The sequence below is a fragment of the Chenopodium quinoa genome, unplaced genomic scaffold (genome assembly GCF_001683475.1).
Source record: "Chenopodium quinoa cultivar QQ74 unplaced genomic scaffold, ASM168347v1, whole genome shotgun sequence".
NCBI classification, from domain to species: domain Eukaryota; kingdom Viridiplantae; phylum Streptophyta; class Magnoliopsida; order Caryophyllales; family Amaranthaceae; genus Chenopodium; species Chenopodium quinoa.
The window spans coordinates 649253-717204 of NW_018744137.1; the positions used below are offsets into that span (position 1 = coordinate 649253).

The following is a 67952-nucleotide window of genomic DNA, read 5'->3' on the forward strand; positions in this document are numbered from 1 at the left end:
TTAAAATGTATTTATAGTGAGTAGTAGCGGTTTTTATTTTAATTTAAATAATCACATTGCATAACGATTAATGTCAAATGATTAATGTTGGAGCTTGGAGGAAAAAATTTATACTCCTTAATATTATAATAATCTTGGACAATGATATATTTAATACCTTATTTTTAATCTATGTTTGTATACTTGTAACTAAAAGAATAAAGTATATAGAATATATGTTAAAAAAAATATTAATTGGTATGATTAGATTAGATATGTTGTCAAAATAGAAATAAGTATTATTGTAGCTTATAAAATGGAAGTCATTTAAATTTGGTAAAAAAAAAAAAGGAAAGTTCAAAAATGAGGGAAAATTATTAATGACATCGCGACAAATGTCATCTTAGATTCGCTTTTAGTATAGGTTAATTGATAGGTGATAGGTGGTAGGTAGAGCTATCAATTTGGGTAAACGGGTTGGGTTAGAGTGAGTCGGGTCAATTCAGATTAATTCCATAACCTATGCGGGTTGGGTTTGGGTTGGGTCATGCTTGAGTCGGGTAATACTTCTTATCAGGTTTGGGTCGGGTTACATTCGGGTCGGGTGAATAGTAGGTCGGGTTTAATTCAGGTTTTCACGGGTTAAAACGGGTTAGGGTAATTCTCGGGTTCGAGCCAAGCCAGGTTCGGTTCAAGTCAATAATTTGCGGGTTATAATCAGCCCGGGTCATTTCCAAGTCGGGTCATTCTCGGATTCAAGTCGGGTTATGTTCAAGTCAATAATTTGCAGGTTACAATCAGATAGGGTCATTTCTAAGTCAGGTCATATTCGGGTTCAACTAACTATAAATAGATAATTATCATTTTTATCAAACTAATTATTTCCTTTGACTATAATATATATGGCAATATACTAGTGAACTATAGTCTACAATTTAGGAAGATAATTATCTCATTTAACCATCAACAAATATATATTATATTTAACTCATAAATTTGAGGATGATGCTCCTTTCCTTTGCGGGCCTAGACCGACTTGGTCTCCCAAAACAAAATGTTTTGATCAACAATAATGAGGTGGTCTAAATTGCATTTAAGGTGATTTGAAATCAGGTCAGAAACAATTTGGCTTGAATTTAGGTTGGGTCAATAACAAGTCGTGTAAATTTCGAGTCGGGTTAGTAACAAATCGGGTTGAATTTTTGGGTTGGGAAAATAATACGTATGGAAAAATTCGGGTCGGATTGAATTTGGGTCAGGTCAATAACAAGTCGGGTTGATTTCGGGTCGGATTTGTAACAGGTTGGGTTAAATTCGGGTCGGGTTAGGAACAGGTCGGGTTGAATTCAGGTCAGGTTAATAACAAGTCGGGTTAAATTCGGGTTTTGATCGGTTAAAACGGGTTTGGGTCAATTTCGGTTCAAGTCGGGTTCGATGCAATTAATTAAGTTGGCCATTGTAAGCCGGTAAATCGGTGTAAGTTGTAAACCGGTAAATTGGCCGTTTAAAAGCAAATTGAATGGTTCCACACACCCAATTGGACTTCCAGAGGGTATTAGGGACCATGGTAAACATTTCGGCAATTTTTATTTCCGGGCGAAAAAAAGTCAAAAAATTCCAAAATTAAAGACTAATATCCACGTTTTTTGAGAAATTTTGGAAGTTTCGGGGCCCGGTGTCGAAAAGTCTTGAAATTCTACGGGATACATCTAGGAGACATATAATGCCGTTTGGAACCATATATGATTATTATTTGTTGTCATAAATTCTCGTGGTAGGCTTGAGTTAATGAAATCGGTGCAATTTATAAACCGGTAAATTGGTCGTTTAAAGGCAAATTGGATGGTTCTACCCACCCAATTGGACACCCAGAGGGTAATAGGGACCATGGTAAACATTTCGGCAATATTTATTTCCGGGCGAAGAAAACAACAAAAAATTTCAAAATTGAAGTATAATATTCACGCTTTTTCAGAAATTTTGAAGGTTTCGGGGCCCGGTGTCGAAAAGTCTTGAAATTCTAAGGGATACATATCGGGGTCATTTCACGCCATTTGGAACCATATATGATCATTATTTGTTGTCATAAATGTTCGTGGTAGACTTGACTTAATGAAATCGGTGCAAGTTATAAATCGATAAATAGGTCGTTTAAAGATAAATTGGATGGTTCCACCCACCAAATCGGACTCCCGAAGGGTATTATGGACCATGGTAAACATTTGGGCAGTTATTATTTCTGGGCGAAAAAAGGTCTAAAAATTCCAAAATTAAAGGTATATCCACGCTTTTTAAGAAATTTTGGAGGTTTTGGGGCCCGGTATCGAAAAGCCTTGAGATTCTAGGGAATACATCTCGGGGTCATATAATGTCATTTGGAACCATTTATGATACTATTTGTTGTCATAATGGTTCGTTGTAGGCTTGAGTTCATGAAATTAGTGCAAGTTGTAAACCGGTAAATTGGTCATTTAAAGGCAAATTGGATGGTTCCACCCACCCAATTGGACCCCAAGAGGGTATTAGGGACCTTTGCTTCCCTTTACGAAGATTAAATGTGCAACTTATAATGAATTGCCTCAATAACAATAGTCACTCAGCTCTATGGTATCAAGAATAACCCACACTTTTATGTATGGGTGGTATAATAGGTTGTCATCAACCTCCCATACCCATAAGCAGATTCCACTTATACTTCTCCCACTTTTTTTAAAAAAATATTATGATCTTTTGTTAATCTTTACTTTTTTTTTTTTTTTAACGGTTTGTTAATCTTACTTGGGGATTGTTCTTTCTGATCTTTTTTTTTTTCTCTCTCTCTCTTTTACAGATAAATAAATGAATAACAAATTCACAATCAATTTACTATTTATAGTATTGATAAAATAGCAATTATACCAAAGATGTTATAATATCATTCAATTTATACATACCTTTCTACCATTTCATCCCAGTGCCAGCATTCAAGGTCAGCAAAGGAGAGGTCTGTTGCATACATCATGAAGCAATTACAAAAGAAGCCAGCTTGCTTTACAACCCAATATCTCTGCTACAATTTATTTCAAAAAATACGGAATGTAAGGTGACATTTAGATACAAAGAGGGGAATTAAAAGGAAGCTTAGACTTTTGGAAAGATAGGCTTACCTTCCTTTTGTCATTAAGGTAGATCCCAGAAATAAGCAACTCATAAAGCTCGCGGATGGAGGAAAAGTGAACAGGAGAGTCCCACTGTCTAATGATCGTTTCATAGTTATGAGGAAGCCTAAGCCTTTTTTGTGACCACCCATATTCAATTGCTTTTTCCTCAAATTCCTGGGGTAATCCACAAAAATCTAGTTGCTGAAGGGTATTAACAAACTTTAATCCATGGGGAAACTCCAATAGATTCCTACAAAAAGTAATCTCTAACTTCTTAAGACACTGCATTGCCCCCTTCTCTATCTTCCACACCTCCAGATTTTGGAGGTTCCCAAGGTAGAGCTCTTCAAGCCGGGGAAACGATCCTGGCTCACAAGCAAATGTGGTCCCAGAAAAAAAATTTATCAATTTAAGGAACTTTAAGTGGGCTAATGCTCCAAGAGATATCATGGGATCCTCATCCTTAAGCATACTATCTTTCATTTCTAGCATGACAAGATTAACTGGAAGTAGCAACGGCAGCTGCATCTGTACCTTCCCAATCAGTACCAGTTTATGCAAGTTTCTGCAGCGGGATAGAGGTTCAACATCTTGAAAGGCTACACCATCTCTCAGCTCACACTGTAACGTGCGGAGCACGTCAGACACTATGCTTGGACAACTGAAGGCAGCAACCAATTGCTTTGCCATTGATACAATAATCTTTAGCTTCTTCAGAGTTGTACTTAATTCTGTCATCACTTCTGAGAACCATTTCCCCTCTCCTTCCTGCTTTAAACCACACAATATCTGCAAATTTTTCATAGTACTCAGCTGCAAGTCTTCGACACTCCAGGGACATTCAATAGGCAAAAATAAATGCCTAAGTAGCACAAGGTTACACAAGGTTTTGGGGATTTTGATTGGCACATTAGTATCGAAATCAATGTTCCTGTAGTCTAAGGTCAACAAATTTCTCAAATTGCCAATTGACATAGGAAGTGTTACAACATTTGATGCACGAATTCCAAGGTACCTCAAATGAATTAAGCTCCCAATTTCAGTAGGCAAAGTTCCATTTACAGTCTTAATACCCCAAAGATTTAACAGTCTAAGCAACTTGAAATTGTGGTGCAAAATCCCCAAGTCCAAATCCTCCTTGGAAACATAGGCTGAGTGCATGACGCTAGATCTTGTCAACATTACAAGTGATCTCAGATTTGAAACTTCTGCTGGAAAAGAAAAGCTGGAAGAGTGGATGAAAAATCAAGATTGCAATTAGATATATATGCTCATAAGACACAGACGGGGAAGAATAACTATCTACCAATGCTTTTTGAAATACATAAACTTCGCTTAAAATTCAACATATAAGACTTCAGTTGAGGTCACCCTATTATATAATAATCTCATGCATGCTGAACAAGGTATCTTGAGGTACTTAAAAGTAGTAAGTCAAAAGTGAGAGCACCCCACTAGAATCAATGATCACATAGCTACTAGTTATTTCTCATTCTCTTAAACAAAAGTCACAAAACAAAAAAAAAAAAGCAATTAAAGGGAAATGCCCAGAATAACTAGGAGAAGCTATAAGATCGATCAATCAATCAATCAAAGCCTTAATCCCATAAGTCAAGTCGGCAGAGAAGCTATAAGATACTCAATATATATGATCTCTATTTTTTAGGGAATTCATCGATTAAAATGGTACAGGATTACCTGTACCACAGAGAGTGCAGGATTACCTGGAATGAAGAGAAGCTCTGCGTGATTCATTTGGTATCTAGATTGAACACCTCTATCTAGAGTGTTAATTGGAGTAAAAACTTTAAGAAAACCTTGTTCTTTAGCCATTTCGACACACAGTTCACGCAACAAATCGTGCATGTGAATTTTCTTAATGACTCCATTGAAATTAATTCTCACTAGCTGAATCATGAAACGCTGGCTCAACTGTTCCAGATGCTGCATAGCTACATCTTCGGGGGCCATATCTTTGTGTGCAGTTACAAGACCTTCAGCAACCCACATCCTAGTTAACATGCCAACTGGGATTTGGCAATCTTCCGGAAATACACCAAGATAAAGAAAGCAGGGTTTCAGATAACAAGGTAGATCATCATAGCTTAAGGCTAGCAAATCTTGCACATTACCATACATGTGTGTGCATTTACCCTCCATCACTCTTGACCGGACGGCTTCACTCACCTGCTGCCATTCCCTAATGCTATCTCTTGTGTTTAAAATTCCAGCTAATACTGTTATAGCTAAAGGAAGTCCATTGCATTTTTTTAGCATTTCCTTGCCTAGAATCTCAAAGCTTTCCATGTTGTGAATAGTTTGATGGCCAAAGGCAATCTTACTGAACAATCGCCAACCTTCCTCTTGGTTTAGAGGTTGGGGCTCATGAATATAGCGGTGTTGTTGGAAGATTTGAAATTGGATAATTTCTTGGTTGCGAGTTGTGATGATAATCTTGTTTCCTTTGTTCACATTTTCTCGTGGGAGAGCCTGGATGATTTCCTCTAGAGCCTCTCTCCTCCAGACGTCATCTAGTACCACCAAGTATGACTTCTTTCTAAGGATGTTTCGGAGCTTGTCCACTAATCCTTCCACACTCACCCCGGCGTGCAGCTTTGTCTTCTCCTTAGGACCACCAATCTTCCTTAATATTTCAGACAGAATATGTCTGGTGCTCCATTCTTGAGATACATAAACCCATGCCATACAATCAAAACACTCTTTTGCATATGGATGGTTGTAAAGCTTCCTAGCCAAGGTAGTTTTCCCAGAACCTCCCATTCCTACAATATAAAGAAAATTAACTTGACTGTTTCCCTCACCCATAAGAACTCCTAACAGCTTCGGAATGTCTCTTTCCAAGCCAACAACATAGTTACCATTATCATCATCATTGTAGGGATAGCTTTGGGGCCTTTTCCTCAAACATCTTTCATCACGGGACAATCTAAGACCATTTTGCAACTCATGGTTCCTTCTTACTCCATAACTATCTAACCTATCATTGATACGTTTCACCCTACTCTGGATCAACTGTATTTGCTTCCCAACATTGTAGATGTGATGAGAATTGTACAGAAAGCAGGCATATTTCATGAGCCTCCTCTCATTACCCTGTTGAGCCTTCAATTGAACCTTAACAATGTAAGTGTCAATCACATCCTCGGCATCATATGCAAGCTTCCGAATTTGGCATATCAAAGTGCCAACTTCCCCTGACTCTTGCTTTCCATCGGCATCTTGGAGGTATTGCTGCATCAACTCTAGATCGGCTTGGAGGTTCAATACTTGATCTTCTACTTCAAATAATGTGCTTGCTTCTTGTATTAGTAATAAGCCAATCCACTCCAGAGCTGATACAACAGCTGATTCTGCCATTATTGTTGCTCAAGAGGTGGAAAGTTCTTCAAGTTAAGGGGAATTAGTAGAATTGACAATCACTAGGTCCGTCATAAATGGGTAGTGACCTGTATTAGCAGTTTTAGCATTACTATTATCTAAATGTAAAACCATTAAGAAATACACTACTTGATTGTTTCAAAAAAGAATGAAAATTCATTATTATGCAATGTAAATCAAATAAAACCTAAATAATACTCCGTACCATTAACAGCACCTCTATTTTTATATTTTTGGTGAATACATTTTACAATAATAACCATTTTTACAACATTTACATTTTTACACAATTCTCCTATTTTATCCACTTTTTCTTACCGTCACCCATCATTATACTACTCTCTTACTCTTTCCACATTTTTTTTACATCTACTTGCTTCTCCTAAATACAATAAATATGCCCTCTGATGAGGAATCTGATCATATATTTATATCATTTCTCCATTAAAGTAAATTTTTACATTACTTCATATAATAGATACCAAAGATTAAATTTGTAATATTGAAACTTTGAAAGTGTGCAAAATTTCATGGATATTGCAACCATGGATTTCTACTCTTCATTTGTGTTTACTTTTCTTTTATTTTTCCTTTCCCACACCAGACCCTAACCAGACCAGCCAGATAACCAAGGTTTGATAGTCAAGAATTTTCACCAAGGAAAACCTTAACCAAGGTTTTTGTTTTACTAGGGGCCATCATAACGTACTGTGACTACCGACATAGACCTTGAATGATAATAACTGAGCTTACTCCCTTGCATAAGACGCTACAACCTAGAGGACGGAATTTGAAGAGATGAACAAGGACATTGTTGGGAAACAAGAGAGTGAAGGATAGCTCAAGTGGTTAGAGCTCCCCTCCCGGTTCCAATAAACACCAAAAAAAAGCAGTGACGGGAAACAAACCTATACTTCTGCAAACTATTATTCACGATAACTGATTCTAGATGGGACTTACTATCCAAATCCTAAGAAACCATAACATTTAACATTGGTGCGGAAAATCCAAAGATAGGGCATTGAATAGGACACTCCGTAGTATCCATGTGCAAACAGACCCTTAGCATAGGGCCCCGAAATTTAAAGGGTCCATTTGTGCTGAGCCCAGATCTTCAATGATTAGGACGGCCCTGGTAGTATCACCAAAACTGAGGTAGTACTTCAATATAAGGGCCCAATTTATGAGTTTAGAACAGGGCCCCTAAAATGATTAGGACGGCCCTGGTAGTATCACCAAAAAAAGCAACACTTCCATGGAGCAAAGAGAATTGAAAAAGAAAGAAAAGTAACTCTTCAAAATTAAAAGCAAACTAACATTGACTTTCCTAAGACAAGAAAGAAGGAGGGAGCTTATCTAGTGACATTTATGTAAATAAATTAACAAACTATCCCATTTTCGTAAATAAATCAATAATTTGTGAAACCCGCATTCAATAAAAGTTGTTGATTTATTTATAGAAATGCATTATTATAAAGATAAACTTGTATAGTCAGGACAAGAGAAAAGCGAAAGATCCAAGTTTTGAAACCAGCACTCATTTTTTCCAGAAAAAACTCCGACACAAATAATTGAATAAAAAGGGAAATGAAAAGGCAACTGTATTAATTGATCAATTTCTGACCTTATTATTGGCAACCAAGCAACTTCCATTGAGTTCAGAACGGGTGCATCAAAGTCTCCCTATTCCGCTAGAAGAGTCAAAATAAATTAATTTTTACAAATGAGAATACAGAATAATAGACCATCACATCTGTTTGGGTCCAATTTAGTCCAATTGGGCTTAGGCATTAAATGATCCAATTAAAAGCCCAAGGTCAAGGTTCATCTCTCCAATTGTGCTAAAGTCAAAGATCAGTCCTCAAGGCAAGCCAATTGGGCTAAGGCCCAACTTCTCCATGTATGAAGAGGTATAAAAGCCATCAATATTACATTTTTACATTCATTCAAGAAAAGCCTCAAGCAACTAATTCTCTTGCATAGTCTTCTCTTTCTACACACTGTACTGACTTTAGCATCGGAGGGGCCTTCCTCGGCAACACCCCCGAGGCTAGTTTACGTGTGTTTACTGTGCAGGAAACCTTCGGCCCAACATTTCTTGGATCGAATCTAGTCTTCACCACTTCATCGGACCTTCGGCAAGGTCCCATTGTTTTCACCCGAAACAATTTGGCGCCGTCTGTGGGGAAGACTTTCAAAAATCTTTAAGCCAAATTTCTAACCAAGATCATCTTGCAATTATCTTAGTAGCAATGGCTAAGAACCGCAAGAGCAAAGGCCTCCATCAAGGAGCGGGCGAAAAGCCTAAAACCCCTACACCATCACCCTCGCCGGACCGGAACTCTCCCAAGGGTGCCAGCTCGGGGGGAGGATCATACAAGGAGGATTCCCTTTCTCCCGTAATTCATGACTCTCATCATAGGCCGAGTCACTCTCGGTCTAGCAGGGGTGAGTCCGATCATAGGACACATTCAGTGCCCCAAAGCCAACCATCGACTGTGCGCCCTCATTCCCATACTCGGCCGAAGACCCCTTTGACGGGGCCCAGCTCGGAGGAGGTGGCAAGAGCGCTGGCAGTGCTCATGGAGGCGATGAGGGCACAAAATATGCCACCACCTCGTGATCGAACTCCTCCGTATACCCGACATCAACGGAGGAAGCTAGACCATGATGGTGGGAAGCTTCCTTCCTTCCGGGAACTGGAAGAGTGGGAAGAGGATTCCTGGAAAAATGAAAAAGAAAGGAAAAAGAACCCTCAATTTTTCAAAGGATCCTCATCCTCCCGACCAGAAACGCATAAGAGCAGCAGCTCAGCTTCTCGGCCAGAATCTACTCACCGAGAACCTGAGACTGTTCGCCGAAGCGTCCTCGACCGACTCGGCGGCAAGGAACCGAGCGTGCGCAGTCGCCTCTCGTTCCCTGCGGCCGAGGCCCAGACTTCCCAGCCAGGGACGAAAACCACTCCTACCTCTCTAAGAGGGCGGAGCGCGGTCCCTTCGGCCAGGAACAAGGGCAAGGCCGTTATGCTACCCGCCAGTTCGCCATTCGAGCAATGGATACTGGAAGAGCACGTGCCCACGGTTAAAATACCGTCGCACATCACATATGACGGGACCTCGGATCCGAAGGACCACGTGGCCTCGTATGAGACTCATATGCATCTTTGCCCCAGATCCGAAGCGACTTGGTGCAAATATTTCCCAACCACTCTCAAGGGGGTCGCGCAAGCGTGGATCTCCAAGGGAGTAAAGCAAGGCTCCATAACATGGTGGGATGATCTGTCCTCCAAATTTAGGAGCAAGTTTTCCACGGCAAACCGCCGAGAGAAGACTACTGCAGAACTCATGAGTCTACAACAGGGGGAAACCGAAAGCCTCCGAGACTATCTAACCCGTTTCACTAACGAGTCATCCAGCGTCTCTCAGCTGGACCAGGGGCTAGCCGTTTTTGCAATGCAGAATGGCCTTCAGCCTGGGAAGTTCCTAGACTTCATGGTCATGCATACCCCGCAGACCTTGGAGGAAGCTCTGAATGCCTCGGATAAGTTCATCCGAGCCGAAGAATGGAACAAAGCGAAAACCCAACCTCAATTCGGGGGAGGGAAACAAAGACAAATACCCTTATCTGAAGGCCAAGGCCATAAGGCAAAGGGAAAGTCAAAGGCCTCGGAGCAATATTCGGCCAGCGACCCAAAGAAGGAAAAATCTGCCTCATACACAGGCAGATACGAGTCCTACACTCCGCTCTCTCTTCCACGCGCCAAAATTTACAGCGTGACGAAGGAGGAGCAGAGTTACCGAAAGCCGAGACCACTCCCAGAGTGGTATCAACGAAAGAATAAAAATCAGTGGTGCGAGTTCCACGAGTCTCCGGGACACAACACTGAGGAGTGTATCCAACTGAAGGACCAGATAGAGGACATGGTCCGGAAGGGATACTTGAAAAAATACATCGCGGATCACCGCGAGAAAAAAGAGTCCGAGAAGTTAGCAAAGGACTCTCGGCAAGACCTCGACTTCCCCCGGAAGAACAGTAAAAAACCGGAGGGGAAATTCTCCCCGATCAATGTTATCTCGGGAGGAATATACTCTCGGAGGGAGCACAAGCGACACCTTAGGGCTTTGACTCACCAGGCCGAACATGACGTTCACAGCCGCCGACTGCCGGGGGATAACGTTCCCTCACGAGGATCCGTTGGTGATCATCGCCACGGTGGCCAACCACGACGTCAGTAAGGTCCTTGTTGACGGTGGCAGCGGAGCAAACATTTTGTTCCGAAAGGCCTACAATCAAATCAAGCTGAAGCCCAAGCACCTTACGCCGGTACCCTACCCGGTATCCGGGTTCAACAGGGCTTCAACTTATCCAGATGGGAAGGTGACACTTCCTATCACCATCGGCTGCGATGAGGCAGCCAGGAACGTCATGATTGAATTTTTGGTCATTGACGCTCCTTCAGTGTACAACGTGATTTTGGGGAGACCCATAATTCATGAGATCCAAGGGGTCGTCTCAACTTATCATCAGCTGATGATTTACGTCTCAGACGCCGGCTTCCCCGAAAGGATACAGGGCAACCAAAAGGACGCCCGAAGGTGCAACTACCTCAAGCCATCCAGTAGTTGCCCAGGTGACGACAAGGATGAGGAGGAGAAAGAAAAAGAAAGAGAGCCAAGCACAAAAAAGCCGAAAGGCCTAAGTGCTTCGGCCCAAGGATCTGTACCCAGAGGTAAAGGGCCCGAAAGGGAAAAGGCTAGCTCTTCAGCTGAACCGCAAGACTCAGAGAGCCAGTCGAAGAACAAAAAGACTGGGACACCTGCTGACATAGGCAGCAGGCCAGATTATGAAGAGTCCAGTCCATCAGCAATGGACATGGACCAACAGACTGAAACAGTTGAGTTGGCCGAAGGAGACGTTGAGAAATGTGTAACAATTGGGATGGACCTTGATCCGAACACCCGTTGTGAACTTATTCAGCTCCTTCGGGACAACAGAGATGTGTTTGCTTTCTCGGCAACTGATATGCCCGGGATAAGTCCAGACCTCATCTCCCATAAGCTTAATGTTGACCCAACGTGTCGACCAATTAAGCAAAAGAAGCGGAATTACTCCGCTAATAAGAACCGAGACATCGCAGCTGAGGTCAAAAAATTGCTGGAGGCAGGCTTCATCGAGCCTTGCCAATATCCAGAGTGGCTGGCAAATGTGGTGATGGTTCAGAAGGCCAATGGTACCTGGAGGATGTGCGTTGACTTCACGGACCTAAATAAGGCTTGTCCGAAGGATTTCTATCCCTTGCCGAGGATCGATCAGCTAGTCGATTCAACAAGTGGCCATGCCTTGCTTAGTTTCATGGACGCATTCTCGGGGTATCATCAGATCTTCATGCACCCCGACGATCGAGCAAAGACAGCATTCGTCACGAACGCTGGGGTGTACAATTACAAAATGATGCCCTTCGGATTGAAAAATGCGGGGGCAACCTATCAAAGGCTGGTGGACCAAGTTTTTGCCGATCAAAAGGGCCGAAACATGGAAGTCTATGTCGACGATTCGATCGTCAAAAGCAAAAAACCTGAGGACCATGTTAAGGACTTGGCTGAAACTTTCGCCACCTTAAGAAAACATCAAATGAAGCTGAATCCGAAGAAGTGTGTCTTCGGCGTGAATTCAGGGAAATTCCTTGGGTTCATAGTCAGCAAAAGGGGGATTGATGCCAATCCCTCCAAAGTCAAAGCGGCGCTCGACCTTCCTGAGCCGAAAACAAAGCGGGATGTTCAGCGGCTCACCGGAAGAATGGCAGCCCTCTCGAGGTTCATTTCCAGAGCTTCGGATAAGGGGTTACCTTTCTTCAAAGCCCTGAAACTCCCGAAAACAAAAGAGCTCGTTTGGGAGGAAGAGCAAAAAGACGCCTTTAAACAGCTTCGGGAGCATCTGGCTCAACTCCCAACGCTGGCTAGCCCAGCAGAAGGAGAAACTTTGTACCTGTATGTGGTCGTTAGCCCAGCCACCATCAGCGCAGTACTGCTGAAGGAAGAAAGTAAAAGTCAGCAACCGATCTACTTTGTCAGTCATACACTGACGGATGCCGAGACTCGCTACCCTCTACTCGAGAAAGTCGCTTTCGCGGTAGTAGTAGCTGCTCGGAAGCTGAGGCCCTATTTTGATTGCCATCAGATAGTGGTCTTAACTGATCAGCCGTTGGAAAAAGTTCTCGGCAAGGTTGAAAAATCTGGTAGGCTAGCCAAGTGGGCTTTTGAGCTCACCGAATTCAGCATCAGCTACCGTCCGAGGGCTGCCATTAAGGCTCAAGCTCTAGCGGATTTCTTGGCCGAATGCTCATACCAAGAAGCGCTAGACAATGAAAAGAAAGTCTGGACCGTGTTTACGGATGGATCTTCCACCGAAAACGGTTCGGGGGCAGGAGTAGTGATAACTTCTCCCGAAGGCAAATCCTTTGAGTATGCACTAAAATTTTCTTTTAAGGCCTCGAACAACGAAGCCGAATATGAGGCAGCAATCGCCGGCCTAGAATTGTGCATCTCCTTGGAAGCCGATCATGTCTGCCTGAAAACAGACTCTCAGCTAGTTGCATATCAGATTAGCGGCAGCTATGAGGCCAAAGAGCCCTCCATGATAGCTTATCTTTCCAAGACCAAGTCATTCATTGCAGAGCTGAAAACTTTTGAGGTTCAGCTGATCCCAAGGGGTCAGAATACTCAAGCCGATGCACTCTCCAAACTTGCCAGTTCATCTCTTACTGAGCTGAACAGATCTGTATATGTAGAAGTGCGTCGAGAGTGAAGTGTCGACGAAGCACCTGAAGGGTGCTGCGCTGACCCAGAGCCCAGTTGGATGGACCCCATCCTAGCTTTCAAGCTTCGGGGAGAAACTCCCGAAGATAAAGCTTTGGCCTCCAAGATGAAGAGAACCAGCTCAAGGTTCATTGTCTTCAGGGGGGAACTTCTGAAAAAGTCCTTCTCAACCCCATTGCTGAAATGCATGGGACCAACAGATGCAGATTATATCCTACGGGAGATTCACCTCGGCATCTGTGGGAACCACATTGGGGGAAGGACCTTAGCCCACAAGGCATTGAGGGCTGGATATTACTGGCCCACCATGATCGCAGATGCTAAGGAGCTGGTCCGGAAATGCGAAAAATGCCAAAAATACGCTCCAGTAATCCACCAGCCAGCAAGGGATCTTCAGCCGATCCTTAATCCACTCCCGTTTGCCCAATGGGGACTGGATATACTAGGACCATTTCCAGAGGCTGTGTACCAGAAAAAATGGTTGATAGTTGGTGTTGACTACTTCAGTAAATGGATCGAGGCCGAAGCAGCTTCGAACATTACAGAGCAAACTGTCAGAAAATTTATCTGGCAGAATATCATTACTCGTTTTGGCATCCCGAGAGTATTTGTCTCCGATCATGGGAGGCAATTTGATAACTTACCGTTGCAGCGGTATACAGATCAGTTCGGCATCAAACTGGCATATTCAGCGGTATGCCACCCGCAAAGTAACGGACAAGCCGAAGCTGCAAATAAACAGATCCTAAATGCCCTCAAGAAGAGGGTGGAAGATCAAAAGTCCAAGTGGCTGGAGGAGCTCCCTGGAACCCTTTGGTCCCTTCGGACAACTGAAAGAGAGGCAACGGGCTATTCACCTTTTGAACTGGTGTATGGTGCCGAAGCCGTTCTTCCAGTGGAAATTGGCTCTGAGAGCCAACGAGTGCATCACTTCTCGGCTGAGAATGAGCGACTGATGAGGGAATCTCTCGATTTCCTCGACGAAGTAAGAGACTCAGCCCGAGACAGAATGGCCGCTTATAAGCAGAGAATCAGCAAATTTTATAACCGAAGGGTCCATGCAAGGCCTCTTAGAATTGGAGACCTTGTCCTTCGGAATGCTGCTGCAGTTCAGAAAGGCCGAATCCATGGGAAACTCTCAGCTGCATGGGAAGGACCTTATGAAATCTGTGATGAGCTTCAGCCAGGGACATACCGACTTTGGCAGTTGGATGGAACTGAGTTGAAAAATCACTGGAACGCTGATGTACTGAAAAAATATCATGTGTAAACCCTTCGGGGCAGGACAATCTTTGTAAGTACATTTTGAACTAATGAAAGGCCTTGGAGCCACCATTTATATAAATATTTGCAACTTTTTATCCTTTCAAAGTTTTCTTGGTTCTATCTACTCTTTAAGGGTTTTTTTATTCAGCCTCGTCTGAAACCTTCGCCTTCGGGTAACTGGGTTTCAGATTGCTGACAAAACTCGTCTTTTTAAAGAACACCGGTCTTTCAGCTGAAGTCAAACTTTAGTAAGACTTGTTCTCCAAAGACATGAGTCCATGGACAATTCTGGGATATTGCCTTAACTGAGCCTTGTATCCCAGAGAGCCATTATCCGAAACATTGCCTTCAGTTGGCCCTGTGTTTCGGATATCCATTTTTCAATGATAGACAGAAAAACAAGGATAACAACAACAGTTGGAAATTGTTTATTCAGCCTCGTCTGAAACCTTCGCCTTCGGGTAACTGGGTTTCAGATTGCTGACAAAACTCGTCTTTTTAAAGAACAATGGTCTTTCAGCTGAAGTCAAACTTCAGTAAGACTTGTTCTCCAAAGACATGAGTCCATGGACAATTCTGGGATATTGCCTTAACTGAGCCTTGTATCCCAGAAAGCCATTATCCGAAACATTGCCTTCAGTTGGCCCTGTGTTTCGGATATCCATTTTTTTTAAAGAACTCTAGTCTTTCAGCTGAAGTCAAGCTTCAGTAAGATTTGTTCTCCAAAGGCGTGAGTCCATGGACAATTCTGGGATATTGCTTTAACTGAGCCTTGTATCCCAGAAAGCCATTATCCGAAACATTGCCTTCAGTTGGCCCTGTGTTTCGGATATCCATTTTTTAAAGAACTCTAGTCTTTCAGCTGAAGTCAAGCTTCAGTAAGATTTGTTCTCCAAAGGCGTGAGTCCTTCAGCTTAAGTCAAGCTTCAGTAAGATTTGTTCTCCAAAGGCGTGAGTCCATGGACAATTCTGGGATATTGCCTATCCCAGAAAGCCATTATCCGAAGCATTGCCTTCAGTTGGCCCTGTGTTTCGAATACCCATTTTTAAGAAATAAAGAAATTGTTTATTCAGCTGAAGCCATACTTCAATTTTTGGGGGGGCAAAAAGCACTACCAGTGCAAGTTTATGTTCAGCAGAATTGAAGAAACAGTAAAGCACTCAAAAGCAAAGCAGCTGAAGAAAATAACATCAAATTAATAATTTATGCTCAGAAATTGAGCTACAAGTTCAAATAAACTGTATCGGCAGCCGCCCACAAGCGGAAAATAACAGCTGCCGAAATACGTACAGAAGCAAAAAAATAAACCGTTTTGTACGACAAGGCAAGCTGAAGCAAAAAACAAACAAGGCAAAAAATTCAGAAAGCAGCAAGTCTAAAGTTGAGCGCATGATGAACCGCAAGATTCTGAAGAAGACTGCCCGAGTTCCTATGCTTCAGCCCGAGGATCAGACTGGTCAGCATTGTTGGGCCTCATGGTGGTCTCAGCCCCAGCAGCAGAAGAAGCAGGCTTTGCATTCTGCCGAGCCTCCCTTTCCCTCTGTTCAGCCTCCAACTCCATTCTCTCAGCTTCTTCTTCGGCTTCCTCAGCCTTAAGGATTTCAGCTTCGACTGGAGTTGCATACTTCATATGAGGGTCTTCGGGATTCTGGACCCATTCAGCACATTTGGACCAGTCCAGCTTCGGCTCAGCATGAAGGCAGACTCTTCGGCACACTCTGAACCCGTTTCTGAAACCCATTTCATATTCTTCCTGGGTATAGACACGGACTTTGAGTAGAGCCTCAGCATCAACCAACTTCTTCTGGGTCTCCTCCAAGTCTTCCTTGGATTTCTTCAGCTCATCGGCGAGCTTGGAGGAGGAACCTTTCAGCTCATTCAGCTCCTGCTAAACTTGGGAAGCCTCTGTCTGAGCCTGGGCCACTTCTTCCTTTTTGGCCATCAGCTGATCCTCAGCTTCTTGGAGCTTAGCTCTCTGAGCTTCAGCAGCAGCAGCAGCCTCTGAGAGTTGGACATCCCTGGCTTGGAGCATCTCTTCAGCAGCCATTCTGCTGGCTTCAAGAGCTTCTAGCCGTTGCTGCACTTCAGCTTGTGCAGCAGCTCCTTCCTGGATTCGGCTCTCAATGGTAGCCTTGAATTTGGAGATGTCCACTCCCATGTGCTCTTGGAGGAACTTTTCCCCTTCCATCAGTGGGGGAAAAACTTCCTTCTCCATAGCGTCGCAGAAGGTTTTGAAGGCTTCAGCAGCTTTTTTCTCGTATTCCTCACCCTTCTGCTGCTTCTCTTCAGCTGCTGCTTGCTTCAGCTTAGCAAGCTTTAACTCCTCTTCGGCTACCTTTTTGTCGTGCTCGGCAGCGTCTACCCTATCTTGTAGGGTATCTATCAGCTCTACAGTGAGAGTCTGATTGTGCACGAACTGAAAGCAGGAGCACAAGTTAAAATAAAAAAAATATATAAAAATAGAGCTGAATTTTAGAGGAAATAAAGGCAAGGAAAATCACCTGCATCATCAGCAGTTGGTTAGACCTGGCTGGGTCAGGAACTGATCTGCTGGATTCGCCCATCCCAGCAGTGGCCTTCAGCGACCAGATTCTTGCCCTATCTACTTCGGACGTGCCAGCAAAATCGCCGAAGTAGGCTGCAGCACCTTCTCGGTTCTGACCCCATATGAGGTCCCAGATGTGATCTGGGATTGGAATTCGGGGGGCCGAGAAACCCATTTCTCCAGACTGCAGAGTCTGGAAGGAAGGAAAGGATGAAGACGGAGCTTCTTTAACTTTGGATGGCTCAGCATCCTCCTTCTCAGAAGAGTCAATTATTATGACCTCTTCTTCTTCAGGGGTGAGGACGAAAGCCTCAACCTCTCTTGCAATATCTGCCGTGAAACCCTCAGCACTGGGCATCAAGGCATCCTCATTCTTGTGCTCAGCAGCACCCTCCTGAACTTCTTCTTGGACCCCTCCCTTAGATTCGGGAGTTTTCTGATCCACCTCCATCTCAGGAGGTGGCGGAGGGGTCTTTGGAGGTGATTGAGGCGGTGGCCGGGGAACCCTCGACGATCCATTGCTTTCCTCGGGTTCCCTTATTTCAACGCCGATGGTCATCGGCCTCCGCTGAAAGTCATGCGGGCCGATGATGGCCATTCTTCGGCGCCTTTTCTGAAGCGGCTGCTCGTCCATGTCTGAGTCTGAAGACTCTTCTTGTATCTGGTCTTCGGGACGAACAGGGGCTTTCCCTTCTCTGTGTCTGTTACTCTCTTCAGACTGTAAAAGACAGGGGGGAGGAAGAATGTGAGTACAAAAAAAAAAAAAAAAACAAACAAAGTTAAGTTTGAAAGCTCACCGAGGTCTTCAGCAAAGCCTCGTCTTCTTCAGCTGCCCTAGCTGCAGCTTCTTCTTCAGCAGCCTTGGAGGACCCTTCTCCTCCTTCACAAGCTTCAATAACCCGTGCAACCTCCTCGGCCGTACGGGCAGCTTCAACTTCTTCGTCCAGCAGCTGAAACCAGGGATCTCTCTTCTTCCACCAAGGCTTCTGCCTCTGATACAGAGCAACAGCCTCAATTTGGAAGTGGGAAGAGTCTAGATGAACTTCCCTATGCCTCGGTTCAGTGATAGAGGGGGCCCGATCAGTTACAACTCGTTCTAGGTTGACGCCAAGACGAGCGTAGTTAATGCCGACGTTGGTCTCGTCCCGCTCTGAAAAAGAAAAGGGGAAAGGTCAGTTCAGTTAGGTTGGCACAACATAAAAAAGCGAAGTGAGGAGAAAAAGAGATAATTAAAAAGCCTCGGCCCCAGCCGAAGAAGCTTACCATCCTTAAACTTCCGGTTGAGGCCGACAGCTGCTAGCATGTTCTCTTGGAAAACATAATGCGTATCGGGGAGCCAAGTCTCCGGGATATGCTGCATTCGGCCGCTGCCCCCTCCGGTTCGGCAGCTTGCCGAAGATATTCTGTTGATTAAGGTTCGGATCTGGGCCGTTATCTGCGGGGGGACCTAGGCTTCCCATGTCGGGATCAGGCTCAGCAAGGTACCGGGGAGCGCTGAAGACGCAAGGGTGGCCCGGGTCCGTGGGTGCCCTAACCCAAATCCATTGACCTCTCCAGTCCTTGTCTGAAGAGTCGTTCGGCCACATGGTTAGGTACTGGGGCCGAGACTCAATCCGGTACCACCCAGAACCATGACTTCCGTGCCCACTTTGAATATTTGACACTAGCCGATGAAGCTTTTTGAAGCAGTGCAGGTTCGGCACATACTTGAAGAACTTGCAGACCCATAAGTATGTCATCACCCTTCGGATGCTAGTAGGAGTTAGCTGACATAGGGAAATATTGTAATGGATCAGCAAGTCTCGGACGAATACGTCCAAAGGGAACCTCAGCCCATACTGAAGTTGTCTTGTGTACACCCCCACATACCCCGGGGGTGGACGATGGATTCTATCGGATGCCACGGGCATTTGGCACCAATACCCATCAGCTTCAAGGATGCCGTAATGCAACTCAATTTGTTCGGCAAACCGATACTGTTCGGCATTCTCCACCCACCATGAGTAGGGACGGTTCTTTATCATGGCCGAAGCTACTTCGGCATCCTCCCACTCTGAAAACCCGGGGAGGATATCCCAAAGGACAGCGGGAACTTCATCGTCCCGCCCAGAAGCGCTCGGCCCCTCCGTTCTCTGAGGAGGAGCCGAGGAAATTGGAGTCGCCCTAATCCCTTCAGCAGGGTCAGACTCTGCTCTTTGTCCATTCCAGGTCCTAATCCTGTTCCTATGATCGGGAATTGGCCTTGCTCTTCTTGGAGCACGGGCTCTACCCCTAACTCCTCTTGCCATTGATAATTTCGAAGAAAAAAGTCGAAAAAAAAAGGGAAGGAGTTCGAATTCGAAGAAAAATAAACTAAAATCAAAGGAATTTACCTTAATCTGAAGCGAAAGTTGCCGATTTACGAATTGGTAGTGGCAAGTCTCAGTTTCTAAGCTTAATGCTCGGGGAATTTGCGAAGTTTTGATGCGGGTTCTTGGGTTCTCTCGAGAATTCTGGGTTTGTGTTGGTGAATAAGTGAGGAGAGATGACGCGCCTCTGATTATATCTCCAGAAATGGGAATACGGGGAGTCCGCGTTTCAATTTCTCTTAAATACCCCACTAAGTAACCGTTAAACACACGACCTTGCGATTAAACTGCCCATTATCCGTCCAACTTCCACAATCATCCGCCTTAACCGTTGTTATCTCATTAATTACGGTTTAAATTCAAATTTCTAGATTAATTAAATCATTCACTTCCCTCCTTTTCTGATTAAATCAGACCCGACCCGTCATCCTTGCAAATCGGGTCTGGGGGGCAAGTTGTTTGGGTCCAATTTAGTCCAATTGGGCTTAGGCATTAAATGATCCAATTAAAAGCCCAAGGTCAAGGTTCATCTCTCCAATTGTGCTAAAGTCAAAGATCAGTCTTCAAGGCAAGTCAATTGGGCTAAGGCCCAACTTCTCCATGTATGAAGAGGTATAAAAGCCATCAATATTACATTTTTACATTCATTCAAGAAAAGCCTCAAGCAACTAATTCTCTTGCATAGTCTTCTCTTTCTACACACTGTACTGACTTTAGCATCGGAGGGGCCTTCCTCGGCAACACCCCCGAGGCTAGTTTACGTGTGTTTACTGTGCAGGAAACCTTCGGCCCAACATTTCTTGGATCGAATCTAGTCTTCACCACTTCATCGGACCTTCGGCAAGGTCCCATTGTTTTCACCCGAAACAGCATCTAATCATAATCAAACTATCTTTCTTTGAAAATTTGCTTAACAATTGTAATAACACAAGGTTCAACTGTGTTAAGGGAAATGTTATTATATCAATTATCAAAGAGACAAAGACTAATATATAGCAAAACAAATCACTTGATTTCGAATCTCAAATGATTGTTTACTGGTAGCAATAATAAAATTTAAAAAGGGAATGCAAGAAAATCGATAACAATAGTAATAAGATTGAATGGAATTTTAGTATAACAGAAAATTAAATAAAAAAGGAACTTTAGAGAGAGAAAGTAGAAGAGAGTTACCCGTTACCTGAGCGGAGGAGCAGAAAGACTTTTAACTCTTTTAGGGACGACTTCATTTTAGACTACTTGGTAGTTGGTATATAAAATAATAAAACGACTAAACGAGAGTACTGTCGCATTATATGTGACTGTTTGGTCAACTATTACAGGGTTACTTCGTCAATGTAATACGGAGTAGCCGGGTAGGGGTTATTTAGGTTATTACGTTCGTTTTTAAATATTTGCTCCATTTTTCTTGGACACACATGTCGATGCTAATCTTTAATCATTTCAACAAGTACCCACAAGTCTATATTTTTTTCATATGTATAAATCACAAACATTAGTCAATAGGACGAATGAATAGTGCAAAAAATAGAAATGAAGCAAGTATTTAAAAACGGAGGGAGTACTACGTTAGTGTAATAGGAGTTATTATGTCAGTATTGCATGGATTACTTAGTCAGTGTTATGGGGGTTACTTTATTATTATTATTTTTTTTATACGTGGCCACACGGGCTGACCAGCCACACACAAGACGGATTAGGGTACTATTTTATCTATTTTAGGATCAATAATTCAGGAAGTCATCCGCATTAATTAATTAGCCTACTTTATTAAAATACTACATCCGTTTCATATTCCAAAGTTGGGGTATTATTTTTAGGCAAACTGATATACATAGCCCTTAAAACTACATATAAGCATTAAATTTACACTTGAAAATCGTAAAAAGTTAAGAAATCATAAAAATATAAACACTAATTACACTGATCTATGCGTGTTTTGTCATGAATTCATAATTTTATACAATTTCCAAGAGTGTATTTAATGTTTATATATAACTCTTAGGGCTACATATAGCATAACCCTATTTTTAGATATAAAATATTTTAAAGTTGGAAAAAATAACAGAGGTAGTATATATAGTATATACTAGTGGTTTCTCATCCTCCATATTACTCCCTCCTTTTTTTTTTTTTTTTTTTACATGACCCACTTCGACTTTAACATTATTTACCATCCCTCATTTGAATGTCTTTTGTAAATGATATGTAAGAAAAAAACTTATTCATGTATGATTTTTTTAAATTCATCTTAATAAATATCATAATACTAACTTTTATAATTTTTACTTATGGAGATATAAATTTATTAATCATTAAAGTTTGTACAGACAAGGGTGATAAAATATCTATGTCAATTAAAATAAAATAAAACATGTAGTCCCTCCGTCCCCAAACCTTTGATCTCCGGCCTAATTTTAGTCCCAAAAAAATCAACCCATTTTCATTAAAATACCCACTAATTTACAACAATATTTGTGCAAAATTAGCTTCCCCATATAAAATTTTGTTTTTTCATGTATTTTTAATACTTTATCTCTCTACTTTTTTACAAATCCCATGTAAATTTATCTTTCCAATATGTTTTTATTTCTTTTTATTTAAGCTTCTTAATAACCGCAAAATCAACCCAAAATGGTCGAAGTTTTGGGGACGAAGGGAGTATATTTTATGGAGTATTAATTATTTTTCTTCTTCAACCAACCCATCTCAAATTTTCAATCATGAAATAAGAAGTACTCCCTCCGTTCCCGAAAGAACGACTCATGTGGGTTGATTTCGCAGGTATTAAGAAAGTTAAATAAAAAGAAGTAAAAGTATATTGGAAAGATAAATTTACATGGAGTTTGTAAAAACGTAAAGAGAGAAATTAATAAAAGTACATAGAAAAACAAAATTTTATATGGGGAAGCTAATTTTGCATAATTATTATTGCAAATGGGTGGGGATTTTAATGCAAATGGGTCATTATTTTTGGGACTAAAATTAGGCCAAATGGGTCGTTCTTTCTAGGTTGGAGGTAGTAATACTTTTTTTTTTTTAGAGAATAAGAAGTAATACTTTATATTACTCGTATTCTTACTTAATTTTCATGTCCGAAGAAATTGAGCAATTATTTAAATATGGAGGGAGTATCATTAGGTACTAATGATTGTATCCGAGTCAAGTTGACTTAAAAAGTGTACTTTATGTGATATTCCCTCCGTTTTTTTAAGTGTCTCACTTTTCATAAACGGACCTTTTTTTAAGTATCCCATTACCAAAAGTGAAAACCCCATGTAATTTATTTTTTTAAAAAATAATTATATCTAATAAAGAAAAGTGATGCTTTAAAGTAATTTATTAAATATCAATAATAGAAATAAATTTTATTATGGAGTATTACTTTTTAGTAAAATCTAATATCACTCCATTTATCAGATAATTACAAAAGGAGTTGGAATAATATTTTAGGTAAATGTATATTTATGAACACCAAATAAAAAGTAATATGTTTGTCATAAAGATAATATAAAATATTTGAAATGATGTTAATATAATTGTATCAAATATTCAAGAAAATCTTGTAGATTCAAATTTATGGGTCTAATTCCCTAAACTACTCCGTAATAAAGGTCTGTTCACATTTACTTAATTTCAATTCAATTCAGTTCAGTTCAGCTCAGCTCTAATCAGTTCAGTTCAGTTCAGTTCAACTCCAATCAGTTCAGTTCAGCTCTTAATTTTCTTCTCTCATAAAAAATTAAGTTTAGTTCAATGCAATTAAGCCCGGAAATAATAATTGTCGAAATATTTACCATGGTATCTAATATCCTTCGAGAGTCCAATTAGGTGGGTGGAACCACCCAATTTTAAACGGCCTATTTACCGGTTTATAACTTGCACCGATTTCATTAACTCAAGCCTATCACAAACATTTATGACAACAAATAATGATCATATATGGTTCCAAACGGCATTAAATGACCCCGAGATGTATCCCTAGAATTTCAAGACTTTTCGACACCGGGCCCTGAATTCTCCAAAATTTCTCAAAAAACGTGTTCAATTTTGAAAATTTTGACTTATTTTTCGCCCAAAAATAAAAATTACCGAAACGTTTACCATGGTCCCAAATACCGTCCAGGAGTCCCATTGGGTGGGTGGAATCATCCAATTTGCCTTTAAACGATCAGTTTACCGGTTTACAACTTCACCGATTTCTTAACTCTAGTCTACCACAAACATTTATGACAACAAATAATAATCATATATGGTTCTAAACAGCATTATATAACCCCGATATATATCCCCTAAAATTTCAAGACATTTCGACACCGGGCCCCGAAACCTCCAAAATTTCTCAAAAAACATGGATATTAGTCTTCAATTTTGGAATTTTTTGACTTTTTTTCGCCTAGAAATAAAAATTGCCGAAATATTTTTCATGGTCCCTAATATCCTCTGGGAGTCCAATTGGGTTGGTGGAACCATCCAATTTGCCTTTAAACGACCAATTTAATTACCTGTTTATAACTTGCACAAATTTCATTTATTCAAGCCTACTACGAACATTTATGACAACATAAAATGATCATATATGGTTTCAAACGGTATTATATGACAACGAGATGTACTCCTGAAATATTAATATTTTTCTACACTAGGCCCCTAAACTCCAAAATTTATCAAAAAGCGTGGATAGCCTTCAATTTTGAAATTTTTTGATTTTTTTCGCCCGGAAATAAAAATTTCTGAAATTTATACCATGGTTCTTAATATCCTTTGAGAGTCCAATTGGGTGGGTGGACAAATATGATACAGGGTGCTTTCGGTGGTAGTAAATGTCAATTTTTCCAAAGATATAACATGTGCATTGACACGAGTACAGTCTAAGGGTATGTTCTTATTTACTGAACTCAGCTGAACTAAACTAAACTGAACTTAACTGGACTGAATTGAGCTAAACTGAACTGAATTGAACTGAGCTGAACTAAACTGAACTGAATTTTTATAAGAGAAGGAAATTAGGAGCTGAACTAAACTGAATTGAGCTGAGTTGAGCTGAATTCAACATAAGAGAACATGCCCTAATTATTCAATAATAATTTTGTTGCCATCACAATTGTTCCCCTCTTGCAAATACCTTCAACGCCAAATACTGAATTTATTTGTTACTAACCTCTATCTCTAATAATTAAGCCACATTTGAGGATCATGGAATTGAGGGAGGGTTTGTCCCTCCATCTCCCCCAAGAGTGACATGGATTCGATCCTCACCCCACCCCTCCTGTGATAAGAGGGGCACCCCCATATCGATCTTACCGTGTAAAAAAAAAAAAGCCACATTTATGTATACCCTCAAACTACTCAACATTCATATGCACAAGAAAAAGAAAAAAAAAATTGCACATCAACCCCCCGTACAGAGAAAATTTTGTAAATAGATCAAGAAAAATGAGTTCTTATTGTTGAAAGATTTTCAATGAACATAACTCATACATATTAACATAATACAGAATGTCATCATATTTTACAAAATAGAAAGATAATAATCACACTAAACATCCAGGCATGCCTTATTGTTCTTAGCACAAAGATCAATTTCAACAAGCCAACCTTTCCATCTTTCAACACACATAATCATACAGTATGTCAAATATTTGCAAATCTTCAACAGATATTCTCTTGAAAAAATCCCGGCTACCTATGTTCTAACATGTTCACAACAGTGAATCTATGACAGAATCCTGTTTACTTAAGTTCTAACATGTTCACATCAGCATATTCACATGTAACTGTTTGGCAGAATTTAAGTTTTGAACAAGGGAATGCACTAAATGCAGATTAATCCAATATACTTCATACAAGATTATCATACTTACGGTGAGCTGAAGATGACGTCCACACTTTAGCTATGCAGCAGGCTTCTCTTACCTGATCAAACCTCAAGTAATACTTTGTAATCTCTTTCTTTCCCTCTCTCACAGCATAATCATGTCATTATACTATCTCTGAAACATATAAAGATGTCATTAATGTCTCTAAGAAATCAAAGCTTTGGCTCAACGATAACACCTTTGACTATCATCAACTCACTTTTCTCTATGGGTTTGTAGAGGAAAACTCATGGAAAATCTCACCACTCCAACATTACGCGAGGATGCCTGAAATAATGAAATTTACTGGCCAAAACTTGTATACATTCATTCATTCCTAGGCTTGTCATCCAATTTTACATAATGCTCTTTTCTTGTATTATACAGGATATAAAGAACAAATCCAATCAGAAAATCGGCCTCATAAAAAGGAAAAAAGAGAGAGAGAGAGAAAAGGAACCAACACCAATCTAAGGTTACAATCAGTTAAAAGCTCAAAGCTTTAGGCTGGTATAGTCGGTCTTTGGTCCAGTAACTCCAGTCTGGTCCAATGTTCTGGTCAGGACCGGTTTTTGAACAGCCCTAACAACAACACCTTGTATTTCGAACCCAGGCTCGATCCCTGCCAGCCTGAAGTGTAGAGTCTGGTCAATAGATGCAGGGGATGTCATGAATTCACCAATAACTATTTGAATCCATACATCTTTTTGCTTGTCAACCAACACAATTTCCTCTGCATGGGATGTTCCGGGAGCGTAGGAAAAATAAGATCTAGCAGCCTTCAGACACCTTTCAGATGCTGAGAAAGGCACTTTTATCACAAATGCAACTTCATAACTGATTTCTGGCGAGAGATTTCCAGCGTCAAAATCCCCCATCACATAGAAGAGCTTATTACTGAAAGATGCTGGTTTCAATTTTCCCACTGTTATCAATGCTCCATCGCTGCAGCACAGAAATTAACCCAAATAAGAACAAACATCAAGGACTTGAAGACATTCTAATTAAAAAAGAGAGACTAAATCTATATTGTGATTCCTCTTTGAAATGTGAACTTACTATAAAAACAAGCACAAACTATTGTCCGTACAATAAGTAACGCGAATCGACTATTAAGTACTATAATTTACATTGAATGTACCAAAAGATCTAAAAACCATCAAATTTAACAGATTCTATCTATATTATGATTACTCTTGAATAGAATTTGGCAGCAACACAACAAATGATATACAGAATGTTAGCCTATACCTTTCTTCAATTACGCTCCATCCCCAGCAATTATCCAAGGGAACATACTTAAATGGGTCACACTCAGCCAAAGATAGGCATGTGGCATACAACATGAAGCAATTATAGTAGATGTCATTTTGCTTCACCACCCAGTATTTCTGCATAGTTACATCACAGGTTAAACTGAGTACTTAGGAAATCAGACTCAACTTTAAGCAGTAACACTGAGAAAAAATAAATTATAGAGATGATTGGTGAACAAGCCTGTGTTTTATTATTCAAGAAAACTCCAGCAATGAGCTGCTCGTAGAGCTTGCTGATGGAGGAAAAGTCAACAGGAGTGTCAGATTGTTCAATGATGGCTTCAAAGTTATGCGGCAGCCTAAGGGTTTGTCTTGACCATCCACATTCTTCTGCCTTTTGGACAAACTCCTGGGGCACTCCGAAACACTCGAGTTGCTGAAGGGTGGTGACAAACGGTGGTAGCAAAATTTAAAAAAAGGGCATTTGTTAGGTAGCAAAATAAAATAAAAGTTTTGATAGGTAGCAAAATTCAATTTGATTTGTTTGATAGGTAGCAAAAATCAATTTTTCCTTGAAAATAACATGATATGTATTTTTAAAATTGATGAGAATTTGTATATAATATAATGCCAAATGCCTAAATATGAAGTGATAAAGTTTCGCCTTGATATAAAACTTGTTAACCAGCAAAAAGTTAGTTAGCAAGTAGTATGGAATTTTAAACCAAAATTGTTTAACTGCCTGAATCCAAACGACCCGATTAAAAACCGACTTTTTGAAATAAAAACCGTTCTGAACCATAATTTAGTAAACGTGAAATGGAACTGATCTGAATAATGCTAAATCGTATAAAAGGCGAACCCGTTAACAAACCGAACCAAAATAAAACTGAATCGAAAAAGAACCGAACCGTTTCTAACTCAAAACCGTTTCCAACCCGAAACTGTTTGAACCGGTATAAAAACCGTTTACACCGAACCGTTAACAAACCGCAACCCGGCTGTACCGAACCGTTTACTTCCCGAAGCGTTTACAACCCGAACCGAATTAAAACCGCTCAAGAATAAATCGAAACCGAATCGAAGCGATAACTAATTAAACCGAACTGAAACCGACCCGCGATACATTTAAACCGATTTCAAACCGACACGATTTAATACCGAACTGATTTGAAACCGAACCGAACCCAACCTGTCAAACCGTTTTGACAGTGCTTATAATCCAATCTCTATATTTGTGCACACTTCCAAATCCAAACATTCTAGGAAACTGAACTAACATTGACTCAATAAGCTAAGCTACTGGAGTAAATATTTGCTAGCTAGATCTACTCTACACTAATTATATGCAGTGTAATAGCTTAATTAATAATAATTAATTAGATCCAATTATTAAAGAAGTCATTGTTTAATGGTAGAAATATTGAAGGATCTCTTAATCGTATTAATTTATTTTTAATAGCAGATGGATCATGGATGCATGTGAACAAGTTGAATATGAATAGGTAAACTCAAGAAACACGTATGGTATGGTACGTCATCAATGTACTTATTTTTTGTACTCCCTCCGTCCCTAAATTACATTATTGTTTTCCTCTATTATGTGAGGAATAAGTGCTAGAAATAGGAATGTAATTTAGGGACGGAGGGAGTAATATATTTAAGTCAACAACGAAGTCATCGCAATGCAAACACTAAAAGGCAGAACATTGATTTAAGGGAAGGAGAAGGATCGCAATGCAAACCGGTGCCAAAAGTGCCCAAAAATGCCCTTAGGGCTATGTATAATCATTAATACATGTCTAGATTCTCTTATATTTTCAATAAAAATAATAGTGTACATGTTTAATATTTATGGGGAAGAATAAAAAACAACAAGTCAATAAATAGCACATACCCACACAAATATGTTAATTCCCCATGAAACTAATGATTGACGCCTAAATTGGAATAAGACTTTTCATCTTACTTATACCATAAAAATATATGAGGAAAAAAAAAAAAATCTGAAGTCTCCAACAAACTAACTTACAACATTTCCTCTTCGTCATTTTACATCTTTTCTATCTATACTAGTGGAAAAAAAAAGGTTAGCAAGAGTTTTAGGAATTATTTTTTATTCTAAAAGGTATGTCTTTTTGTCTTTTATGAGATGAATATTTTGTTTTAATGAGTAATTGATCATCAATTCATCACCATCAGTATTGTGAAAATAATTTATTGCATTGTGATAATCTTATTGTCCACAAACTGTTTGATAAATTGTCTTTTTTTTTTCTTTTTTTTCCTGTTAATGAAGTAATGTATACTGGTTTGATAATTTTTTTTTTATTTTTTTTATTGAAGCAAATTACGATCATGCTAGATTGCTAGTTGTTTTAATACTTGTGATTCTACCCTAACATTATAATCCACTCTTACGTATTCGGAGTAAAAAAGAAGGATACAAATCCTATTTGACTTGCTGATATTGTCTACCTAAGAGCAACTCCAATGGTTGCTTTCAAGGATTAGCTTGCAATTTTAATAATTTTCAAGCTAATAGCCCAACCATTGGAGTATATTTAATAATTAGCTTGGTCAAGCTAATGCCAAGCAAATTAGCTTAGCTAAGCTAATTAGCTTAGAAATTAATTGTCTCTAATAAAATACTAATTATTTAAAAAATAAAGCTGAAAAATCTAAATATTAATTAGCCTAACCATTGTGGTATGAATTAGCTAGCAGGAATAATAGCCTTGCAATCTTAGGTGGCATGGCAAGCTAATTTGACAATTAGCTTGCCAATGGAGTTGCTCTAACTTGTTGAAATATATTTTACTATTTTAATTGTAAAATTTTTTAAATCATGTAGTTAATCTTTTTACTTTTGAAAATTTTAGAATGATATTGCTGTACAGGACGAATTTGTAATAATATGACTGCCATACTTAGACCAATTCCAGTGAAATCAAAGTCATTAAAATAATCGTGTGCTCTTTTTATTTTTCCCTTTATAAACAAAAAAAAAAGAAAAAAATTGCTTTCAAGATGATTTACAGAATTGCAGTACAATGAACGTATTTTATTTCCTAAATTAATGTGCATAACTAATTAGTGGGTAGGAAATAATATTTTAAATACAATTTAATGAGAATTGAATGATGGTCTAATTATTAATATTAAGTTTGTCATAGATTCCATTGGAATAAGATATATACCATTAATTGGAGGAATTTGTTAGTTTTCATTCATAGCCCTTAGGGCTATGAATAACAAACCGAATTATTAATTAATTTTTTTTTATTATATTTTATTTTTTATTTTTTTCACTTAAAAATTAGTAGACAATCATATTAAAAACATAATACAAGTGTATTTAATAATTACATACATATATTCAAAAAATCTACATCTTAATAATTACATACCGAGTACATATATTCAAAATAAAAATTCATCAAAAAATATGTACTTTACAATTCATCAAAATAAAAATTTATCAAGTCTATACTTTACAATTCATCAAAATAAAACTTTGTCAAAATTTACAATTCCATAATCAACATCTTGAATCCTTTTGCTATGTGAAGTGTAAACCTACATCAAATTTTGGACACCAAAATCAATAAAAACCCATAATAAATTAATTAAAAAAAATCAATTAAACTCAACAATTCGAAAATCAATTACACCCAGAAAGATTTTTAAAAAAAAATCCAGAAAAACAGTCCGAAATTAATTAAAAAAATCCAAAAATTAATAATAAAAAAAACCAGAAAAATAGTCCGAAATTAATAATAATAAAAAAAAACAGAATAAAAATCCGAAATACAATAACAAATACAAGAAAATCTTATAAAATAAAACAATCATTTAAACCAAAAAACCAGAAAATCGGCTAAAAAACCCAAAAAATCAAGGCATTCGACCACACAAATTAAACCCAAAAACCCAAAAAAATAAAATAACATCTACTAGAAAATCGAGTAAAATAGAACAATCAATTAAACCAAAAAACCCAGAAAATCGGCTAAAAACCAAAAAAATCCATGAAAATTTCAAAATCAATTAAACCCAGAAAAAAAAAAAATCAAGGCATTCGACCACACAAATTAAACCCAGAAATCCAAAAAAAATTAAACCCAAATTAAAATTAAACCCAGGCCCGACCCGATTTCAGACCGGGAAATTCTGCCCAAAACTCGCCCAAAATCGAGCCGGGCTTAGTGTGATCAGCTCTAATTTCAATTAATTAAGCCAAAGAAATATGAGTATAAGAAATCCACACGAATAAAAAAAAAAAGTGCAAACAAGGGGAATTGAACCCTTAACCTTCCCACATCTATACATCAAGTAACTAACCGACTAAACCAACTACCAAAATTATACTCCCTCCGTCCCCGAATGATAGTCACTTTTGGGTGAAAATCACGGGAATTAAGGAGAAATAAATAAAGTACATGGGAACTAAAACCCAATCATTTGCAAACACAAAAAGAAGAGAGAGAAACTCATTGTCATTAAAAAGGGAGACAACTCATTCAATTAAGGCACAAGTACAAAGGCAAATATGAGGGTATTTTGGGAAGCACAGATAATACATCCAAAAAAATGAGGGTATATAGGTCATTTTGTGTTATTGTATGGGACCTAAAATTGTGAAATGTGACTAACATTTTGGGTGTCCAAAAATGGAAATAGTGACTATCATTCGGGGACGGAGGGAGTATATTTTACAGAAGATATTTGATTTATACTTCCTCCGTTTTCTTTTACTTACAACACTTCCCTAAAAAGGAAATGTCACAATACTTGCAACACACTATAAAAGGAAAGTTACTTTATAGAAAAATTATTATATTTCCCTTATTTAAAACACATGGCCCACTAAATTACACTCCTAACAACCACTCATCCTATTTTAAAGTTTATTATATCATGTAAACCCCACCTTTCTTAATTACCGTGCTAAAGGGTGTATTGCATCTAGAAGATAACGGAGGAAGTATGTATCAAAATATGGGCATAGGGGGGCCAAGGTCCGGGTAGGCCACCCCCTAGATCTGCTTATGGATTTAGGTGTAAGCTTCCGCCAATTTTATTTAAAGGTTGTTTATTTTCCTTTAATTCTTGTTTATTATTAGCTAGTAAATCGGAGATGTTACATTGATGAATAATGATGAATAATTTTAATTATTTGATTTTTAATTATAATTATAAATTCGAAAATCAATTAAATAAAGATAGACTTGCATAATTTATAATTATGTATTTCTTAAAAAAAAAAAAAAAAAAAAAAAAAACATGTACAAAAAGACAACATACAAACAAACAAAAAATAAAATACATTATGGACATTAAAAATAATTTAAATGAAAAGTAAAAATACTAATAGGCCAATCAGATTACGCCAAATTAGCAAATTGTATTTTTAAGAATGACATTGTAGATTTTTTTATTTATTGGGTGTAACTATTGGCTCAATAACAACTCCTTTAATTACCAACCCATATTTAACCTTCGACATGGTACTCAAGGAGAAGGTCATTATTTCAATATTTGTCGAGGTTGTCTTAAATTTACCGACAAAAAGACTTATCCATTCACCTCTTGGTTTTTTACTCAAGTTATACTTTTGAGACTCGCATTGCCTACGATGATCAGGAAGTCGAAGATCAAGAAGTAATCGAAGGCCAGTATCCTGATCAGGCACTGCTAGTGGTATCATTACCACATAATCAAGTTTATATGTTACTCCTAAAGAGAGATACTTTGTGTTGAATTCCCCACGCACACTATAAGACTCAGCATTGTAAGGTGGATTTACTTTGCCCACCATTATTGATGCACCATCACTGCCATGAAAAAATTGACAGAAATATTGTGTGAGCATGCATGGAAATGAAAATTCTTGCAGCCTGTAATGCAATTCCATTTAATTCTTCTTCAACTACATTTCATCTTGTTTTTGACATTAATTCGGTATACCTCTGATTTATATTGAGTTGAAAGAGTTGTATACATGCAATAGCAGAAATATCTAACCAAATATTCCCTCCATCTCCTTCTGTTTGTTCACTTTATAAGCTTTGGTGGTGTAAATTGCATAAAGTAGATGAGACTGAATAAAGACATGGCCAATATATTGTTTGTGAGAGTAAAGTAATGGTTCATTGTGATTACTTAAGCTATAGAGCAAACTCAGAGGGGCAATACAAAGAAAAAAGTGGAGCATATTTTATGGGACAGAGGGAGTATGCTGGAAGCCATGATGGGGAATTACGGAAGAGAGCATCCCATATAATGCTAACAAATCTAATGATTATACTTTGTTATCATGATGAATATACAACGTTTTTCATATTCAGTATGACAGAACAAGATATTATAAAATGCTACCTTTTTTTTTTTTATGAAGAGCCAACATATAAAACTAAAGAATACAAAATAAAACACAAAATTGATATAGTAGCTTATTGTTCGAGTTCTCTTAATTAATAATTATTTGCACATACCTTTCTTTCATCTGGCTCAGTTGCCAGCAACTATCCATGGGTTTTTGATATCCAGGAACATTATCCCCAAGTGAGTCATCCTCACACACGTGTAGAGAGAGGTATGTGGCGTACAACATGAAGCAATTATAGTAGTGCTCATTATACTTCATGAGCCAGTACTTCTGCATTCAATAAATTACATAAAAGGGTATTATTTAACCCCCCCAAAAACAAAACCTTAGAATTTTGAAGTGTAGGTTGGTTACATATATTTTATAGATGTTGGTAGAAAACTTGCCTGCATTTTTTCTTTCAAGAAAACCCCAACAATAAGCTGATCATAGAATTTGCTGATGGAGGATTTGTCAATGCGAGAATCACATTGATTAATAATGGCTTCCATGTTCTGAGGTAGCTTAAGCCCTTTCCTTGACCATCCGGATTCCTCTGCTTCTTGGTTCAATATTGGCTCAATAGCAACTCCTTTAATTACCAACCCATATTCAACCTCCTCCAAGGAGAAGGTCATTTTTCCAATATTTGCCAAGGGTTTCTTAGATTCACCGACAAAAAGCCTTATCCACTCACCTCTCGGTTTGTCATTCAAGTCATATTCGTATGACTCAAAAGGCCCAAGTTTACCAAGTTGACCAAAATAAAAGATGGCAGGCTGCTTACTCTTATGCTGCACAGGTGCTGCTTGTGGTAACATCACCACAAAAGTAAATTTATATGTTACTCCTAAAGAGAGATACTTTGTGTCGAATTCTCCACGCACATCAAACAAAGTATCGTAAGGTGGCCGCTCTATTTTGCCCACCATTATTGATGCACCATCACTGCCATGAAAAAGTTGACGGATATATTGTGTGAGTATGCAAGGAAGTGAAGATTCTTGCAGCCTGTAAAGTAATTCCATTTGATTTTTCTTCAAGTACATTTCATCTTGTTTTTGTTATAATTACTATTAATACGGTATACCTCTGATTTATATTGAGTTGACAGAGTTGTATACATGCAATAGCATAAATATCTAACAAAATACTCCCTCCATCTCCTTCTGTTTGTTCACTTTATTAAGTTTTGGTGGTGTTAATTGTAAAGTAGATGAGACTAAATAAAGGCATGGCCAATATAATGTTTGTGAGAGTTAAGTAGTGCTGGTTCATTGTGACCGTTTAAGCTATGGAGCAAACTCACTTGACATAACAGATGTAATGAGCTGAAGAGCCCCATATGATCACTTGACATAACAGAAGACTAACATATAGGATACTTCATGGCATCACATTCATTTTGTGTTATTAAAATTCTAACAATCAAGCACACGAACCACCGAGTGAAAGAAGAATCAAGTGAAAACACACACATGCACTCAAATACGTACACGTACAGACACATACGATGAGTATGACCATCATAGACATACATGTATAAACATACTGACATACTACGACCATTAAAGTTCAATACAACTTGCCATTCAACATTTTTTTTTAAAAAAAGTCTTGATAAAAAAATGGCTTGTTTTTTTTTGTTTATATATATGATATAAATATTGATGAGAATTTCACTAATCAATCACCCTTTATGATTATACAACGTTTTTCATATTCAGTATGAAGAACAAGATATTATAAAATGCTACTCCGTACCTTTTTTTTGAAGAGCAAACGTATAAAACTAAAGAATACTCCCTCTGTCCCTTAATAACATTCCTGTTTTCCTTTTTGGGTGTTTCAAAATTACATTCCTACTTTATCTTTTTAGTAAGGGAAGTTTATCAAATATCCTCAAATTATCCCTAAATAGTTGTGATGTGGCATTACTTCAAGGAAAAAGATATATACAGCCCTAAGGGCTGCATATAAAAAGCTAAAAATGAAAAGAATTGACAATTAATAAACATTTATTACATCGATTTACTCGTGAATTGTCGATAAATTCCCGACTTAATACTAAGAAAGGAAGTATATTAAATGCTTAGGGCTACATATAGCATTACCCTTACTTTAATTATTTTTCTTTTTTGCGATTAATGGTTGCACAGAAATCATAATTTTCATTCACCCTTTTAAACATTCTAAATCCATGTGTAGCACTATAACTGAATATGATTGGTCTTTTTTTTATTTAAACAAATGTGATTGATCCTTTTTATTTTCAAAGGATTAATGACATGTGCTTTATTTAATATCATTCCATATTTGTTTTATTTAAAAACAGCAATAAATGTCTTGCAATTCCCATTGTACTTTCTAATCAATCGGGTTTTAAGGTTGCTCCAAGTTCCTTACTTCCCGTGTAAATTTAGAAATAAGAATGTAGTTAAGGGACAGAGGGAGTGCAAAATAAAACACAAAATTGATACAGTAGCTTATTTTTCGTGTTCACTTGATTAATAATTATTTGCACATACCTTTCTTTTATCTGGCTCCATTTCCAGCAACTATCCATGGGATCTCCATGTCCAAGAAAATTATTCCCAAATCGGTCACACTCGTGTAGAGAGAGGTATGTGGCGTACAACATGAAGCAATTATAGTAGTGCTCATTATACTTCATGAGCCAGTATTTCTGCAATCAATCAATTACATATAAGGGTATTATTTAAACCCCCCCCCCCCCCCCCCCCCCCCCCCCCCCCCCCCCCCCCCCCCCCCCCAAAAAAAAAAAAAAAAAAAAAAAAACTAGAATTTTGAAGTGTAGGTTGGTTACATATATTTTTTAGATCTTGGTAGAAAACTTGCCTGCTTTTTATTATTCAAGAAAACCCCAACAATAAGCTGATCATAGATTTTGCTAAGGGAGGAAATGTCAATGCGAGAATCACATTGGTAAATAATGGCTTCCATGCTCTGAGGTATCTTAAGCCCATTCCTTGACCATCCGGATTCCTCTGCTTCTTGGTTAAACTCTTTGGACATTCCGGAAAACTCAAATTGTTGGAGAGTAGTAACAAAAGCCACACCTTGAGGAAATCGATGTAACTTTCTACACCATAACATCTCTATCTTCTTAAGACTCGCCATTGCCCCTCTTTGTATTTTCCACATGTTCAAGTTCGGGAGACTCTCCAAGTAGAGCTCCTCAAGCGCAGGGAATGAGTTTATTTCACATTGGATTACAGTACCCATATAAGAATTTGACAGTTTAAGGAACTTAAGGTGTGTCAATGTCCCAATCACTACCATAGGGTCCCTCACCCTCCATAATGCTATCCCTCAATTCTAGAGTGACTAAGTTAGACGGCAACATGATAGATAGTTTTGAGTTCACTTGTATCGGACCAACTAAAACCAATTTATGTAGGTGTAGGTTACGAGATATTGGATTTACATGTTGTAATACAACACCATCTAACCATTGGCAGTGGAGAGTATGGAGTCGATCAAATACGAGGCTAGGACAACTAAAGACGCCCTCCAAGTCACTTTTAGAAGACACAATCACCTTCATCTTCTACAGCGTTGTGCTTAATGTTGCCATCTCTCTAGAAAACCAGTGACCGAGCTCTCCACATTTCACACCCCACAACGTTTGCAAGTTTTTCAATTCACCTAATTGCAACTCTAGTAGGCTCCAAGGAGATTCTATAGGCAAAAATAGATGTCGAAGTAGCACTAATTTTTTCAAGACATTAGGGATCTGCACTGATACATTATTATCTGAGTCAATGTTCCTATAGTCTAGGGTCAACAGATTTCTCAGTTTTCCAATTGACCTTGGAAGACGAGTAATATTCTAGGCTCGAACTCCAAGGTATCTCAAGTGAATTAAACGCCCAATTTCAATAGGTAAGGTTCCAGAAACAGTCTTAATACCCCAAAGATTTAACAACCTAAGCAGCTTGAAATCTTTGTGTACAACCCTCAAGTCCAATGTCTCCTTTGATTCATAAGCAGAATGCAAGATGCTAGATCTTGTCAATAATACAAGTGACCTTAGGTTGGAATCTGTGGTAGGCAATAAGATGCTGGAAAAGTAAAAGTATTAGAGCTTCAAATAATTTACCATAACTTAGAAGTCTCTCTCAATATGTTTCGTAACTAGTTACTCTACCTTGATTAATACAAAGTATAAATCTAATCCAATCACTAATGCAATGCACAAGACCATATAATACAAAGAAAGTAAAGTATAAGTGCATAAATATAAAATTTCGACAATATATTTCTATTTACCTGGAATGAAGAGCAGCCCTGCGAGGTTGGATAGTTGTAGTGCTATGACTACTTGTAGCAGTAAAAATTTGAAGAAAATTCTCCTCTTTGGCTTTTTTGACACAAAGATCACGCAATAGATCATGCAATTGAATTGCCTTTATGGTTCCTTTAAAATTGGTCCGAACTATCTTAATCATAGACCTATGACTCAATTCCTCCAAGAGCTGCATTGCTACATCTTCTTGGGACATCTCTTCATTATGTACAGTTACAAGACCTTCCGCTATCCACATCCTAGTCAACATCCCTGCTGGAATTTGACAGTCTTCAGGAAATACACATAGATACTGAAAGCAAGGCTTCAAATCATAAGGTAGATCATCATAGCTAAGTGCCAACAAATCTTGTACTCTTTGACCCGTATTTGTTTGTGTACCCTCCATCACTCTTGATCGTACTGCTGTATTCACCTGCTGCCATTCTGCAATGCTGTTCTTTCTAGTCAAAATCCCAGCTAATACTGCTATTGCCAAAGGAAGTCCTCCGCATTTCCTCAACATTTCCTTTCCCAGTGTCTCAAAATCTTCCATGTTACGATTTTTATAATGACTAAGAGCTAGCTTAGAAAACAACTCCCAAGCCTCTTTCTCGTGTAAAGGTTGTAGCAAGCTCATGGGTATATGAATTATGCTCTAGGTTTGTAATAATATTTTGGTTTCGAGTGGTGATTATAATCTTGCTTCCTCTGTTCATATCCTCCCGTGGAAATGCAGGGAGAATTTCATTTAAAGCCACTCTCCTCCACACATCGTCTAAGATCACCAAGTATGACTTTTCTTGTAAGATGCTGCGGAGCTTATCCACAAGTTCTTCCACACTCAATTTGGTATGTGGCTGGATTGTCTCATTAGGGCCACTGACCTTTCTTAAGATCTGAAGTAGGATATCTTCTGTTCTCCATTCTTGAGATATGAAAACCCACGCGGAACAAGCGAAACACTCCTTGACATAAGGATGATTGTAAAGCTTCCTAGCCAAGGTAGTTTTCCCAGAACCACCCATTCCCAAAATAGATAAAATATTTACTTGCAAGTTCCCCGCACCCATAAGTACTTCTACCAGCTTTCCTATATCTTTTTCCAAGCCAGCAACATATTCACCATTGTTGTCATCATGGGAGTATCTTGGTGGTGGCCGCCTCCAACATCTTTCATCATGGGGTAGTCTGTGACGTTCCCATAACTTAGTTGTCTTTCTCATTCCACAATCATTTAATTTTTCAGTTATTCGCTTCACACCCTTCTGGATCATCTCTACTTGTTTCCCAATTCTATAGACATTGGGAACACTATACATACGGCCAGCTAATCTCATGAGCCTGTGCTCTGAATGTCTCCAATCATCTCTAAAAATGCAAGTGTCAATCACATCCTCAGCTTTATAGGCGAGCTGCCTGATTTGTCGTATCAAAGTGTGTACTCCTTCTTCTTGCCTTGAATCAGCATCTTGTAGATAACTCTGCATCAACTCAAGGTCTTGTTGTAAAGCACGCACCTGTTCCTCAACACCAAATAATACGTTGATCTCTTGGATGAGTAAAGAGCCAATCCATTGGATAGTTGCTTCAACAATCGACTCTGCCATGATGGCATAATTGTGTATTTGGTGTTTCTTTGGTTTATCCTGGCCTCCTCAGCTGATTACAAAGAAATGGACTGATTAGTGAGAGATTATTACTTATTTTAACTCCTATGTATAAAGAATTTACAATTGTATGACACAAAGCATGGACACTAATAATCTCTAATGCAAAAAACGAAATTGGTATTATTGGTAATGGTTTTTTTAATATGACACAATCAAGGTGGTTGCAAATAAAGAAGTAGACTAATATAGACTATCTTGAAAATGCCTAGAGAGATTCGGAAGATTTTGCATGATAGACTTTTTGATAATGTTTCCTCTTTTGTCATAAAGTCATGCTTTGCAAAAGGTATGTATTCCATTTGGGAAAAACAAATATTACCATGAGTGTATTTCTTTTCTTTCTCTATGTCTCTCTCCAAGACTCCATCCCACATGCATATTTATACTTTCCAATCATGCGTTTTATGGAATTTCTAAGTTCCTTAATTGTCGTAAAAAAAACAAAAGGAAATAGGCTTGTAAATAAAGGCCAGAGGGATTAATTGACTTGAATAACATTGAAAGCACCATAAACTACTCTAAGGGCCTGTCTGATTGACTGAATTGAACCGAACTAAACTGAATATTTTATGAGAGAAGAAAATTAAAGATAAGAACTGAAATGAAATGAACTTATTACACCTGAGCTAGGCTGAAAATAAGTCGAGGAGAACAAACCCTAACTAAACCTTTTTTTTTATTAAAAAAATAAAATAAAATACAGCCTTAATAATATTTTCAGTACTGCTATGGGTGGTGGCCTGGTGGGAGTTGTGATGAGTGAATTTTTGCAATTGCTAGTGCCAAAAAAAAGCCAAAGAATGATTCAATCAATTTAATACTTGAAATTCATCATGTATTATGAAATTGGAAATTTTCAAAAAGACCAATTTCCCTTGTTGTCGGTAGAATTAAACCTTCATTTATTCAAAAAAAAAAAAAAAAAAAAAAAAAAAAAAAAAAAAAAAAGAAGGTAGAATTAAACCTTACTCGCAGCTCCCAACAACTAACAACCAAGCTAAAATCTGATCTAATTCCAGTTGCAGGAAACAACACAAGATAAATCAAAGACAAAGACAATTAGCAACAAAATAATCTTAATAAATAGCAAGTACCAGAAGAGGCTAATCAGTAATCACTGGTGCTGATACTCCGATCCGTATAGCTCAAGATGAGGGAGGATTCATTGTCGGTAATCAAGATTAGAAACTTGGAAGTACACTGTGAAGAAGGTCCTACAGGCTACAGCATAATTGATGCCTTTTTAGCCTAATTTTCTAGGCCACATAAACATTACTTTCTCCGTTATTTTTTATTAGATCCGCTTTGACTTTTACACTATTCACTACCTTTCCTTTAACCATGTTTTGTGAATAATATGTAAGGAAAAACATATTTATATTGGATCATTTTGAATTCGTTTCAATAAGTACTATCATAATATATAACTTTTATATTTTTTAATTATGAAAAATTAAAGTTATTAATCGTTAAAATTTTGTATTGACAAGCGTGATAAAAGAAACAGGTCAAGTAAAAAAGAACAGAGAAAGTATGTCTTTATTGTCTTGGTAAAATTACAAACATCAGCAACATAATATATATATATATATATATATATATATATATATATATATATATATATATATGTATATGAAAGTTAAGATTATTTTTAACAAATTTTCCAATTCAAAAATAATATAAATACGATTGAATCAAATCAAATTAACATATTTAATTCAAATTAGCAGTACATTTTTAATTAATTAAAGTAAAAACAAAAACAAATTCAATCTATTTATAACTTTGTTTTGCTCATGCTTGTTCCTGATTGTCCTATCTTTATGTTATTCATAAATATCAACCATTTTTTTTATGAGGGAGCCCCAGTTCATCTTCATGATGGACAAAAAACATTTATCCAGTGGTAGCTCCATAAATAAATCAATATAAAATCCCAATCATCACGGCTAAATAAATCAACATTACTAGGGTCCTCATTTGACAAAAGTTTTTGATTTATTTACAAAAATGCCACTAAATAAACGTTTTTCTGTTTATCATGAAGATGAACTTGTATTTTCTCATTTTTTTTTATGTAGTGAAATTGATTTTCATCTTTGATTGAGCAATTTTGTGCTTGCATGTTTGAGTGGTTAAAATAATAATTGAAAGATTTTTTGTAATTTTTGTTGAGAAGAATAAAGGATTTGATAATGTTAAAATGGTGGGTTGGGAAATTAGGGAGAAAAGGTAGGGAAAGCTAAAGCGGAGAGAGAAATGAAATTGAAATTTTGATTATTTTTCAATTTATTTTCACTTACATAATCTCATAACTTTTTATGTTATTTTGTTTTAAACATATGTTATTTCACTTAATATGTTGGAATATCATGAGCATGATACTCCAGTAATACCTAATACTAACTCGGTGGTGGGTGGCAAGGATTTTTATTTTTTATTTTATTAAAAAAGCTGTCTATCTAATGTAATTATATAATTAATAATTAATTAAAATTTATTATATTATTTTTAATTAAAATAATGACTTGTTTAGTAGGTTGTAGGTTATTAAGCTTATTAAAAGAATATACCTTCAAAAGTCAACTTATTTTAGGTTAATCGAAAAGTTGGCTTATTTTGAACTAACCACCCAAAAATTGACTTATTCTTGACAAATTTTCATTTGAACAATGAATATTTTTTTTTATACAATTTGAACAATGAATATTACTACTATTACTATTACTATTATTATTATTTTAAAAAGAAAGAAAACAAAAAAAAGCAATGCATGAGAACGAAATATCTTAATATCTTTTTTCTTCAATTAAACAAACAAAAAAAATATATGGATGATTTTGACTATAGAAATGAAGTGATAAAATTTGTAAGGTTTCTCTGGAGTAGTAGCAACGAAGACTGATACCAACGACTTGCTCAAAGACTTCACTTTTTAGTTTTTATTGACTTGTCAATCACGTTTATTGCCATGATTGTTTTTTTTTTTTTTGACACCCAAAACAGAATACAAGACATCATTATGAACGGAGCCACTGAAGGAGTTTGACAGTACGTGACTTAAATAATTTGAGCTTAATTGAATACAATTACTTTTGTAATTAATTAGTGTTGCTACATGCTTGTAAGACCCGTACATACTTAACTAAGGCCTCCTAAGAAATTCTGACAACAACTTTTTTGGTTCATTCATTTAAAGAAAATTAATCAAATATAAAAACTAAAAAACTTAATAAATTAGAGGAATGAAAACTTGGAACACTTGGCTTCTTGTAACCATATAGTTAATCACATGAGCTTAATTTGTATGCATAATTAACGTAGATTACAGATGATGATATCAACAAGTTGAAGGGGGGACAATCATGGGCTTCTTCGCTTGGTTATCTTCGCTTGTGAATTTGCGGTACAAGTTGGAAGGCCCACTCCCTAATTTTTTGTCCAACATGACCTTCTTGAGATTCCTTGACCTCTCAAATACCAATTTGAATGGCTCCATCCCACTTTGGCTTAGTAACATACTAACATGAAAGACCTTGAATATCTTGACCTTAGCGGGAATAGTTTTAGTATGTTGAAGGGGGGACAATCATGGGCTTCTTGGGGAATCTATGCCATTATACTTATATAATTTTACAGAAGTTGGAGAAATTTTAAGCCTTAGGGTCTCTTCATATTCATTGAATTGAACTGAACTGAACTGATTGGAGCTGAACTGAACTGAATTGAACTTATTGGAGCTGAATGAACTGAAATTAAGTACATCTGAACATATCCTTAATCATGAAAATTTCTCTAATTACACCCCATATGATTTGGAGGAGAAATTCTAAGCCTTAATCATAAAAATTTCTCTAATTTCTCAGTCTAGTTCACGAGGGGAAATCTTTATTATTATGGACAATGGACAATAGTGTTGATCTAATGATGTTAGCATGCAATGTTTTAATAGCTCCAAAATATTTGCCGAAAAAAAAACCCTCCAAAATATTGTTTTTTTTTTTAAATTCAATCGATTAATGTTGTGCCAAACAAAGAGGATCAGAGTTCAATAAGGACAAAGAAGGTTTCATAGTAAAATCAATCTATCTATAATAATATATTAAAAGGCGTTCCTAAGAACGTTAATGTGCCACGTAGTCCCTATATATAAAAACAAATGGATAGGGGGGTTCAAACCCTCAACCTCTTATAAGACAAATAACTATTAAACCATCTAAGACAATATTAAATATGTTATTTGAATGAAAAAAATTCATATAAGTGTCACAAGGTGCAATTAAAAAATAAAAAAAAAATATTCAAAGAATAACTCAATCTTAGTTTGACAACAAAAATTGCTGTTTTGAAAAACTTTTAAAAGAATTATCAATTGCACGTCTACAACAGTAGAAACCCGGGGCAACGCCTGGGCTTACTCACTAGTTGGTAATAATAAAGGTAACTCATCTACCTTGTAAAATGGACCATTTCTCCTCTTTTTCTAAAGTGGACGATCATAAATCGGTTTATAACTGGTTTCAACGCTTGGTTACTTACTGAATTCCACATTGGTAGAAGTCGGAACATGTAATTATGTTTCTTAAATTAAGCTGTTCATATTCAACCTTTTCACGTGCATCAATCTGCTCATAAAAATTAATTCATTTATAAGTTCTTTCTAGATTCTTACCATTAAAAAATGACTTGACCAAGAATGATGACTTCTTTAAAAATTACTTATTGAATCAAATTAACTTGCCACTCGCACTTATTACGCTGCATATAATTAAGCTTAGCCGCTTAGTAAGTCACTGTTAGTTTAGTGAGTTTATTATAATGTTTAGATTTGGGAGTTTGCAAATTGCACAAATATAGATTTGTTTATGTCTAAACTAGTCAGCCTTTTGTTTAATGGGATTAGGTTTTAGTAGCTTAATTATTTAGGCTAACCTAAGCTTAATTATGCATGTTCGTATGACAGTTTATTAAATTGTTATGAATTCCTTTACCCTCCACGTACCAAGAAATTTTCTCTAGTGGCAATTTCGAGAAGGTCTCATCTATAATTAGAGTTGTCAAAACTTAAATCGAGTAAGAAAATAGAGTAATTCATACATTATTTGTGGTCTTGTGGATATGGCTTAGTATTATAAATGTTCGTGTCTACACCTTCCCACTTTATTATACGAATCTCTAGTATGAAATGCACATTATTTCATAGAGAAATTACCACATCAAAAATTCAAATATGTTGAGAAACAAATTTATATCCCAACATTTTAAGCATTTTTCAAGATCTCCCTTTGCTTATGCTAGGCAAATAAGCTCAAAACCTCTGTTAGCTGAAGATCATCAGCACTATGTTGCAAGCAGCAGCGTGAACTCGAGTGACTATTTGGAGACGAAGATGAAGGCAATGCACCACCAACAGCAGCAGTTATCGCGGCATAGTAATAGAACCAGCATATACCGCGTACCAGAAAAACTACGACACATTAAACCAAGAGCTTATGCGCCTCAATTCATATCCATTGGCCCCTACTATCGTGGTTTGCTTGAGCTGTAGGCTTCAGAGAAGCTTAAGTGGCTCTCGATGAATCGCCTTGTTGGCTTAGGTGAACAAACAAGGGGTAAATTAGATAAATTGGTGGCTGATTTAGAAGATATAGAGCATGAAGCTCGACAATATTACTCGGAAGATGTTAAAATAACTCAATTAAGCCGAGATGAGTTTGTAAATATGATGCTTCTTGATGGATGTTTCATAGTTGAGCTCTTTAAAGAGCTTAATGAAAACAAATTCGCGTCTCCAACAACACTTCTCCCCAAGAGGTGGATGTTACCTGCTGTTCGTCGAGACCTTATAACCCTCGAGAATCAACTTCCTATGATAGTCCTCAAGAAGATCTTCGACGAAACTAGGACAAAATCGATGGAGGAGACCTCGTTAGAATGGCTTGCTCTATGCTTCTTCAACCCGTTGATGTTTAGAGATGATAAATTACTACAACGAAGCTATGAATCAATTGCAAGCAATCCTAAGAAAACTACTCATCATCACTTGCTTGACCTCTTCCACTCTAGCATCACTCCAGGGGACAAAGAGAAGCGAGGCGAGGAGGATCACATGTACCGTTCAGTGAGGGAGCTAAAAGAGGCAGGAATCAAGGTACGAGTCTTGGATTCGACACAGCCTCTAGAGCTAAAGTTCGAGAGAGGAGTGTTAAGGATGCCGAGCTTACAAATTGACAATCATACAGAAAGCTTCTTCAGGAACATCGTTGCCTACGAACAATGCCACCACGTGTGCAAGCCGGACATAACAACATATCTATTCTTTCTCGACAAGCTCATTAACTCAACTAAAGACGTCGAGCTTCTACACTACGAAGGGGTGATACAACACACATTAGGGAGTAATAGACAGGTAGCTAAGCTTGTCAATAACCTTTGCATCGAAGTAGAACATGATGGTAAGGAGTCTTATTTGTATGATGTGGTGGAAGATATTAATGAGTATTCTAATAGGTGGTCAAGTAAGGCCAAGGCTAAACTAAAACATGATTATTTCTGTAATGTGTGGGTTGGTATCTCGACGATAGCTGCTCTGTTGCTGCTCTACCTTACCTTACTGCAGACGAGCTGCGACGTGAAGCAGCACCTGCAGGAAAACAAGGGATTGTGGATTGGACTTCACTCGTTTCTTATTGATCCTTTTGAGTGGTTTCATAACTTTGTTGGCTCTGCTTCAAAATATAGAGAATGAGAAGTAGATCCTATATTTTAGTATTGCATTTGAATTTGTTTTATTAATAATTATCTGTCTTCTTTGTTCTTCAAGCTTGAGGAACTAATAGGAGTATGCTGCTAAGTAGCACTGTCAAAACGGTTTGACAGTTCGGTTTCGGTTCGGTTTGAAATCGGTTCGGTATTTAATCGGGTCGGTTTGGAATCGGTTTAATTGTCTCACGGGTCGGTTTTGGTTCGGTTTAAATAGTTATCGGTTCGATTCGGTTTCGGTTTATTCTTAAGCGGTTTTAATTCGGTTCGGGTTGTAAACAGTCCGGGTAGTAAACGGTTCGGTGCAGACGGGTTGCGGTTTGTTAACAGTGCGGTGTAAACGGTTTTTATCCCGGTTCAAACAGTTTCGGGTTGGAAACGATTTCGAGTTAGAAACAGTTCGGTTCTTTTTTGGTTCAGTTTATAACTAGTTCGGTTCTTTTTCAGTTCAGTTTTAACTGGTTCGGTTCAGTTTATAACTGGTTCGGTTCTTCGATTGTTTAACCACTTTAACGTTATTCATATCGGTTCCATTTCAAGTTTACTAAATTATAGTTGAATCTGAATTAAAACATAGCCTAATAATATATTCATGTCACTAGCACATTCCCATCTTTATTTCATTATTACTCACAGAATCAATGTAATCATATGCTTAATAGTCTATGTGAATTAATTTTATTTATTACGCCTTCAGCCAAGCCTTGGTACTTAATATTACAAGCTTTTTGTTCATTTGGTTTCATCACCTCAAATGTATACATGACTAGAGGCAGTAGTGTTGCTAATAGTTTGAGGCAGGGCCTGAGCCTGTTTGTTTTGCTCTTGTTTGTGAAGATTATCCTTAAGACCTTAATGAATGATTTGCCTTGCTATTTTAAAAAAAAAATATTCTAAGATTTCTAATATTTAATCCATTTAATTATATCCCCGTCAAAAAAAAAATCCATTTAATTATATAAAAAAGTTTGTAAACGGTCCGATTTAGAAGCGGTTTGGTTCATAAACGGTTCGGTTTATAACCAGTTTGATTTACAATCAGTTCGGTTTTTAAATGGTTCGGTGCAAACGGGTAGCAGTTTGCTAACGGTTCGGTGTAAGCGGTTTTTTTGCCAGTTTAAACGGTTTCGGGTTAGATACGGTTCGGTTCTTTTTCGGTTCGGTTTTCTTTCAGTTCGGTTTATATTCGGTTCGGTTTGTTAACGGGTTCGATTCTTACACGGTTTAACATTATTCGGGTCGATTCAGTTTCGGGTTTACTATAATATGGTTCGGGTCGGTTTTCGGTTTCCAAAAAATCGGTTTTTAATCGATTCGGTTTTCATTTGGGTCGGTCGGTTTCGGACAGTTAAACGATTTCGATTTGAAATTTGACAGCACTACTGCTAAGAATTAAATAGTAAAATGATTCAATTTGTAGCTTAGAAATGACAGATAACATGTTTTAAAAGTATATGTGCTACACTACTATTTGTTTTTGTGTTGGGTAAAGTTAGGTTTATACATTTACCTTATTCTAGCACTAAAAAATTATCCCATGACATACTTTTCAAAGTTAGCACTCAAATGTTATAATTCCACAGACAAATATAGCACATACATTAAATGTATTTTTATTCTCAATGAACATCATACGTTCCGCTTTCGTTAATTTCCATGAAAAATGTTTGTTAAGCTATCATGCTTGCTTTGTTCCAAAATTTTTGTCGCATATGAAGTATCAAGTATGGTATAATTTGTATAAATGATCAATAAGTATGGTATAAATTATCAATTATCTACTAAAAATGAATGAAAGATATGTACAAACATCTCCAAAAGCGTTTTTAAAACGCTCCCCATGTATTAGTATTACTGTATAACTTATGAAATTAACTACATTTTTTTTTTTAATACATACTGCTCATATTATATAACACTTGCATTATTTAGACTTTTAAATTATTCATACTCTTCTTTAATAATATCTTGAATTCTTAATCAATATTCATTGTTTGACTTCTTATACTCGTACTACGGAGAGCTGTCAAAAGTTGACCCGATTCGAAATATCGACTCAAACCCGATTATTAACCGACCCATTTAAACCCGAAAAAATGGTGATCCAAACCCGACCTGAAACCAACCCTAGACCCGAGTATGTGAGACCCGAACCTGAACATGAAATGACCTGAGATGACCCGACCCGAATGTAACCCGTAAGTTATTGACCTGAACTGAACCCGACTTAAATTGAAATTGACCCAAACCCGTTTTAACCCGTCAAAATTCGAATTTTAAACACCGGCCCTCGAAACCTCCAAAATTTCTCAAAAAGCGTGGATATTAGCCTTAAATTATGGAATTTTTTGACTTTTTTCGCCTATAAATAAAAATTGTCAAATTGTTTACCATGGTCTCTAATACCCGATGACCCGAACCAAATGACCCAACCCGAATGACCCAACCCGAATGATGCCGATTCAATCCGATTTGTAGAACTTGAATAATGATCAAAAGAGTAGACAAAGGTCATTTTTGCCACTTTGTAAAACATCGTTTAACTTCGTTACTAACTCAAATTCGTTTCCGTAAAGTGCATAACGACCCTTGTGGATGCTATATTCATTCCTCACGCATGTTAATCTCATATTTAGCTTCCATCAACACATATCCTTCATTGAGCGACCTCGATTCATCGACATTTCATTCTTTTATTGTCCGTTTCTTCCAAAACTACTCCGAAAGCGTTCAAATGACTATGAAATCACCTGAAACATTAAGAAAAACACAAACGAAGCGTAGTAGAGCACAAAACAAACAACTTATGCATTTGCGACCTAAAAAGCAACTATAAAACTAGCATAAATGTGCCGATAAACTTTATATAAATGTGATTCATCAAATTCCCCCAAGCTAAACCATTGCTTGTTCCCAAGCAATACTAGACTCAAGACGGAGAAAAGAGACAAATAAGACTTCCAGGGAACCAAAATAAGACCGACTCAACTCTCGAGCATACAATCAAACCAAAGTTATTAAGACCAAAATTTAGCTCGGATACAAATAGAACCACTCGACATCATGATCCACAATTGAAACCAAACTTAGCCACAAACGATTTCCCAATCAAGCTAGTCGTCGCCGCACACCTTGTAGTTTTTAAATATTTGATGCAATAAAGGGTAACTTGACAATAGCAATAATTAATGTTCACTCAATCACAAAACACGCATGCCGATCAAAAGGACTTTATAAGCTTGTAATGGGGCCAAGGTAAAGGGGTAGGATAATATTTAGGAAAATGTGAGTAAAGAGCCAACTTGGGGAGCAAAAACATAAACGCGATCAAATAATGATCTAACTCCAATTGACATCACCAACTTTCTCCAAACATAATAAAAAACCAAGATTGAAATCAACTATACATCGTCATGAATAATTTTTCCTTTCTTTTTTTCTTTTTCTTTGCCTCTTTTTTTTCAATTCTTTGGATTTTTCAATGAAGTTCACAAAATTAAGATTTTTATTTTTATTTATTTATTTTTTTCACATCTTAAAGTAACACTTCTCAACTATAAATACAACTTTTTTTTTTCAATCTTTATTCCACCATGCATGTTTCGCGTAAAATGAAGCTTGACAATGACAAACAACGACACCACATCAATAAGCTCCCCAAGGTAGCTAGACTTGGGAATAGTAACCAATGGGGCTAAAGTGGCTTGTAATGTAGCTATATATCAATGAATGGGCAGGGCAACAACATGGGTAAGCAAAATGGGAACAAATGTATCTAAATATCATCTGAAGGCTACCTAAAGAACATGACCTTTATCATATGCGGCATGCTTGAATCATAGTCAAATTACTAATAAATCTCAAGCCAAAGTCATTGAAATAACAAATTGTATCAATCACACAAACACAGAGTAAGGTGACCTAACAAGAGAATTGGCTAGCTATACTTGATATGGGACAACCAATCTTTCCACAAACCATTCAATTGATTCACCCAATGTCAAGCAGTTAGCAATGTATAGCACATACCGACTGAATTTTAGAATTATAACTAAGATCAAAAGAAGCTCAAGAGAGTCAAATCAAATCCGCACACGGTTCGAAATCAAAATATAAAATATAGACACAAGTATGCACTAAAAAAACTAAGAAAGCAATACATTGTTTTTCGTTGTATGTAAACTCCCACTCCTAATGAATGGTACAAACCATACAACACCTACAAAGCAAAAGAACTAAACTAAACACAACTAACATGCACAAAGTGATGATAACAATCTTTCTCCCCCAAGCTAAACATCACATTGTCCTCAATGTGAACAAAGAGGAACTAAATCATAAATAAAGGAGAGACACAACTCACAAAGGGGTGGTAAGCGAAGGGAGCGTCAAAGGTATAGACACCTCCACCACAATTGGTAGTTGTAATTGGGTAGCCGACGTAGCCAAGGAACTTAGCTATGTTTGTACCTAGCAAAAGACGTCATCACTAGAACACACATTAGCATTATTATTTAAATAACGAAAAAGATAGGAAGTTGCAAAAAAAAACCAAAAGAAAATTGGGTTTCCTCCCAATTAGCGCTGGTTTTTAAGGTCCCGCACGACCCTACTCAATTCGTCAATCGGAAGAATCCAATGCCTTGAGTAACTTATCATACGCCCCTGCAAACATATCATTGAGCACCATATATGGCTTGACAGCAAACACACAAATCTTGAAATACAGAGGGTTAGAAAAAATTAAAGAAAAATAATCGGAAATAGAAAAGTTAAAATAAAAAGAAAAAGAATGTATACACCTTACCCCTGCTTGCCCCTTAGGCCATGTAGACCTTTTTGAATAATCATCAAGGTCCACATGACCAAGTGTATCATGAAATGGAGACATTTTGAGAAAGTATGGAGGATTTGACATAGTGAATGAAGGAACTAGATCAAGCCTATGGGAAAACGGGATATGAAGGGGAGATGGGTTAGGCTTAACATAAATGTTTTTACCTTCAACTTCACCCTCATGAATAAGCTTGTCAACAAAATCTTCGACTACCAAAAGATCCAAAACCATTGGTTTCTCAATCAAGGACTTCACGATAATTGGTTGTTCTTCCTTTTCCACTACCTGTATATCTTCATTCCAATAATTTTCACCATCAGAATCATAAAGAGATGAAATATTATTCTCCTATATTATACTTTCATTTGACGGGGAGTAAATATCATAGGTCAAATTAGCGCTTTCCTCCACTGAAATACAATCCTCAAAACCAATATCATTATCATCATGTATCACCTGTTGGTTAGTATATTGTTGCACAACAAGTAATTCGATAGATTTTGAAATACGTTGACAATCATGCATCAATTCATTAATCTCTTCATGCTGATTAACAATAAACTCATTCATCATATTGAAAAGTTCCCTACACTCCGATGAATTGGGTTGAGTATAATTATCCACTTGGGATTGGTAGGAGGAATTAAAATCAGGCATATAAGACTCACTAGGGTAATGAGAAATTTCACAGAAATTCATGCAATTATTATGTGAATTTTGATAATCAAATGATGTATCAAACATAGAAATATTAGCATTACAATACCCGGAATTATAATCATATTGCCCCTGGTAATTAAAATCATTCATCCTATACGAATTATAATCATACCACGCCATGATGACAAAATCAGAGTAAAACAAAAAGGAAATATATACAAAATAAATAATAAAAATATATACAAGTTTAGTTCAACCAAAAATAAAAGTCAAATCAAATTAAGTCGTCTCCCCGGCAACGGCGCCAAAATTTATGACAACAAATAATGATTATATATGGTTCCAAACGACATTATATAACCCCAAATGTATTCTCTAAAATTTCAAGACTTTTCGACACCGGGCTCCGAAACCTCTAAAATTTCTCAAAAAGCGTGGATATGAACTTCAATTTTGGAATTTTATAACTTTTTTTCGCACGGAAATAAAAATTGCCGAAATATTTGCCATGATCACTAATACTCTGCGGGAATCCAATTGGGTGGATGGAACCATCCAATTTGCTTTTAAACGGCCAATTTACCGATTTACAACTTGCACTGATTTCATTAACTCAAGCCTACCACGAACATTTGAGACTACATATAATGATCAATATAAATGGTTCCAAATGGAATTATATGTCCTTGAGGTGTATCCCCTAAAATTTCAATGATTTTCAACACCGGGCCTCGAAACCTCAAAATTTTCTCAAAAAGCATGGATATACTTCAATTTTGGAATTTTTTGATTTTTTTTCGCTCGAAATAAAAATTGCCAAAATGTTTACCATGGTCCCTAATATCCTCCGGGAGTCCAATTGGGTGGGTGGAACCATCCAATTTGCCTTTAAAAGACCAATTTACCGGTTTACAACTTTCATCGATTTCATTAACTCAAAGCCTACCACTAACATCTATGACAACATACAATGATCATATATGGTTCCAAACGGCATTATATGACCCCCAGATGTATTCCCTAAATTCTCAAGACTTTGCGACATCGTGCCCCGAAACCTCCAAAATTTCTGAAAAAACGAGGACATTAGCTTTAATTTTGGAAATTTTTGACTCTTTTTCGCCAGAAAATAAAAATTACCGAAATGTTTACCATGGTCCTTAATACCCTCTGGCATTCCAATTGGGTGGGTGGAACCATCCAATTTGCCTTTAAACGGCCAATTTACCGATTTACAACTTGCACCCATTTCATTAACTCAAGCCTACCATGAACATTTATGACAACAAATAGTGATCATATATGTTTCCAAACGACAGTATATGACTTCAAGATGTATTCCCCTAGAATCTCAAGACTTTTCGATACCGGTCCCTGAAACCTCCAAAATTCCTTAAAAAGCGTGGATATTAAGCCTTTAATTTTGGAATATTTAGACTTTTTTCGCTAGGAAATAATAATTTTCGAAATGTATACCATGGTCCCTAATACCCTTCGGGAGTCCAATTGGGTTGGGTGGAACCATCCAATTTGCCTTTAAACGACCTATTTATTATTTACCGGTTTATAACTTGCCCCGATTTCATTAATTCAAGTCTACCACGATTATTTATGACAACAAATAATGATCATATATGGTTCCAAACGGCATTAAATGACCCCGAGATGTATCCCGTTGAATTTCAAGATTTTTCGACCCTGAACCCCGAATCCTCTAAAATTTCTCAAAAAGGGTGGATATTAGCCTTCAATTTTTAAATTTTTGACTTTTTTTCGCCCGGAAATACAAATGGCCAAAATGTTTACCATGGTCCCTAATACCGTCTGGGAGTCCTATTGGGTGGGTGGAACCATCCAATTTGCCTTTAAACGGCCAATTTACTGGTTTACAACTTGTACCGATTTTTCATTAACTCAAGCCTATCTTAAACATTTATGACAACAAATAATGATCATATATGGTTCCATACAACATTATATGACCCGAGATGTATCCCCTAAAATTTCAAGACTTTTCGACATCGGGCCCCGAAACCTCCAAAATTTTTCAAAAACCGTGGATATTAGTCTTCATTTTTTGAATTTTTTTACTTTTTTCGCCCGAAAATAAAAATTGACGAAATGTTTACCATGGTACCTAATACCTTTCGGGAGTCCAGTTGGGTTGGTGGAACCATCCAATTTGCCTTTAAATGGCCAATTTAATTAATTACTGGTTTACATCTTGCACAGATTGCATTAACTCAAGCCTACTACGAACATTTATGACAACATATAATGATCATATATGGTTCCAAACGGCATTATATGACCCCTAGATGTATCTCCTAAAATATTAATACTTTTCTACATCGGGCCCCGAAACCTCCAAAATTTCTCAAAAAGCATAGATATTAGCCTTCAATTTTGAAATTTTTTGATTTTTTTCCGCCCGGAAATAAATATTGGCCGAAATGTTTACCATTGTCCCTAATACCATCTGGGAGTCCAATTGGGTGGGTGGAACCATCCAATTTGGCTTTAAATGTTCAATTTATCGGTTTACAACTTGCACCGATTTCATTAATTCAAGCCTACCACGAACATTTATGACAACAAATAATGATCATATATGGTTCCAAACAACATTATATGCCCCCGAGATGTATGCCATAGAAATTCAAGACTTTTCGACACCAGTCCCCAAAACCTCCAAAATTTCTCAAAAAACGTGGATATTAGCCTTTAATTTTGGAATTTTTTGACTTTTTTTTGCCCTGAAATAAAAATTGCCGAAATGTTTACCATTGTCACTAATATCCTTCGAGAGTCCAATTGGGTGTGTAGAACCATTCAATTTTCTTTTAAATGGCCAATTTATCGGTTTACAACTTGCACCGATTTACCGGTTTACAACGGCCAATTTAATTAACTTGCACCGGACCCGACTTGAACCGAAATCGACCCAAACTCGTTTTAACCCGTCAAAACCCGAATTCAACCCAACTTGTTACAAACCCGACCCGAAATCAACTCGACTTGTTATTGACCTGACCCAAATTCAACCTGACTTGTTATTGACCCGACCCGAATTTTACAATACCTATTACTTACCCAACCCAAAATTTCAACTCGATCTGTTACTAACCCGACTCAAAATTAACACGACTTGTTATTTACCCGACCTAAATTCAACTCAAATTGTTACTGACCCGATTTCAAATCACCTTAAATGTAATTAAGACCACCTTATTATTGTTTATCAAAGCATTTTGTCTTGGGGAGACCAAGTCGGTCCAGGCCTACAAAAGAAAGGAGCATCATACTCAAATTTAAGAGTTAAATATAGTATATATTTGTTGTATGGTCAAAGGAGATAATTATATAGGCTATACTTCTCTAGTATATTGCCATATATATTATAGTCAAAGGAAATATTTAGCTTGATAAAAATGATAATTATCTATTTATTGTTAGTTGAATCTGAATATGACCTGACTTGGAAATGACCCGACCTGATTGTAACCGGAAAATTATTGACTTGAACATAACCCGATTTGAATCCGAGAATGGCCCGACTTGGAAATGACCCAACCTGATTATAACCCGCAAATTATTGACTTGAACCGAACCCAACTTGAACTCGAGAATGACCGGACTTGGAAATGACCCAACTTGATTATAATCCGAAATTATTGACTTGAATCTAACCCGACTCAAACCCGAGAATGACCCGACCTGATTATAACACGCAAATTATTGACTTGAACCGAACCCGAGAATTACCCACATTTTAACCCGTGAAAACCTGAATTTAACCCGTCCTATTGTTCACCCGACCGAATGTAACTCGGCTTGTTATTAAGCCGACCTAAATCGACCCAAATCCGATAAGAAGTACGACCCGACATGACCCGAGTCAAGCATGACCCAACCCAAACCCGACCGGCATAGGTTATGGAATTAATTTAAATTGACCCAACCCGAGTTGACCTGACCCGCTCTTACCCGACCCAAACCCGATCCGTTTACCCGAATTGACAGCTCTAGTAATACGTATGTAATTAACTTGCCACTTGCTCTTTCTGTAATTAAGCTATAACGTTCCTTAATTAATAATTAAGATGTTACGTTATCGAGATTCATGCAATTAGAGTGTAACTAGTGGACCTAGCTAGCAATGACAGTGTTAAAAAATTGAATATATAACCACCTTCGGATATATTACTACTCCACTAGTTTATTTAGCGAGTCAATAGCTCAGTTTTGATAATAACGTTTGAATCTGGAAGTTTTAGATCGTAGGAAGTATTAATATCTTTTAACCTTGATCCATGATTTCATTAAAGTATTCAACTATAGAAAACTTATTTTGACTTAATTCACACAAAAACGGTTCAGATAATATTAATTTAAAATTTCAAACACAATAAGTTTAGCAAAAAACAAACAAAGTATACAAATTCTTGGCTGCATTCTAGGGCAGCCAAGTTAGCTGCAACAGCAATAAATATGAACATATAGTACGTTAAAATGAATATATGTTTTTTTTTCTTCCCTATATCTTAATTCTCTTTCTTCTTCTTCCTTAGCTCTATTATTTTTTTCTCTTTTCAGTTTTCTTCTCAATTTAAAATTTTCTCTTTCCTCTTTACCTCACTTCCCTTCAATCTTTAAAGTTTTCTTCTTCTTTATATAAAATTTTGAGTTAGTAATTCGTGTTTTGATGGGTATATTCCTTTCTTTCTAAATCTACACTACTAGAATCCGGGCAAATAGCGAAAAATTTTCTATGACAACCAGCAAAACTGTCGTAATTTTTAAATTTTACGACGGTTTTTGTTTTTGTCGCAATATTACGACAGTTTTCTAGTTTGTCGCTGATTTACGATGGTTTTTGGCCAATAAACTGTCGTAATAGACATTAAAAATAAGTGTAAATTTTTTTAATATTTGCGACAGCTTTAAACTGTCGCAGAGTTGTTTTTTCAAAAAAAAACATACGGTATATAAATACCCCACAATCCCACACCAAACCCTAATAGCGCCGATTCGTTACTCCTCTCCCTGTCAGTTTCTTTCTCTTCTTTCATTTCTTTTCTCTTCTCACTTTCCCATATCATCTCCCCTCTCCTCCTCCCCTCTTTCCTCTCTTTTCCTTTCTCCTCTCTATTTCTCATCCTCCATTCTTTTCTTTCTCGTACTCCTCCTTCTTTCTACTTAATGTTGAGGGGTTTTTTTAGTCAAATTCATATTTTTAAAGTTCAATACCGTGATGGTGAGGTTTTTTTTAGCCAAATTGGACCATAAAAATTCCAGATCTGGAGTTTTTATGGTCGAATTTGACCCTTAAAACCCAAAGAAGAGGAAAGTTTCAAAGGTATGTTAATTATTTTCGTTCATCTTCATTTGATTTTTATTTAATTTGTTAGATCTTGTTATTTTGTCATTTATTTTCGTTTGATTTTTTGTGGTATTTTTGTTTGAATTTTGTACCGTTTTTGATAACTTCTGTTATTTCATTAACTTGTTTGTTTTATTATTCTTGGTTTTTTATTATTATTTGATGTATATTTGTATTTCTTGTTTGATGTTTGTTATTTTTATGTATTTGTTTTATATTTTCATTTATCTTTGGTTATTATGTTGGGTTTTTTCTTTGATTTTTTGTTTGTTGGGGTTTAACTTTTAGATCTTAATGTTTATTTTTTTGGGTGCAAGGTTAGGGGGTTGTCGGTGGTTAGTGTAAGGGGGGAATTGTTGGATTTTAGATTTTTTTTGGTTTAATTTCAGATCTAGGGTTGTTTGTGGGTTTATGAGTTTTTCTGGGCTTAATTTGGTGGTTTTGGGTGGCGGTGGAAAGTGTGTGGTGGCGCTAGGTGGTTTGTGGTGGAGGTTGGTCGTGGTTACGGGTTATGCGGCTGGGCTATTGTGGGTGAGGGTTAAAGGAGGGATGTGGCTGGGTTGAGGGTTACGTTTTTTTTTTTGTTTTTTTATTTTATTTTTTGCGACGGCTTTTAGCTGTCGCTAAAGTTGGTGTTTGTGACAGTTTTCATGGCTGTCGTAGTTTGCGACGGTTTTTAGTTGTCGCAGATTAATTATTACGACAAAAAATAAAACTGTCGCTGAAATTAGTAAAACCGTCTTAAAAAAGGTTTACGACAGTCAAACTGTCGCAAAAATAAAATTTTGCGACAACTGTGATTGCGACAAACGGTTTACGACAGTTCATTGTCGCAATTATTTTTTGCGACGGTTTTTACTATTTTTGCGACAAATTTTGGCTGCCGCAAAATAGCTTATTTCTTGTAGTGCTATGAGTTTCAGATTCAATCATTTGGCTTTATCAAAGAGGAAAGAAAAAAATGGAGGAGAGATAAAGTTGAGGTCAAAGAAAACAACGGAGGTTAGATTTTATCAATTTGTAATTGTATTTTGTATGATTTCGTTGATCACGCATGATGATTTATTGTTTGATTATTTGAAATTATTATGAGTTTGTGATGAATATCAATTAAATTGCTTAATTGTTAATGAATATCAATTGTATTGCTTAATTTGTAGTTATTTTCTCTCTCCCCTATCTTTTTCTCTCTCTTTTGATTTTTTTCTTTTGATTTCTAATCATGTTACAAATCAATAATTATTTTCTCTATGATGAATCAAGATTAGATTTAAGGTTTATAATCAATTTTTTAGAGTTTCAATAATTACAATCGATCTTGAATATAATTTCTGTAAAAAAAAACTGAATACGTAGGAATTTAAAATGAACATCTTTTACAAAATGAGCATTTAGTACACCGAAAATGAATATTAAATACATAAAAAATGAACATATTTCGACAATTTATTTTATCTTTATTTTTCATTAATAATTATGTACAATGAATTTGAACCTTTATGAAAATCATGTTCATTTTAATATCCTAAATGTTCATAACTTTTTGTTACATATTCACTTTATAAGTGTTCATTTTTTAATACTAAATGTTCATTTTTATTAGGTTGAAAGTAAAATATAATACATTGAAAGTTAAACTATATGAACATTTATGTTGAAAATCTGAACAATTTATTATGAATATATATGTTTCGTTATTCTTTACGAGCATATCTGTTATTGATTATGAACACATATGACATATAGAGTGAATATTATTTATATTTTTAAGTATTGTATTGATGATTATATATATTACAAACATTCTAAATAATTATTATGAAGATATTTTGTGATGATTATGAAAATTCTGATTATTTGTTATATTTTAGTGAGTATAGATTAATTGTATTTGTAGAAGACAAAGACTCTGAATTAGTGAAGAAACAACTAAGAAGTGATGAAGAAGTATATGATATGTACAATGAATTTGCCTTTAAGTTGGAGAATTTCCAATGTATATGATCCCAATTTTATGATTGTATGATAAAGGTTCATTTCTAATATACTAAATGTTCATTTCTTTTTTTTGACATGTTCACTTTTTATTACTGAATGTTCATTTTTATTACTGAATATTCTTTTTTTTTTTTTTATGTGTTCATTTTTCTAACTAAATTTTCATTTATAAGGTCGTGGTCTAGCAAATTTATGATTATATGATAATTAGATTCATTTTTAATAAATTATCATTTTCTTGTAACATGTTCACTTTTTAGTATTAAATGTTCATTTTTTTTACGTGTTCATTTTTTGTTTTTATATGTTCATTTTTTTCATGTTCATATTTTTCAACTAAATGTTCATTTTTTTTGGGCCGCGCGTTTTGAGCTTCACTTGTTGTAGCTATCTTAGCTGCACTAGAGTGCAGCCAAGACCAATTGAACAAAGTAAGCTCGATAACTTGAATTAAACAGACCCTTGATAAAGTCAAAGCATCACTTTAGGTCAATTTAAACTATGATATAGAGTACGGACTACGGAGTAGTAATAATTAGCGTACATGTTCAATTCATATCCCTAAGTCAAGAACGAGTTATTGCTAACATGTCTTATTAGGACATTTAATAATTTTGAAGTCTAATTTATTTCTACAAAGTCTTCTACTCCTTCTAAATTTGGTACTACATTTACATCAAAGTCCTACATGTAGTTAGAGACTTAGAGTTATCAAAATTTAACCCCATTCAAGAAAAAAGGCTTAAATCACCTTTACATTCATTTCAGTCTTTTGATCTTATTTGCTCTTTAAATTAGCTCTGTTTCATTTCCCCTCATTTGTATAACACACAACAATATAATATCTATCAAAAGTCAAAAAGAATGCTTAGGAACAAATCTAAATCTCTACAATTTCACTATTTCATAAGCTTTTCCTCTGCCTATGCTAGGCAATTATGCTCAAAACCTCTGTTACCTGATAAACGTTATGTTGCAGGCAACAGCGCGAACTTGACTGACATTCTGGAGGAGAAACTGAAGGCAATGCAGCAGCGGAAGCTGAAAGATTATATGCTGCCCAGTTTCAGTACCAGCATCTACCGCGTCCCAGCAAAATTACGACAGATTGAGCCTAAAGCATACGAGCCTCATTTTGTATCCATAGGTCCCTACCATCATGGCTCGCCTAATTTGCAAGCTCAAGTGGTTCTCTTTGAACCGCCTTATCAACTTTGGTGAACAAGCTGGGGATGAATTGGATAAATTGGTTACTAGTTTAGAGGCATTAGAACATCAAGCTCGGTGTTGTTACTCTGAAGATGTAGAACTTAATAAAGAAGAGTTTGTTACAATGATGCTTCTTGATGGGTGCTTCATAGTTGACCTCTTTCAAGACCTCAATCAAAATCGTTTCAAGTCTTCGTTCCTCCTCTCCAAACGATGGATGCTGCCTGCTGTTCGCCTCGACCTTATAGCCCTTGAGAATCAACTCCCTATGATAGTCCTCAAGAAGATCTTCGACGAAACTAGGACAAAATTAATGGAGGAGAGCTCGTTAGAAGAGCTTGCTCTCCGCTTCTTCAATCCATTTATGCCTAGAGAAGCTAAATTGCTACAACAAAGCATCAAATCAATTATTGACCCTCGGAATGCTCAACACTTGCTTGATCTCTTCCATTCTAGGTGACACGAGTTCTACGTGACACCCAACCTCTAGATGTAAGGTTCGAGAAAGGAACACTTAAGATTTCAAGCTTGCAAATCGACAATCACACAGCCAGCTTCTTAAGGAACATTGTGGCTTACGAACAATGCCACCACGAATGCTATCCTGACATGACAACATATCTTCTCTTTCTAGGCAAGCTCATTAAATCGACTGAAGACGTGAAGCTTCTACACGACGAAGGGGTGATACTGCACTATTTAGGCAGCAACAAACAGGTTGCTAAGCTCATCAACGATGTTTGCCTCGAATTAGTACATGATGGTGAGGATTCTTATTTGTATCATGTGGTGGAACGTTTTTGATATCCATTTTGGTACTTGGTTGGTTAAGGCCAAAGCTAGGCTAAAACAAAGTTACTCAGACAACTTATGGGTTGGTAACTACTTGTCTATGTTGAAGAGTTTCAAAAAATTAATCACTATGCTTTAAGATTCATAGGCTAATTGATTGAACCACAAGATCGATCCTAGCCTGGCTTGCCTTAGGAGAGCAATTGGATTTGTAGTATTTTAAATTTTATGTTGTCATTGTATTTCAAGGATTATGAATTGAATTGAATCCAAATATTAAATATGATAGAAGTATTTATATTTTTTGAGTGAAAATTTGTTATCCCTTCCATCCCTAAATTATATTTATATTTGTAAAATTACACGGGAATTAAGGAGGAAGAATAAGACAAATAACAATAATGAAATATTTCAATGGGAAATACAAAACACGAAATGATATATTTGAGTAACACAAAATTAGATTAATGATTCCATGTCATCAATCCTTTGCCCCAAAAAAAAAAAAAAAAAAAAAAAAAAAAAAAAAAAAAAAAACCAATAACATGCTTCTAATTGAAAATTAAGAACCAATCATATTCATTAGGTTAGTTATGGGAAGTATAAACTTGAGAAAAACGATGGAGAGAGAAAATAAGAGTGAGATTAGGACAGTAAGAGTGAGAAAACATTAATTATACAACAGAAAAAAAGAGTTGATTTGGGATATTTGGAAAAGAAAAAAATTAGTAAAAATGGAAAGGAGAAATGTAATTTTAGAATACCCAAAATGGAAACTAGGAATGTAATTTAGGGACGGAGGGAGTATGAGATTATTGAACATTGACTATTTTTGTATAGTCAATTAGTATGCCTAAATTTATGGTCAAGTTTTGGGGCTTTTTAAATTCTAACTAGCTTAGAGTAGTTCCTTACTACGGAGTAAGGTATTACTCCGTATATTCCATCTATCGTAACTAGTAACTACAGAGTATACATATTGTAACTAGTAACTACAGAGTATACATATTATATATACTCCCTCCAATTCGAGATAATGGCTATTTGTACTTCTCTTGCTTAATTGGGGTACATGTACGGTAAATTATTGTAATTACCACGCACCTTCAAATGGATTGATCTCGAGATGTATGTACTTGGATCCTTGACCCAATTCTCACAAAAACCAAGAAACATGTGCATTTGCTTACAAATTTAGTAAATTATAGTACAATTAGCAATCTAGCATTGATGAGTATTTCTAGTAACATGCATAATTTATAGATTTTGAAGAACTTTCACGTCTACTTTAACTTAATTTGACCCAATATTCAACTTAATAACGAAGTACTCCGTACTAATTAAGTCTGATCTACATTATAAAATATAATGAGGATTGAAGTTTTAAATCTAATAGCTAGGCATATCACTTTATCATCTACTCTTTAATTTAGACATCAAAAATTCACAATGTTGCAAGGTTCAGTGAAGCTAGCTTTATTGGTTGTTCTTTTGGCTTCTGTATTATGTAAGTCTCTAATTTATTACTTCCTACATGTATGTGATAGATATTTCTCTATATATTTGAACTTTCATGCATATAAATATATTAATTTTGTATTTTTGTAAAATTATATTGCGTGCTGTAACTATAGAATTGGGACATTGTGATAACTAACTACTATTTCGGATTCCTCAATGGAGTGAGTGTAATGATTATTATTGTTACGTTTGAGATGGTTCAAGCATACTCAAAATTCAATTTGTCCCTTTTTTCATTTTACCATAGGTTTTGCTCCATTCAAAATCGAAGCCAAGCATAGAAGAGTCATGGTTCATAGTAAACAACATCATCATTGTGATAGTCCAGGTGCATCATCAACTACACCACCGCCAATATCGATACCATTACCGGCTTCTCCACCATCCACACCATCGATGCCACTTTCGCCTCCACCAACACTGGCCCAACGGAAGCTGAACCATCACGACCGGAGGTGGGAGTACCATCAATAGTTTTGCCGCCAGGATATCAATTCACACCTTTTCGTGTACGTTTATGTGGTTACCCTTGCAAATATAGAAGAGACTGTGATTGGCCTTGCATGGTTTGTTGTGCTGATAGCACTTGCTGTAAAAAGGAATATCCATGATTTCATATATTATGGATATTATTAGTGATAAATTTATTTTATTTAACTCCTTTTATTACCTCCTAATGTTAGTTAATAGTTGCTTGAAATTCACTATATTTTCATTAATCGTAAATGCGACCAAGAAATTCACTAAAAAAAAAAACATTTGAAAATTCAATTTTAATTGCAATGTATCTAACAAGATTTCACGTGAGGTTTGTGAACAATTTTATCCTTGAACATTTATTGTCAAATTTATCAAAAGTTGACTTTCAAAAAGTCAAACAATAAGATCGGAGCCACCCATGCATTAAGTCATCATTTACTCAACCGAGAAGGCTCTTTATCAGTGTATAAGTAACTAACGGATTACATGGCCTTACAATACCCAATTGCATGCATCAAACAAACCATGGATCAAGGAGCTTTTGTCAAGCTATCTTTTCTAGTAGTCATCCTTGTAGCTTTCACATCATGTAAGTAGTGCCTCCTTCCTCTTTTAATTAATTGGATGCACCGTGTACATCTCCTTTTATTTAAATCATACGTATGAATTTTCTCTCTCGACCAATCAAATTAATTGTTAGCCAGCACAATGCACAGTTTATATAATCGTGTGTAATAAATTAACCCTGTACAAATGCAACGATATCAAAAAATTGAGCAATTCTAATTATAAAGTTTTTTTGTTATAATTAAATTGTTCATATTAGGATAAATAACACGAAATTATAACCTTTTTATTTTTGGTGTTGCATGCAGTTCTTTCTCCATTTATAGCAGAAGCAAGACAAAAGCAAGGGCATCACATTAACAAAGGCCACCATCATGTGAAGTATTCCCCTCTGCCATCCCCACTGTTTCGGGGTTTTCTGATGTCCTGCGGGAGAGTTACAATTCCGAGACTGGAACCGGACGCCTGTACCTGCAAAATAACGGAGACTCCTGAGAGCTCCGCCTCCAACGGTCAAGTTAGTACCTGATTAAGGAGTAATCAATACAGAAATTAAAGTAATAAGGTCTCTCTAGGTGAGAGTATTTAATGTAGGTAATCTGCTTTGCTAGCGAGATCAGCCGGTTATTAGTGTGTTCCGTAATGTTTCTCCTCTGTTCTGTTAATTATTCCGTCCCTCGATTAATGAGGATTAATCGAGTATTTATAGCCTTGGGAAGCGTGCAACTCTCTAGGTTTAAGGTAAACCTAGGGCCGAACGGGCTTCTAGACTGAAATGGGCCTTGATGGCCGGTTGTCCCATTTGGCATGGTGGACACGTGGCGTGTCTTAAGTGGTCCGTGGAGGACGCGTGGCGGAACCTGGTTGGTCCACTTGTCAAACGGCGCTTGGTGGATAAAAATCCCCTAATCATTTGCCCCTCACAGGTGGCACGCGACTGGTCACGTGTCGCCTGTGACAGGCGTCGCACGGTGACAGGCGACGGCCCGTTACAGGTGTCACCTTGCAGACGGCCGGGAGACTCTCCCGCCCAAATTTGAATTCGGAAGCGACCCTTCGCCTTCTCATTTTGCCTATAAAAGGAAGTGCTGACTTCGGTCATTTTCACATTTGAGAATTTTTGCGAGAACATTCGGACCCCTGAACTTGCTTTGACATTTTCGGACTTTTTCTGCCTACCGCCTGTTCTGACAAGCCGACTGACCCGAACTTTCAGGACTTCATCAACTGTCATCCGTTCAGGTAACTCAGTTCTCTTACTCTTAATTTTCTTTTTATTTTTTTGAAATGGCACCATGGAAGCACACGACACGCCCTAAGTTAGTGATCAGCCGGTCACCGGGGACGGCTGAATCTAGGACTAGGAGTGCCGCCTGCCCTTTTCTGGACCCATCTTTGCCCTTTATACAAAGTCCGACTGAATCTGTGTCTATGCAGAACGTGATGGCCAGAACAAAAAAGACTGCTAGAATATCAAACTCAGACGGCTCCTCCCAAAGGGTACTCCTTAGCGAAACATCTGACCAGGCGCCAGATGTGGAACGAGGCGACTGTCAAGCTGACAGTTCTGAGAGAGGGACCAAGGTGTTCCCTTCTCATCTAACCGTGGACATGTCTAATTTACCTTCTGCTCCTTCTAAGGGAGAGGAGGCGGGCCCCTCTAGGAGAGGGAGGAGTCGTCCTCTTCGGACTCGTCAGGGGACGAGTCCGATTCCAGCTCTTCTGACCATAGTTCTTCTGACCATAGTTCTTCTGACTCAGAAGAAAAACATAACCGCCTACAAGAGGCGAGAAGTTCCCATGCAGTGGAGAAGGGGGATAATTGGGCAGAGCCGTCCGCCTCTTACAGAGAGGAAAACACCCCCTACTACTGCAGGGTGCCCCGGGGCCGGATCGCAAACCATGCGAGACAACGTGGCGAGCTTTATTGCTAACCACAAAATGAGCCCGGAGTATTTACTGTTTGTGCCGGATCCAGAAGATACTGTCGTCTGGCCGGCTGGTACCAGCTATGGTGACGGCTGTTTTGGCTGCTATGTGGCGGCCATCAAAGCTGGTCTGCGCTTCCCATTACATCCGGCTGTTCAGCGGATTTTAGATGGGTATGATCTGGGGTTATGGCAGTTAGCCCCCAACTCTTGGGTAAACGTACTCGGCTATGTGGCCGGGTGCGAACTGAACGGGGTGGAGCCAAGTTTTGAGGCTTTCGCCCACATGAACTATCTCAGCCGGACCCCTAAGTCGGGAGGTACCGGCTGGTATCAACTAACAAGCCACAGGGGTTACCTCATGACGAGAGGTAAGGCAAACAAATGGAAGGATTGGCGGAACACCTTCCTTATTATCGAGAGTTCAGACACGGAGCTGAACAAACGTTTTTAACAAGTGGAACAGGGATCCGCCTCTTCTTGCAGGCGGCCGCAGCATGCCGCCTGTTCCCCCAAAGGCTAAAAGAGAGATCCTAGACAAAGGACTCTTCAAAGTAGAGACTAGGGTGAACTCTACTTCAGGGGTACGAGAGCAAGTACCCCTACACTGCGTCCCGAGCTTCAAGTGGCTCTATGATGAGTACTTCTTGGCCGCCTGTGGCCTCGGCAGTCGGTGCTCTAGAGGTAGCCGGCCTGACGAATACTCTGTTTTTTCACGCCTTGTTTACTTGGGATTTTTACTAACTTTGCTGTTTATTTCTTTCAGCCGACGCCATGAGTAAAAATAACAGCATCTAAGACTGCGGCGGCCATTGCTGCGGGTTTCGCTAATGAAGCAGTCGTACGCCGACTCCCCCAGCAAGGAGGCACCCTTGGTAAGCTTTGAAAACTCTTCCCCTTTAAGTTGATTATGCATATACTAACTCTTTTTGTTTTCAGTCTGGCACTCCAAGGGCTTCTTCCTCGCAACAGCCGGACCCCAAGGCCCGGAGAACGACTGTTGCAAGCTCTCCTGGGTCTTCCAGGAAAACAGTGGCGGCTGAGAAGCAGCCGGCCACTTCTTCAAAAACCCAGGCGGGCCGCCTAGATGTATGGACACTTGCTTGTAAAAACCTCACTCTTGCTTCCTTCTTGATTAGGTCTAACTTGTTTTTCCTTCTGCTTAATGCAGCCGGCCCCCAGGGACTTGACTTGGTTGAGGTAGCCAAGTCAATGGTTTAAAGTAGTTCCTCCCTCTGACAGGGAGGCGGTCAAGGGTGCCGCACCCTTGACCTCGATGGAATTTCGGGGATCCTAGCTGAGGTATACCCTTTTGAAGTTCCAGGACGCCTGTTAACCCTTATGATTGGAAACTGACGCCTGTTTTTCTTTGTACTTAGGCCCTGCTCCGAGTCAACAGCCTTCGCAAGCCGATTGATCGGAAAAACAAAGAGGTAAAGGCCGCAAAGGCTATGGCCGCCTCCAGCTGTGATAAAGCAATGTTTCAAATTGCCCAAAATGAAGTACTGACCATTGATCTTCTTTATTATCAGGCGCAGGCGACCGCCGCTGTTCGGGCTCAGCTAGAGGCGGCCCAAAAGAAGGTTGACGAGCTGGAGGGGACCGTCACCAAATTTAAAGCCGAGCTGAAACCCCTTCGCCAGAAAATGCACTCTTACGAAGCCATGGAGAAATCTTTGGCTAACGTAAAAGAACGCCTGGTGAACCAGGAGAAGAGTCTTACCCAAGAGCTCTCGGACAAGCCGAGCAAGAAAAACAAGAGCTCGTCCGGGAGATGGTGGAAGACTCCGCCCAAATCCAACGCATGACCTGGGAACGACTGTTCCCAGTGCCGACTTTGCCTCATGGGAAAGAACGTACCGCCAGTGTTCGGAAATTATATAATCAACAGATCCTGGCGGCTGCTGAAGAAGAGGCGATGGACGTTGCGTTGGAGGAGGAAGAGCCGGTTGTGGCGCTTGTGCCACTTGGGGGAAAGGCATCAAAAGATGATGCAGCGAAGGCGAGTCCAGCAAGAAGAGTGCCAGACTGACGGAGGTGCCGCCTGACTGACTCTCATGGTACGACTGAGTTGGCCTCATCGAGGCATTTCGCAAACTGTCCTGAAAATTTTGAAGTAGAAGCCGACTCTGATAATCGGTCACTCTTCTTCTGCTCTAGCAGGTGCCGAGCATCTGTGAACGTTTGCTTTGACCCGTCCGCCTGAATATGACGAACCGGTTTCCTATTTCCCGTAGGATAACGGAGTTTTGTTGAAATCAAGAGCAGACGGCTCCCGCTTCTTAGATTTAGGATGGGGAGTCGCCTTCTCGCCCTTGAACTGGCTTCCTCTTCAGTGAAGTGGAAGGTTTTTTGGCGCCTGCTCTTTGACTGAAGCAGGCGGTTTTTTGTTGATCAACTCTTGGATCTCTCCCTTGAATCCCCTCATGAAGGTCATGAGTTCGTTCCTTGTGATGGGAGCAGACCCATCAGTCGGCTGTTGCCGAGCAAGCGGTGCGCCTGCTGGCTCGCTTCCTGTTTGAAGATACTCCCGTTCCCTTATTTCAGTATGACGGGTACGGCGGCCCTTAGGGTCCCGTCTGGAGCTGTATGAGTTTCAACTTCAAATTCACTTTCGGTATCATGGTCCGACTGAACTTGAGAGTCGTCTAGGGACGCCTCTCTTCTGGGGTCGGTACAGACTTGGATGCCATCTCTGAAGTACTCTCCCCACAGACGGCGCCAGATGTTTCGGGGTTTTCTGATGTCCTGCGGGAGAGTTACAATTCCGAGACTGGAACCGGACGCCTGTACCTGCAAAATAACGGAGACTCCTGAGAGCTCCGCCTCCAACGGTCAAGTTAGTACCTGATTAAG

The 67952-nt window shown here is 37.7% G+C and overlaps 2 protein-coding genes and 3 pseudogenes across 2 annotated transcripts; 2 read left to right on the plus strand and 3 right to left on the minus strand.

Moving 5' to 3' along the window:
* LOC110692960 overlaps window positions 1–6587 on the minus strand; it is a 10379-nt pseudogene extending 3792 nt beyond the window's left edge.
* Window positions 6588–24500: 17913 nt separating this feature from the next.
* On the minus strand, window positions 24501–27070 carry LOC110693094 (lectin-like; the record flags this gene model as incomplete). The annotated part of the gene is made up of 3 exons (XM_021870221.1): window positions 24501–26296; window positions 26603–26742; window positions 26849–27070. Coding segments are annotated over 3 exons (813 nt in total), but the record flags the coding sequence as incomplete, so codon positions are not given.
* Window positions 27071–31969: 4899 nt separating this feature from the next.
* Window positions 31970–40294, minus strand: LOC110692971 (annotated as a pseudogene).
* Window positions 40295–44189: 3895 nt separating this feature from the next.
* Window positions 44190–45707, plus strand: LOC110693095 (UPF0481 protein At3g47200-like). Its single transcript, XM_021870223.1, has 2 exons — window positions 44190–44414; window positions 44508–45707. Exons 1-2 carry the CDS (start codon window positions 44190–44192, stop codon window positions 45705–45707), a joined length of 1425 nt encoding a protein of 474 aa, XP_021725915.1.
* A 13756-nt stretch (window positions 45708–59463) lies between these two features.
* LOC110693096 lies at window positions 59464–60279 on the plus strand (annotated as a pseudogene).
* Window positions 60280–67952: the final 7673 nt, after the last annotated feature.

What these genes read in the sequence shown, in the direction of transcription:
- LOC110693095 (XM_021870223.1), top strand. Translation starts at nt 44,190, where the DNA reads ATGTTGAGAAACAAATTTATATCCCAACATTTTAAGCATTTTTCAAGA. An exon ending in ATAGAACCAGCATATACCGC is followed by an intron (nt 44,415 to 44,507) that starts GTACCAGAAAAA and finishes CTTGAGCTGTAG; the next exon opens with GCTTCAGAGAAGCTTAAGTG.